Source organism: Tinamus guttatus, unplaced genomic scaffold (assembly GCF_059628265.1).
Source record: "Tinamus guttatus ecotype Peru unplaced genomic scaffold, ASM5962826v1 Tinamus_guttatus_pri_ptg001426l, whole genome shotgun sequence".
Lineage (NCBI taxonomy): Eukaryota > Metazoa > Chordata > Aves > Tinamiformes > Tinamidae > Tinamus > Tinamus guttatus.
In genome coordinates, this window is record NW_028289960.1 from 1 (window position 1) to 51,728 (window position 51,728).

Sequence of the window (51,728 nt, forward strand, 5' to 3'; positions counted from 1 at the left end):
CGGGACCCCCCTGGGGACAATCCGGGACCCACAGGGACCCCCCTGGGGACAACCCAGGACCCCTAGGGACCCCCCTGGGGACAATCCTGGACCCCCATGGGGACAACCCGGGACCCCCAGGGACCCCCCTGGGGACAACCCGGGACCCCCAGGGACAACCCGGGACCCCCTTGGGGACAACCGGGACCCCCTTGGGGACAACCCGGGAACCCCATGGGGACAACCCGGGACCCCCTCCCAGGGACCCGCATGGGGACAACCCAGGACTCCCAGGGAACCCCCTGGGGACAATCCTGGACCCCCATGGGGACAATCTGGGACCTCCATGGGGACAACCTGCGACCCCCTTGGGGACAACCAGGGACCCCCGTGGGGACAACCCGGGACCCCCAGGGACCCCCATGGGGACAATCCTGGACCCCCATGGGGACAACCCGGGACCCCCTTGGGGACAACTCAGGACCCCCTCCCAGGGACCCCCATGGGGACAACCTGGGACCCCCAAGGACACCCTTGGGGACAACCCAGGGCCCCCTTGGGGACAATCCATGACCCTCATGGGGACAACCCAGGACCCCCTCCCAGGGACCCCCATGGGGACAATCTACAACCCCTAGGGAGCCCCATGGGGACAACCCGGGACCCCCATGGGGACAACTAGGGACCCCCATGGGGACAACCTGGGACCCTCCCCTAAGAGGCACCCACAGGGACGGGGCCACCCAGGGCCACCCTCAGGGCCACCGAGGGCCACCCAAAGACATGAGGACACCCCAAGGGACAGCGAAGGGCCCGGGTGGGGACAGGTGACACGGTGGCAGGTGACACGGTGGCAGGTGACACGGGGGACACTCACCGCGGGCACCCAGGGGTGGCCGGGGCGCCAGCTTGGCCAGTTCCTGCTGCCGCTCCTGCTCCAGCAGCACAGCCGCCTGCGGGGACAGCACGGTGTCCCCAAATGTCCCCAAGTGTCCCCAAATGTCCCCAAGTGTCCCCATCCCCGTGTCCCCGTGTCCCCGTGTCCCTGTGTCCCCATCCCGGCCAGTTCCTGCTCCCGCTCCTGCTCCAGCAGCATGGCCGCCTGCGGGGACAGCCCGGTGTCCCCAATGTCCCCAAATGTCCCCAAGTGTCCCCAAGGATCCCCAAGTGTCCCCATCCCTGTGTCCCCGTGTCCCCATGTCCCCATTCCCGCCAGCTTGGCCAGTTCCTGCTGCCGCTCCTGCTCCAGCAGCACGGCCGCCTGCGGGGACAGCCCGGTGTCCCCAAGTGTCCCCAAGTGTCCCCTGGGATGTCCCCAAGTGTCCCCAGATGTCCCCTGGGGTGTCTCCAACCCCATGTCCCTGTCCCTGTGTCCTCATGTCCCCGTGTCCCCACACAGGGCCCACATGTCCCCACAGTGTCCCCATGACCCCACACAGTGTCCCCATAACGTCCCCATGTCCCCATAGTGTCCCCGTGTCCCCGCAGTGTCACCATGTCCCCAGTGTCCCCAGAGCATCCCCATGTCCCCGTGTCCCTGCAGTGTCCCCAGTGTTCCCATAGCATCCCCATGTCCCTGCAGTGTCCCCATGTCCCCGCAGTGTCCCCGTGTCCCCAGTGTCCCCATAGCATCCCCATGTCCCCACAGTGTCCCCATGTCCCTGCAGTGTCCCCATGTCCCCACACAGTGTCCCCACACTGTCCCCATGTCCCCACAGTGTCTCCATCTCCCCAGTGTCCCCATAGCGTCCCCATGTCCCTGTGTCCCTGCACAGGGCCCACGTGTCCCCATAGTGTCCCCATGTCCCCAGTGTCCCCACAGTATCCCCGCAGCATCTCCGTGTCCCCAGTGTCCCCAGTGTCCCCGTGTCCTCATGTCCCCACACAGTGTTCCCAGAGTGTCCCCATGTCCCGGCAGTGTCCCCATGTCCCCACACAGTCTCCCCATAGCATCCCTGTGTCCCCACAGTGTCCCCGTGTCCCCATGTCCACACACAGTGTCCCCACAGCGTCCCCATGTCCCTGTGTCCCCGCACAGGGTCTCCATGTCCCTGCAATGTCCCTGTGTCCCCGAAGTGTCCCCGTGTCCCCACACACTGTCCCCATGGCATCCCCATGTCCCTGTGTCCCCGCACAGGGTCCACATGTCCCCTCAGTGTCCCCGTGTCCCCGCAGTGTCACCATGTCCCCAGTGTCCCCAGAGCATCCCCATGTCCCCGTGTCCCTGCAGTGTCCCCAGTGTTCCCATAGCATCCCCATGTCCCTGCAGTGTCCCCATGTCCCCACAGTGTCCCCGTGTCCCCATAGCATCCCCATGTCCCCACAGTGTCCCCATGTCCCCACAGTGTCCCCGCACGGGGTCCCCATGTCCCCGCAGTGTCCCCATGTCCCCGCAGTGTCACCATGTCCCCAGTGTCCCCATAGCACCCCCATGGCCCTGCAGTGTCCCCATGGCCCCGCAGTGTCCCCATGTCCCCACAGTGTCCCCGTGTCCCCAGTGTCCCCATAGCATCCCCATGTCCCTGCAGTGTCCCCATGTCCCCATAGTGTCCCCGTGTCCCCAGAGCATCCCCATGTCCTCGTGTCCCTGCAGTGTCCCCAGTGTCCCCATAGCATCCCTATGGCCCTGCAGTGTCCCCATGTCCCCGCAGTGTCCCTGTGTCCCCACAGTGTCGCCATGTCCCCAGTGTCCCCATAGCATCCCTATGGCCCTGCAGTGTCCCCATGTCCCCGCAGTGTCCCCGTGTCCCCGCAGTGTCGCCATGTCCCCAGTGTACCCATATCGTCCCCATGTCCCCGTGTCCCCGCAGTGTCCCCGTGTCCCTGCAGTGTCCCCATATCCTCACACAGTGTCCCCACAGTGTCCCCATGTCCCCGCAGTGTCCCCATGTCCCCAGCGTCCCCATAGCATCCCCATGTCCCTGTGTCCCCACAGTGTTCCCATGTCCCTGCAGTGTCCCCATGTCCCCACACAGTGTCCCCACAGTGTCCCCATGTCCCCACAGTGTCACCATGTCCCCAGTGTCTCCATAGCGTCCCCATGTCCCCGCAGCGTCCCCGTGTCCCCACAATGTCCCTATGGGTCCCCATGTCCCCACACAGTGTCCCCACAGCGTCTCCGTGTCCCCAGTGTCGCCATGGCCCCAGTGTCCCCACAGCGTCCCCATGATCCCATGTCCCCGCAGTGTCCCCATGTCCCCGCAGTGTCCCCGTGTCCCCACAGTGTCCCCATGGGTCCCCGTACCCGTTTCTGTTGCTCCAGCAGCTCCTGCTCCTTGGCCTTGTCCCCAAACGGGTGCTGGCCCTGCGGGACGGGTGACACAGGTGACACGGGTGACACAGATGACACAGGTGACACGGGTGACACAGGTGACGCAGATGACACAAGTGACACAAGTGACACAGGTGGCACAGGTGACACAAGTGACACAGGGACAGGGAGCTGCCACCCGGGGGGTCCCGCAGGGGCCCCCCACCCAGGGAAATGTCACGGGATCCCCCCAGTTCGAGGTGTCCCCAAGGGTGTCCCCAAGGGTCCCACAGGTGTCCCCTGGCTCCCATGGGTGTCCCGGGTTCCCGTGGGTCCCATGGGTGTCCCCTGGGTGTCCCCAAGGGTCCCACAGGTGTCCCCTGGCTCCAATGGGTGTCCTGGGGTTCCCGTGGGTCCCATGGGTGTCCCCTGGGTGTCCCCTGGCTCCCATGGGTGTCCCGGGGTCCCTGGTCGCACCCATGGGTGCCCCATAGCTCCGGTGGCCCCTGGTGGCTCCCATGGGTCCCCCAGCTCCCCCATGGGTCTCTGGTGGCTCCCGTGGGTCCCTGGTGGCTCCCGTGGGTCCCCAGTGGTTCCCATGGGTGTCCCGGGGTCCCTCGTGGCTCCCATGGGTGCCCCACGGCTCCTGGGGCTCCCCCATGGCTCCTGCCACCCCCGGTATCTCCCATGGGTCCCCAGTGGCTCCCATGGGTCCCCGGTGTCTCCCGTGGGTCCCTGGTGACTCCCAGCTCCCTGGGGGGCTCCCATGGGTGCCCCATGGCTCCCTAGTGGCTCCTGTGGGTCCCTGATGGCTCCCAGCTCCCCAGGGGCTCCCCCATGGCTCCCATGGGTCCCCAGCGTCTCCCACTTTCCCAGTGTCTTCCATGGGTCCCCAGTGGCTCCTGTGGGTCCCTGGTGGCTCCCATGGGTCCCTGGTGGCTCCCAATTCCCCAGTGTCTCCCATGGGTCCCAAGTGTCTCCCATGGGTCCTCAGTGGCTCCCATGGGTCCCCGGTGTCTCCCATGGGTCCCAAGTGGCTCCCGTGGGTCCCCGGTGGCTCCTGTGGGTCCCTGGTGTCTCCCATGGGTCCCAAGTGTCTCCCATGGGTCCTCAGTGGCTCCCATGGGTCCCTGGTGTCTCCCATGGGTCCCCAGTGGCTCCCGTGGGTCCCCGGTGGCTCCTGTGGGTCCCTGGTGGCTCCCATGGGTCCCTGGTGGCTCCCATGGGTCCCTGGTGTCTCCCATGGGTCCCCAGTGGCTCCCATGGGTCCCCGGTGGCTCCTGTGGGTCCCTGGTGGCTCCCATGGGTCCCTGGTGTCTCCCATGGGTCCCCGGTGGCTCCCATGGGTCCCTGGTGACTCCCATGGGTCCCCAATGTCTCCCAGTTCCCCAGTGTCTCCCAATTCCCCAGTGGCTCCCATGGGTCCTTGGTGGCTCCTGTGGGTCCCTGGTGACTCCCAGCTCCCTGGGGGGCTCCCATGGGTGCCCCATGGCTCCCTAGGGGCTCCTGTGGCCCCTGGTGGCTCCCATGGCTCCCATAGCTCCCCCATGGCTCCCTGGTGTCTCCCAGTTCCCCAGTGTCTCCCATGGGTCCCTGGTGTCTCCCGTGGGTCCCTGGCGGCTCCAATGGGTCCCCAGTGTCTCCCATGGCTCCCCGGTGGCTCCCATGGGTCCCCCGTGGGTCCTTGTGCCTCCCATGGGTCCCTGGTGTCCCCATGGTTCCCTGGTGTCCCCCATGGGTCCCCAGTGTCTCCCATGGGTCCCCAGTGTCTCCCATGGGTCCCTGGTGTCCCCATGGCTCCCTGGTGTCTCCCAATTCCCCGGTGTCTCCCATGGGTCCCCAGTGTCTCCCATGGCTCCCCAGTGTCTCCCATGGGTCCCTGGTGTCCCCCATGGCTCCCCAGTGTCTCCCACGGCTCCCCGGTGTCCCCATGGCTCCCTGGTGTCCCCGCAGCTCCCCAGTGTCCCCATGGCTCCCCACTGTCCCCATGGGTCCCGCTGTCCCCCGCAGCTCCCCGGTGTCCCCGGCGTCCCCAGGGTGTCCCACCTGTCTGGCGCGCTCCTCGTGCTGCAGCAGCAGAGCCGCCTGCTGCGCCGCCAGCTGCAGCCGCTCGTCCTCGCCCAGCGGCGCCGCGGCCAGCGCGAACGGCAGCCCCGGCAGCTGCGCGGGGCGTCAGTGGGGCTGCCCCATAGCGCCGCCCGGGACCCCCTGCCCCATAGCGCCGCCCGGGACCCCCTGCCCCACGGTGCCGCCCGTTATGGGGCACTGACACCCCCAGCCCCACGGCGCCGCCTGGGACCCCCGCCCCACAGCAGTGCCCGGTACCCCTGCCCCTGCCCCACTGATCCCCATGGGGCACCCCAGGGTCCACCCTGCCCCATGGCACCCACTGCCCCCCATGGGACATCCCCAGGAACCCCCTGCCCCACTGACCCCATGGGGCACCCCTGGGTCCTTCCTGTCCCATTGACCCCCATGGAGCACCCCTGGGACCCTCCTGCCCCACTGACCCCCGTGGGGCACCCCAGGGTCCCCCCCTGCCCCATTGACCCCCATAGGGCACCCCTGGCACCCCCCTGCCCCACAGCACCCACTGCCCCCCATGGGGCACCGCAGGGTCCACCCAGCCCCATTGACCCCCATGGGGCACCTCAGGGTCCCCCCTGCCCCATAGGGCACCCCAAGGTCCCCCCTGCCCCACTGACCCCCATGGGGCACCCCAGGGTCCTTCCTGCCCCACTGACCCCCGTGGGGCACCCCAGGGTCCCCCCCTGCCCCATTGACCCCCATAGGGCACCCCTGGGACCCCCCTGCCCCACAGCGCCCACTGCCCCCCATGGGGCACCCCCAGGAGCCCCCTGCCCCACTGATCCCCATGGGGCACCCCTGGGTCCTTCCTGCCCCACTGACCCCCAATGGGACACCCCAGGAGCCCCCTGCCCCACTGACCCCCATGGGGCACCCCTGGGACCCTCCTGCCCCACTGACCCCCACGGGGCACCCCAGGGTCCCCCCGGCCCCACTGACCCCCACAGGGCACCCCAGGGTCCCCCCTGCCCCATGGGGTGCCCCTGGGACCCCCCCTGCCCCACAGCGCCCACTGCCCCCCATGGGGCACCGCAGGGTCCACCCTGCCCCATTGACCCCCGTGGGGCACCTCAGGGTCCCCCCTGCCCCATAGGGCACCCCAAGGTCCCCCCTGCCCCACTGACCCCCATGGGACATCCCCAGGAACCCCCTGCCCCACTGACCCCCACGGGGCACCCCTCGGTCCTTCCTGTCCCATTGACCCCCATGGGGCACCCCTGGGACCCTCCTGCCCCACTGACCCCCATGGGGCACCCCGGGGTCCTTCCTGCCCCACTGACCCCCATGGGGAACCCCAGGGACCCCCTGCCCCATTGACCCCCACAGGGCACCCCAGGGTCCCCCCTGCCCCATGGGGTGCCCGTGGGACCCCCCTGCCCCACAGCACCCACCGCCCCCCATGGGGCACCCCTGGGTCCTTCCTGTCCCATTGACCCCCATGGGGCACCCCAGGGTCCCCCCTGCCCCATAGGGCACCCCAGGGCCCCCCCTGCCCCATTGATCCCCACGGGGCACCCCAGGGTCCCCCTGTGCCCCACTGATCCCCATAGGATACCCCAGGGTCCCCCCTGCCCCACTGATCCCCATGGGGCACCTCAGGGTCCCCCCTGCCCCACTGATCCCCATGGGGCACCCCAGGGTCCCCCCTGCCCGATTGATCCCCATGGGGCACCCCAGGGTCCTTCCTGCCCCATTGATCCCCATAGGGCACCCCAGGGTCCCCCCTGCCCCACTGATCCCCATGGGGCACCCCCAGGGACCCCCTGCCCCATTGACCCCCATGGGGCACCCCAGGATCCCCCCTGCCCCATAGGACACCCCAGGGCCCCCCCTGCCCCATTGATCCCCACGGGGCACCCCAGGGTCCCCCTGTGCCCCATTGATCCCCATGGGGCACCCCAGGGACCCCCTGCCCCACTGACCCCCATGGGGCACCCCAGGATCCCCCCTGCCCCACTGACCCCTGTGGGGCACCCCAGGGTCCACCCTGCCCCATGGCACCCACTGACCCCCATGGGACATCCCCAGGAACCCCCTGCCCCACTGACCCCCATGGGGCACCCCTGGGTCCTTCCTGCCCCACTGCCCCCCATGGGGCACCCCAGGGTCCCCCTGTGCCCCACTGACCCCCATAGGGCACCCCAGGGTCCTTCCTGCCCCACTGACCCCCATGGGGCACCCCTGGGTCCTTCCTGTCCCATTGACCCCCATGGGGCACCCCAGGGTCCCCCCTGCCCTATAGGACACCCCAGGGCCCCCCCCTGCCCCATTGATCCCCACGGGGCACCCCAGGGTCCCCCTGTGCCCCATTGATCCCCATAGGGCACCCGAGGGTCCCCCCTGCCCCATTGATCCCCATGGGGCACCCCTGGGACCCCCCTGCCCCACAGCGCCCACTGCCCCCCATGGGGCACCCCAGAGTCCCCCTGTGCCCCACTGACCCCCATGGGGCACCCCTGGGTCCTTCCTGTCCCATTGACCCCCACAGGGCACCCCTGGGTCCTTCCTGTCCCATTGACCCCCATGGAGCACTCCTGGGACCCTCCTGCCCCACTGACCCCCATGGGGCACCCCAGGGTCCACCCTGCCCCACAGCGCCCACTGCCCCGCATAGGGCACCCCAGGGTCCCCCCCCTGCCCCATTGACCCCCATGGGGCACCCCAGGGCCCACCCTGCCCCACTGATCCCCATGGGGCACCCCAGGGTCCCCCTGTGCCCCACTGACCCCCATAGGGCACCGCAGGGTCCACCCAGCCCCTGGGACCCCCCATGGGGCACCTCAGGGTCCCCCCTGCCCCATAGGGCACCCCAGGGTCCCCCCTGCCCCATTGATCCCCATGGGGCACCCCAGGGTCCTTCCTGCCCCACTGATCCCCATAGGGCACCCCAGGGTCCCCCCCTGCCCCATGGCGCCCACTGATCCCCATGGAGCACCCCAGGGTCCCCCCCTGCCCCACTGACCCCTATGGGGCACCCCCAGGAACCCCCTGCCCCACTGACCCCCACGGGGCACCCCTGGGACCCCCCCTGCCCCATGGGGTGCCCCTGGGACCCCCCTGCCCCACAGCGCCCACTGCCCCCCATGGGGCACCGCAGGGTCCACCCAGCCCCATTGACCCCCATGGGGCACCTCAGGGTCCCCCCTGCCCCATAGGGCACCCCAAGGTCCCCCCTGCCCCACTGACCCCCATGGGGCACCCCTGGGTCCCCCTGTGCCCCACTGATCCCCATAGGGCACCCCAGGGTCCTTCCTGCCCCATTGATCCCCATAGGGCACCCCAGGGTCCCCCCTGCCCCACTGATCCCCATGGGGCACCCCAGGGTCCCCCCTGCCCCATTGATCCCCATGGGGCACCCCAGGGACCCCCTGCCCCACTGACCCCCATGGGGCACCCCAGGGTCCCCCCTGCCCCACTGATCCCCATGGGGCACCCCAGGGTCCCCCCTGCCCCATTGACCCCCATGGGGCACCCCAGGATCCCCCCTGCCCTATAGGACACCCCAGGGCCCCCCCTGCCCCATTGATCCCCACGGGGCACCCCAGGGTCCCCCTGTGCCCCATTGATCCCCATAGGGCACCCGAGGGTCCCCCCTGCCCCATTGATCCCCATGGGGCACCCCAGGTCCCCACCCTGTCCTACCTGTCCCGCCATTGGGGGTGGCCCTGTCACTTTGTCCCCGTCCTCGGCCCGGAGCCCCGGGCGGGCTCAACACGATGCCCGTCTGGGGGGGGGGGGGACACGGTGACAATTTGGGGACATCCCCCCCCCGACACGCAGTGACGTGGGGGGGTTGGGGACACCGAGGGGACAGTTTGGGGACAGCGACGGGGCCGTCTGGGGACCGCGAGGAGGCGGAGGGGGCTCAGGGACACAGAGGGGACAGCGGCTGGGGACACCTTGGGGACACAACAGGGACGCATTGGGGACATGTCAAGGACATCTTGGGGACACCTTGGGGACACAATGGGGACACAACAGGGACGCATTGGGCACAGGTCAAGGATATGTTGGGGACACCTTGGAGACACAATGGGGACACGTCAGGGACATGTTGGGGACACCTTGGGAACACTTCGGGGACGTGATGGGGACACAAGGGGGACACCTTGGGGACACCTTGGGGACATGGGAACCTGTCGGGGATGCATTGGGGACGCATTGGGGACACGTTGGGGACACGTTGGGGACACATTGGGGACACTTCTGGGACACTTCGGGTACACGTTGGGGACACATTGGGGACACGTTGGGGACACCTTGGGGACACGTTGGGGACATGCCAGGAACACGTTGGGGACACACTGGGGACACACTGGGGACACGTTGGGGACATGTCAGGGACATATCAGGGACACTTTGGGGACACGTTGGGGACGCGGTGGGGACACATTGGGGACACGTTGGGGACGCGTTGGGGACACGTTGGGGACGCGGTGGGGACACTTTAGGGACACTTCAGGGACACATTGGGGACACGTTGGGGGCACATTGGGGACGTGTTCGGGACACATTGGGGACAGAACGGGGACACCTTGGGGACACATTGGGGACATGTTGGGGACACATTGGGGACGCGTTGGGGACACGTTGGGGACACATTGGGGACACGTTGGGGACACATTGGGGACGCGGTGGGGACACAATGGGGACACGTTGGGGACACCTTGGGGACACGTTGGGGACATGCCAGGAACACGTTGGGGACACATTGAGGACACAATGGGGACATGTCAGGGACACGTTGGGGACGCGTTGGGGACACATTGGGGACACGTTGGGGACATGTCAGGGACATATCAGGGACACTTCAGGGACACTTCGGGGACGCGGTGGGGACGCGGTGGGGACACTATGGGGACACATTGGGAACACATTGGGGACACGTTGGGGACACGTTGGGGACACGTTGGGGACACGTTGGGGACATTTGGGGACAGTCCCCACCTGCAGCGTGTAGGTCTGCAGCCGCTCCACCAGCTCCTCCCGGCTCCCTGCAGAGACCAATGTCCCCAAGTGTCCCCAAGTGTCCCCGACCCGAGTAACCCCCCCGCCCCGTGTCCCCAAACGTCCCCATCTGTCCCCAAACGCCCCTGTCCTGCTGTTGCCCCCCCCAAGGCCACCAACCTGTCCCCAAACTGTCCCCAAACTGTCCCCAACTCCCTGTTTCTGTGACCCCCCCCAACCTCCGTCCCCAAATGTCCCCGTCTCTGTCCCCAAAGAGACCCCCCAGTGTCCCCAACCCCCCCATGTCCCCAACCCCCCCATGTCCCCACCCCCCCAATGTCCCCAACCCCCCCCAATGTCCCCGTGTCCCGGTCCCCACCCCCTCCAATGTCCCCGTGTCCCCCCCCAATGTCCCCAACCCCCTCAATGTCCCCAACCCCCCTCAATGTCCCCAATCCCCCTCGATGTCCCCATGTCCCCCCCCAATGTCCCCAACCCCCCACAACGTCCCCGACCCCCCCCAATGTCCCCAACCCCCCCCAATGTCCCCCCCCTTCCGAGTCCTCCCCGCAATGTCCCCATGTCCCCCCTATGTCCCCAACCCCCTCAATGTCCCCGTGTCCCCCCCCCAATGTCCCCAACCCCCCCAATGTCCCCAACTCCCCCTCGATGTCCCCGTGTCCCCCCCCAATGTCCCCAACCCCCCTCGATATCCCCAACCCCCCCTCGATGTCCCCAACCCCCCTCAATGTCCTCAACCCCCTCAATGTCCCCAACCCCCCCAATGTCCCCAGACCCCCGATGTCCCCGTGTCCCCCCCCTTCCGAGTCCCCCCCGCAATGTCCCCATGTCCCCCCCCAATGTCCCCAACCCCCCCAATGTCCCCACCCCCCCTCGATGTCCCCGTCCCCCCCCAATGTCCCCAACCCCCCTTGATGTCCCCAACCCCCCTCAATGTCCTCAACCCCCTCAATGTCCCCGTGTCCCCCCCCTCGATGTCCCCAACCCCCCTTGATGTCCCCAGCCCCCCCTCCCCCATCCCGGTCCCCACCACCCCCCCAATGTCCCCAACCCCCCCCAATGTCCCCATCCCCCCCAACGTCCCCAACCCCCCAGAATGTCCCCGTCCCTCCCCAATGTCCCCAACCCCCCCAATGTCCCCATCCCCCCCAATGTCCCCAACCCCCCCTCGATGTCCCCGTGTCCCCCCCCAATGTCCCCAACCCCCCACAACGTCCCCGACCCCCCTCGATGTCCCCATGTCCCCCCCCGTCCCGGTCCCCCCCCCTCAATGTCCCCAACCCCCCCAATGTCCCCAACCCCCCCTCGATGTCCCCGTGTCCCCCTGCCAATGTCCCAACCCCCCCAATGTCCCCAACCCCCTCCAATGTCCCCGGCGCCCTTCAATGTCCCCATGTCCCCCCCCGTCCCGGTCCCCCCCCCCTCAATGTCCCCAACCCCCTCAATGTCCCCGTCCCCCCCCCCAATGTCCCCATCCCCCCCAACGTCCCCAACCCCCCACAATGTCCCCGTCCCCCCCCAATGTCCCCAACCCCCTCAATGTCCCCGTCCCCCTCAATGTCCCCAGCGCCCCTCAATGTCCCATGTCCCCAATGTCCCGCCCCCGTCCCGGTCCCCCCCCCCCAATGTCCCCAACCCCCTCGATGTCCCCGTGTCTCCCCCCATCCCGGTCCCCAACCCCCCCTCAATGTCCCCGCCCCCCCCCGTCCCCCCCCGTCCCCCCGCACCCTGCGCAGGGGCCCCGATGTCTCCCAGCGCCGCCTGCAGCTCCGCGGGCGCCCAGGCCGCGTACGGGCCCTGCGGGGGGGGCAGCTCCGCCGGGCCGGGCCCCGCTCCCGCCGCCGCCTCCGCGCGCTCCGCCGCCGCCGCCATCTTCCCGCCGCGCCGCCGCCGCTTCCGGCCCGCGCCGCCGCCGCTTCCGGCCTTCCGCGCGCGGCCTCATGGGAGATGTAGTTCTCCCCGGGGGGGGAGGACTCCGCGGCGCATGCGCGGGTGGGGGGCGGGGCCTCATGGGAGATGTAGTTCTCCCCGGGGGGGGGAGGACTCCGCGGCGCATGCGCGGGTGGGGGGGCGGGGCCGGCTGGTGCCCCGGCGAAAGTGAAAGGGGGGAAAGTGAAAGTGGGAAGGGAGGGGCCCGGGGAGGAGGGAGAGCGGAGACGGGGGGGACACGGGGACAGCGGTGAGGGGGACACGGGGACACGGGGGGACAGGGACACGGGGACACGGGTGAGGGGGACACGGGGACACGGTGGGGACAGGGACACGGGGACAGGGACACGGGTGAGGGGGACACGGGGACACGGACACGGAGGAGCGGGGAGACAGGGACATGGTGGCGACAGGGACACGGGGACAGGGACACGGGGGAGCGGGGGGACAGGGACATGGTGGGGACAGGGACACGGGGACACGGGGGGACAGGGTCATGGGGACACGGGGACAGGGGGACACGGGGACAGGGGGACAGGGACACGGGGACAGGGACACGGGGGAGCGGGGGGACAGGGACATGGTGGGGACAGGGACACGGGGACACGGGGGGACAGGGACATGGGGACACGGGGACAGGGGGACAGGGACACGGGGACGGGGACACGGGGGAGTAGGGGGGGACAGGGACGCGGGGACATGGGGACAGCGGTGAGGGGGACACGGGGACACAGGGACACGGGGGGACAGGGACATGGGGACACGAGTGAACGGGGACACGGGGACGGGGACACGGTGGGGACAAGGACACGGGGACAAGGACACGGGGACAGCAGTGAGCGGAGGGACAGGGACACGGGGACGGGGGGAGCGGGGGAACGGGGACACGGTGGGGACGGACACGGGGACACGGGTGAGCGGGAGGACGGGGACACGGGGGCAGCGGTGAGCAGGGACACGGGGACAGGGACACGGTGGGGACAGGGACACGGGGACGGGGGAAAGGGGGGACAGGGACACGGGGACAGCGGTGAGGGGGACACGGGGACAGGGACACGGTGGGGACAGGGACACGGGGACAGGGGGAATGGGGGGACCGGGACACGGGGACATGGGGACAGCGGTGAATGGGACACGGGGACAGGGACATGGTGGGGACAGGGACACGGGGACACGGACACTGGGACAGCAGTGGGGGTGGACCGGGGGGGACAAGGACACGGGGACATGCGGATACGGGGACAGCGGGTGGGGGGACAGGGACACGGGGGAGCGGGGGGGACAGGGACACGGGGACACGGGTGGGCGGGGGGACAGGGACACGGGGGAGTGGAGGGACAGGGACATGAGGACACGGGGACGCAGGTGTGCAGGGACATGAGGACACGGGTGTGCGGGGACATGGGGACACAGGTGTGCGGGGACACGGGGACATGGATGTGCAGAGAGACACGTGTGCAGGGACATGAGGACACGAGTGTGCAGGAACATGGGGACACGAGTGTGCAGGGACACAGGGACATGGATGTGCAGGGACATGCGTGTGCAGGGACACGGGGACATGAGTGTGCAGGGACACGGGTGTGCAGGGACATGGGGACACGAGTGTGCAGGGACATGGGGACATGGATGTGCAGGGACACGGGGACACGAGTGTGCAGGGACATAAGGACACGAGTGTGCAGGGACATGGGGACACGGGTGTGCAGGGACAGGGGGACATGGATGTGCAGAGAGACACGTGTGCAGGGACATGGGGACAGGGGGCATGGGTGTGCAGGGACATGAGGACACAGGTGTGCGGGGACATAGGGACACGAGTGTGCAGGGACACGGGGACATGGATGTGCAGAGAGACACGTGTGCAGGGACATGGGGACACGGGTGTGCGGGGACATGGGGACACGGGTGTGCGGGGACATAGGGACACGGGTGTGCAGAGAGACACGTGTGCAGGGACATGGGGACATGGGGACACGGGTGTGCGGGGACATGGGGACACGGGTGTGCGGGGACACGGGTGTGCAGGGACACGGGGACACGGGTGTGCAGGGACATGGGGACACGGGTGTGCGGGGACACGGGGACACGGGTGTGCAGAGAGACACGTGTGCAGGCACATGGGGACACGGGTGTGCAGGGACACACGGACACGCGTGTGCAGGGACATGCGTGTATGGGGACACAGGGACACGGGGACACAGGGACACGGGGCCGCGGTTGCAGCGGGGCCTCCTCCCGCTCCGCATCCCGGCATTCCGGCTGCTCCTCCCTCCTCCCAGGACACAGCCGGATCCGGATCCGGAGCCGTTCCCGATGGCCGAGCGGGAAGCCCAAGGTGGGTCCCATCGGGGCCATGGGGACACGGGGACATCCCAAGCGGCCGGATCCCATCGGAGCGGGGAGCGGAGGTTCCGGCCGCTCCGCATTTTGGGAACGTTTCCGTCCGTTTGATCCAGGAGCCTTTGGAGAACGCGGAGTCTTGACCCGTGTGCGGGAGGAGGAAGGTGAGTGAGGGGGATCGGCCTTTCCCGGGATCGGCCTTTCTTGGAATTGGCCGTTCCCGGGATCGGCTGTTTCCAGGATCGGCCTTTCCCGGGATCGGCCGTTCCCGGGATCGGCCTTTCTCCGGATTGATCTTTCTAGCATCGGATGTTCCCCAGATCGGCTTTTCCTGGGATCAGGCGTTCCCAGAATTGGCCTTTCCCAGGATCGGGTGTTCCCGGGATTGGCCTTTCTCGGGATTGGCCTTTCCTGGCATCAACCGTTCTTGGGATTGGCCTTTCCCAGCACCGGCCTTTCCCGGGATCGGCCTTTTCCGGGATTGGCTGTTCCCGGGATCGGCCTTTCCCGGGATCGGCCTTTTCCGGGATTGGCCTTTCCTGCCATCAACCATTCCTGGGATTGGTTTTTCCCAGTATTGGTTGTTCCTGGGATTGGTCATTCCCAGGATTGGCCGTTCCCGGCATCGGCCGTTCTTGGGATTGGCCTTTCCCAGGATTGGCCTTTCCCGGGATCCGCCATTCCTGGGATTGGCCTTTCCCGGGATCCGCCATTCCTGGGATTGGCTTTTCCCGGGATTGGTCATTCCTGCCATCGACCGTTCTTGGGATTGACCTTTCCTGGCATCGGCTGTTCTTGGGATTGGCCTTTCCTGGCATCAGCCATTCCTGGGACTGGCCTTTCCCAGGATTGGCCTTTTCCAGGATCGGCCATTCCCAGGATTGGCCTTTATTGGCCTTTCCCGGAATCAGCAATTCCCAGGATTGGCCGTTCCCGGCATCAGCCGTTCCCAGGATTGGCCTTTCCTGGAATCAGCAATTCCCAGGATTGGTCTTTTCCAGGATCGGCCATTCCCAGGATTGGCCTTTATTGGCCATTCCCGGTATCGACCTTTCCCAGGATTGGCCATTCCCGGCATCAGCCATTCTTGGGATTGGCCTTTCGCAGGATTGGCCATTCCTGGGATTGGCTGTTCTTGGGATCGGCCTTTCCCAGGATCGGCCTTTCCCGGGATCGGCCTTTCCTGGAATCAGCAATTCCCAGGATTGGCCTTTCCCGGGATTGACCATTCCCAGGATTGGCCTCTCCTGGCATCGGCCTTTCCCAGGATCGGCTTTTCCCGGGATTGCCCTTTCCAGGGACTGGCCTTTCCCGGCATAGACTTTTCTTGGGATTGGCCTTTCCTGCCATTGGTCATTCCCCGGAATGGCCTTTCCCAGGATCCCCCATTCCCGGGATTGGCTTTTCCCGGCATTCCTCTTTCCAGAGCCCGGCCTTTCCCGAGATCTTGATCATCCGCTCCCTTTCCATCACCTAGAGGCTTCTCACCTGGTTTCGGCATTTTCCACCGTCACCTTCTCCTCCAGCTCCTCTTCCGACGCAGACTCCGATGATCCCGGTGAGCTTCTCCCGCAGGGAATTTTGCCGGCATTTTGGGCCCTTTTGCCCCTTTTCTCCTTTTTCCGGTGGCTCCGCTTCCCTTGGGAAGGTCCCTGTCACCCCGCGGCGCCCTGGGGACCCCAAAACCACCCGGAATTCCCTTCTCCGGCTTTTTCCATGGCAGATGCTGCGTGGATGGAGCAGCGGATGGAGCGGCGGACGGAGCAGGACGACCGCGACTGCTGTCCCAGGGATGAGGTGGAAATTGTCCCCAATGTCACCTTGGTGGTGGCACCTCTTGGCCTTCCCGGTCCTTCCTCTTCCATGGATTTGGGATCCGTGGGATGTTCCCGGTGCCGACGGCTGTTCCCATTCCCAGCTCCTCCCGGCAGCGGCCGCGCCGGAGATCATCCGCGCCGAGGGCGGCGGGAAGCGGAGCTACCGGTGAGATCCCATCGGGAACGCCGCCGGATCCGGCTGCTCCCGGCATCCCGGCCATCCGCTCCCATCCGTGCAGGATTTCCCTTCCCGGCGCCGGCGCCTTCCGCTGCTCCGAGACCGGCTTGTGCATCCGGGCAAAGGCGGCCGTGACCGTGACCTACGGATACGGCTCGTGGCGCCGGCACCTCCGGAATTCCCGGGAATGGGCATTTGCCGGCCCCCTTTTCCGCATCCGCGCGGAGCCGCCGGGCGCCGTGGGCTCCGTGGGGCTCCCGCACTTCGTGTGCCTCTCCGGTGAGCGCGGAGCCGCTTCCCGACCCCGGGAACGCCGGGAATCCGGGCGCCCCACGGAGCTTCCATGTCGCTCCCAGGAGCGCGGGAAGGAGGATTCCCCGTTTCCCACATGCGGATCGGCCACTTTGTGGATGGGAAGCTCCTCGTGGAGGAGCCGGATGAGGTGCTGCCGTCGCACGCGGTGCTCCGGGATCCCGGATTCTCCTTCCTGGGAGTCCTTTGGAGGAAGGCGGCCTCCATCCTGGAGCTGCCCCTGCACTGCCTGGTCCTGCTCTTCCATAGCACCAGGAAGGAGCCGCTCACGCTCCATCTCTTCCTGATCCCGGATGACGGCTCCATAAAGCGGGTGAGATCCCACCGGAAGCGGGACGGCCCCGGGGCCGGGCAGAGCCTGGCGAGGCCAAATCCGCGGAGACGCGCGTGGTTCCCCATCCAACCCTACATGAACACCCAGGTTGGGTCATCCAACCCTACATGAGCACCCATGGTTCCTCATCTAACCCTACATGAACACCCATGGTTGCTCATCCAACTCTACATGAACATTCGTGGTTGCTCATCCAATCCTACATGAACACCCGGGTTTGCTCATCCAACCCTACATGAACACTCCTGGTTGCTCATCCAATTCTACACCAACACCCGTGGTTCCTCATCCAACTCTACATGAACACCCGGGTTTGACCATCCAATTCTACACGAACACCCATGGTTGCCCATCCAGCCCTACGTGAACACCCATGGTTGCTCGTCCAACCCTACACGAACACTCGGGTTTGCTCATCCAACCCTACATGAACTCGTGGTCGCCTATCCAATTCTACACGAACACTCGTGGTTGCCCATCCCATTCTACATGAACATCCATGGTTGCCCATCCAATTCTACATGAACACCCGGGTTTGCTCATCCAACTCTACAGGAACATCCATAGTTGCCCATTTGTTTCTATGTGAACGCCAGTGGTTGCTCATCCAACCCTACATTAACCCCCCTTGGTTGCTCATCCAACCCTACATGAACACCCGGGTTTGCCCATCCGACCCTACATGAACACCCGTGGTTGCCCATTGAATTCTACATGAACACCCGGGTTTGCCCATCCAACTGTGCAGGAACATCTATAGTTGCTCATTCGTTTCTATGTGAACGCCAGTGGTTGCTCATCCAACTCTACATGAACACTCTAGTTTGCTCATCCAATGCTATGTAAACACCCGTGGTTCCTTATCTAACCCTACATGAACACCCGTGTTTCCTCATCCAACTCAAACATCCCGGTTTGCTCATCCAACTCTACATAAACACCCGTGGTTGCTCATTCATTTCTGTATAAACGCCCGTGGTTGGTCATGCAACTCTACACGAACACCCGGGTTTACTCATCCAATTCTACACGAACACCCGGGTTTGCTCATCCAATTCCGCATGAACCCCCGTGGTTGCTCATCCAACTCTACGTGAACACCTGGGTTTGCTCATCCAATTCCACACAAACACCCATGGTTGCTCATCCAGCCCTACATGAACACCCATGGTTCCTCATCCAACCCTACATGAACACCCGGCTTTGCTCATCCAACCCTACATGAACACCCATGGTTGCCCATCCAACTCTGCATGAACACCCAGGTTTGCTCATCCAATTCTACACGAATGCCCGAGTTTGCTCATCCAACCCTACATGAACACCCATGTTTGCCCATCCAATTCTACACGAATGCCCATGGTTGCTCATCCAACTCTACATAAACACCCGTGGTTCCTCATCCAGCTCAAACATCCCAGTTTGCTCATCCAACTCCACATGAACACCCGGGTTTGCTCATCCAACTCTACACAAACACCCAAGGTTGCTCATCCAGCCCTACACGAACACTCATGGTTGCCCATCCAATTCTACACGAACACCTGGGTTTGTTCATCCAACTCTACACGAACACCGGTGGTTGCCCATCCAATTCTACATGAACACCCATGGTTGCTCATCCGACTCTACGTAAACACCCGGGTTTGCTCATCCAACCCTACATAGACACCCGGGTTTGCCCAATTCTCCCTGCCCAAGTTCTCCTGTGCTTGACTTTTTGCAGGCGGTCAAAGAAAGAGAGAAGGAGTTCAGGTCCTACCAGGTGGATAAACCAGCCTTGACCAAACGTCTCCGCTGTGGGAGGTCCTACGTTGTTTCCTGCTCAGCCTCAACCGCGCACATAAAACCGAAGGTAACCCAAGGGGAAGAGTAGGAGAAGCTGCCGCTTGGACCCAAAGCTCTTCGTTCACGTGAAACGTCCCCGTTTTGGGGACGTGGAGTTTCTTTTCCCTGGAGCTGATGAGGTTGACCATGACAGACAGCCATGGGGTTGGTTTCTTCCATTGAGTGCATGAGCTTGGCCGCGTGGATGGTCATGGGGTTGGTTTCTTCCATTGAATGCATGAGCTCGGCCACGTGGATGGTCATGGGGTTGGTTTATTCCATTGAGTGCATGAGCTTGGCCGCGTGGATGGTCATGGGGTTGGTTTCTTTGGCCGCGTGGATGGTCGCGGGGTTGGTTTCTTCCATCGAGTGCATGAGCTTGGCCATGTGGATGGTCCTGGGGTTGGTCTCTTTGACCACGTGGATGGTCGTGGTGTTGGTTTCTTTGGCCGCGTGGATGGTCGTGGGGTCGGTTTCTTGGGCGTGTGGTTGGTCATGGGGTTGGTTTCTTCCATTGAGTGCACGGGCTTGGCCGCGTGGATGGTCGCGGGGTTGGTCTTTGACCGCGTGGATGGTCGCGGGGTTGGTTTCTTCCATTGAGTGCATGAGCTTGGCCATGTGGATGGTCATGGGGTTGATTTCTTTGACCGCGTGGATGGTCGCGGGGTTGGTTTCTTCCATTGAGTGCATGGGCTTGGCCGCGTGGATGGTCATGGGGTTGGTTTCTTCCATTGAGTGCATGAGCTTGGCCGCGTGGATGGACATGGGGTTGGTTTCTTTGGCCATGTGGATGGTCGTGGCATCGGTTTCTTCCATTGAGTGCATGAGCTTAGCCATGTGAATGGTCATGGGGTTGGTTTCTTTGGCCACGTGGATGGTCATGGGGTTGGTTTCTTCCATTGAGTGCATGAGCTTGGCCATGTGGATGGTCATGGGGTTGGTTTCTTTGGCCGCGTGGATGGTCATGGGGTTGGTTTCTTCCATCGAGTGCATGAGCTTGGCCTTGTGGATGGTCGTGGGGTTGGTTTCTTCCATCGAGTGCATGAGCTTGGCCGCGTGGATGGTCATGGGGTTGGTTTCTTCCATTGAATGCATGAGCTCGGCCACGTGGATGGTCATGGGGTTGGTTTCTTCCATTGAGTGCATGAGCTCGGCCACGTGGATGGTCGTGGGGTTGGTCTTTGACCACGTGGATGGTCGCGGGGTCGATTTCTTTGACCACGTGGATGGTCGCGGGGTTGGTCTTTGACCACGTGGATGGTCGCGGGGTCGATTTCTTTGACCACGTGGATGGTCGCGGGGTTGGTCTTTGACCACGTGGATGGTCGCGGGGTCGGTGTCTTTGGCCACGTGGATGGTCGCGGGGTCGGTGTCTTTGGCCACGTGGATGGTCGCGGGGTTGGTTTCTTCCATTGAGTGCATGAGCTTGGCCACGTGGGTGGTCATGGGGTTGGTTTCTTCCATTGAGTGCATGGGCTTGGCCGTGTGGATGGTCGCGGGGTTGGTTTCTTTGGCCGCATGGATGGTCATGGGGTTGGTTTCTTTGACCACGTGGATGGTCATGGGGTTGGTTTCTTCCATTGAGTGCATGGGCTTGGCCGCGTGGATGGTCATGGGGTCGGTTTCTTTGGCCGCATGGATGGTCATGGGGTTGGTTTCTTCCATTGAGTGCATGGGCTTGGCCGTGTGGATGGTCATGGGGTTGGTTTCTTTGACCACGTGGATGGTCATGGGGTTGGTTTCTTCCATTGAGTGCATGAGCTTGGCCATGTGGATGGTCATGGGGTTGGTTTCTTCCATTGAGTGCATGGGCTTGGCCGCGTGGATGGTCGCGGGGTTGGTTTCTTTGGCCATGTGGATGGTCGCGGGGTTGGTCTTTGGCCACGTGGATGGTCGCGGGGTCGGTTTCTTTGGCCACGTGGATGGTCGTGGTGTTGGTTTCTTTGGCCGCGTGGATGGTCATGGTGTTGGTTTCTTTGGCCGCGTGGATGGTCGCGGGGTTGGTTTCTTTGACCACGTGGATGGTCGTGGGGTCGGTTTCTCCTTCCGTGCAGCTCCCCAGAGCAGCTCCTGCCTTTCCCGCAGACCCTGGACTTCCATCTGCGGGACGCGGAGGAGCAGCAGATCTTCAGCGAGATCTACCTGGCCGACATGGCGGGGAGCGTCCAACTGAGCTTGAAGGAGAAGAGCAGGACCGGCTCCGTGTGGGACGCGGTGCTCCGGAAGGGTTGGTGGCTCCATCCTTCCCTCTCCGGCGTGGGAGACCTCCCAAGGGCTGTAGAACAGCATGGGAGACCTCCCAAGGGCTGTAGAACACCTCAAGCCCGTGGTGGGATCCCATCCCCGTCATCGAGTGTCACCCGAGTGGCGCTGTCACTTGGTGCCATTGGTGGGAGCAGGAGGAACCCAACCATGTCCTTGCAGGAGACCTGACCCGGAGCGTGGTGGCCGTGAGGACAACGTCCCACAGAGCAGGACGTGGAGCTGCAGGTAGGACCAAGGCCCGGGCAGGGGTCCGGGGACACAGGGACGGGCACCCACATCACCCACCGCTGTCCCACGTCCTCCCCAGGGAGCCACTTCGTGGATCGGCACCGCGCAGAGCTCATCCGGCGCGTGGTGGAGGTCGCGGGCGTCCTGGACGTCCTCCTGGAGCAGGAGGTGCTGGACCAGGAGCAGTACGAGCGGATCCTGGCGGAGAGGACATCCCAGGGCAGGATGCGGGAGCTCTACCGGCTGGTGCCGAGCTGGAGCCGGCGCTGCAAGGACTCCCTCTACGAGGCCCTCAAGAAGACCCAGCGCTTCCTGGTCGAGGACCTCGACCAGTGACCTGGGGAGGTGACAACCCCTCCGTGACCCGCGGCCGAGTCCCCCCTGGCTGGTGGCTTCATGGGTCACCAGCAGCACATGGATGAGGTTGGAAGGCTCCTCTGGAGACCCCAACGCTCCGTTTTGGTGCTAGGGTCACCCAGAGGTGGGTCCGGGTGGAGATATTCCAAGTCCCTCCAAGTCTCTGCGGCATTCCCAGTAAAAAATTCCTTCCTGAATCCGAGCGGAATCCGTGCGTTTCTGTCCGGGTCCCGTCCCCGGGTGTCACCAAGGCGGCTCCCGGTGTCCTTGAGCGCCTGTCCCCATCGGGTGGGCATTGAAGAGATCCCCGGAGCCTCCCCTGGGGAGTCCCGTGTCCCTCAGCCTCTCCTTACACGGGAGGCGCTTCATCACCACCGTCATCGTCACCACCGTCATCACCGTCATCGTCACCATCACGGTCATCGTCACCATCATTATTATCATCATCACTATCCTCACCACCATCATCATCATCATCATCACCATCATCATTATCACCATCATCACCATCATCACCGTCATCATCACCATCATTATTATCATCACCACTATCCTCATCACCATCATCATCATCACTATCCTCATCGCCGTCATCACCGTCATCATCACCACCATCATTATCATCATCACTATCCTCATCACCATCATCATCATCATCACCATCATCATCACCGTCATCACCATCATCATCATCACCATCATCATCATCATCACCGTCATCATCGTCATCACCGTCATCATCACCACTATCCTCATCACCATCATCATCATCGCTATCCTCATCACCATCATCATCACCGTCATCACCATCATCATCATCATCACCGTTATCATCGTCATCACCGTCATCATCGTCATCGTTATTATCATCACCACTATCCTCATCACCACCATTATTATTATTATTATTATTATTATTATTATTATTATTATTATTATTATTATCATCGTTATCGTTATCGTCCCCCACCCAACGCAGCTCCTACAGGGACGGCCCCGCTCTGCCCCTTTAACAGCGGCTCCCGCCCAGGGGGCGGGGCTCCGGCGGGCCGCGCCCAATGAGCGGCCGCTGGGCGGGGCCAGCGGATCCCTGCAGTAACGGGCGGGGCTTGCGGCCACTGCGGCGCTGCGGGGTGGGCGGGGCTAGGCCGGGCAGCGCCGGCCAATGAGGTGGCGTCGAGGGGGGCCGAGGGGCGGGGCGGCAGCAGCGAGGGGCGGGGCCGGCCGCTGAGGGATGGGGCGGGGAAGGGAGAGGAGCAGCCAATGAGCGCCCAGTGCGGAGGTCGGGGGCGTGGCGACGGATGCGGTGGGCGGGGCCTGTGTCCGGGAGCGGCCGCGGCCCTTGCGCACGGTTGTGGGCGGGGCCTCGGCCCTTGCGGACCATTGGGGCGGGGCCATTGATGGCGGTTGTGGGCGGGGCCGCGGCCGTTGGCGGCGGTTGTGGGCGGGGCTTCCGCCCTTGCGGACCGTTGGGGGAGAGGCGTGGCCGCCGGCGCCGGTTGTGGGCGGGGCTTCCGCCCTTGCGCACTGTTGTGGGCGGGGCCTCGGCCGCTGTTGGCGGTTGTGGGCGGGGCCGCGGCACTTGCGGACCGTTGTGGGCGGGGCCTCGGTCGTTGTCGGCGGTTGTGGGCGGGGCCGTTGGCACCGGTTGTGGGCGGGGCTTCCGCCCTTGCGGACCGTTGGGGTGCGGGGCCGCGGCCGTTGGTGGCGGTTGTGGGCGGGGCTTCCGTCCTTGCGCACTGTTGTGGGCGGGGCCTCGGCCGTCGCTGCTGGCTGTGGGCGGGGCCGCGGCCCTTGCGGACCGTTGGGGCGCGACCGTTAGCGCCGGTTGTGGGCGGGGCTGCCGGCGCCGGTTGTGGGCGGGGCCGCGGCCCTTGCGGACCGTTGTGGGCGGGGCCGTCGCTGCCGGTTGTGGGCGGGGCTTCCGCCCTTGCGGACCGTTGGGGCGCGACCGTTAGCGCCGGTTGTGGGCGGGGCCGCCGGCACCGGTTGTGGGCGGGGCCGCGGCCCTCTCGGACCGTCGGGGCGCGCCCGGTGACGGCGGCCGTGGGGGGCCATGGCGGAGCGCGCGGCCGTTGCTGGCGGCGGCGCCGCGCGCGGCCCCGGCGGGTCGGGCCCGCAACCGGCGGCCCCGCAGCCGCCTCCGCAGCCGCCGCCGCCGCCCTCGGGCTCCCCGGGGGCCGCCGCTCCCACCGGTAACAGCGGCGGCGGCGGCGGGGGGGGCCGCCCGGTGCAGATGAACCTCTATGCGACGTGGGAGGTTGACCGGAGCTCGCCCAGCTGCGTGCCCAGGTGAGCGGCCCCCTGTGTGCCCCCCGCCAGCACCCTTGGGTGCTGCGACCCCCTGTGTGCCCCCCGCCACCCTTGGGTGCTGGGACCCCCTGTTCCCCCCCCCCCCACCACCCCTGGGTGATGGGACCCCCCCAGGGCCCCTCCTCGGGGGGCTGCGACCCCCTGTGTCCTCCCCCACCGCCCTTGGGTGCTGCGACCCCCTGTGTGCCCCCCCCCCACCCTTGGGTGCTGCGACCCCCTGTCCCTCCCCCACCACCACCCTTGGGTGCTGAGACCCCCCCCGACCCCTCCTTGGGGGCTGCGACCCCCTGTGTGCCCCCCCCCCCACCCTTGGGTGCTGGGACCCCCTGTCCCCCCCCCCCCCACCACCCTTGGGTGCTGGGACCCCCCCCCGGCCCCTCCTCTGGGTGCTGCGACCCCCTGTGTGCCCCCCCAGCACCACCCTTGGGTGCTGGGACCCCCTGTGTCCTCCCCCCCCACCCTTCAGTGCTGCGACCCCCTGTGTCTTCGCCCCCACCCTTGGGTGCAGGGCCCCCCCTCCTCTGGGTGCTGCGACCCCCTGTCCCCCCCCCAGCACCACCCTTGGGTGCTGGGACACCCCAGGGCCCCTCCCTTGGGGGGCTGTGACCCCCTGTGTCCCCCCCCACCGCCCTTGGGTGCTGGGGCCCCCTGTGTGCCCCCCCAGCACCACCCTTGGGTGCTGGGATCCCCCCGACCCCTCCTCGGGGGCTGCGACCCCCTGTGTGCCCCCCCCCACCACCCTTGGGTGCTGGGACCCCCTGTCCCTCCCCCCCCACCACCGTTGGGTGCTGGGACACCCTGTGTCCCCCCCACCACCACCCTTGGGTGCTGGGACCCCCCTGGCCCCTCCTCTGGGTGCTGCGACCCCCTGTGCCCCCCCAGCACCACCCTTGGGTGCTGGGACCCCCTGTGTCCTCCCCCCCCCACCCTTCAGTGCTGCGACCCCCTGTGTCTTCGCCCCCACCCTTGGGTGCAGGGACCCCCCCCTCCTCTGGGTGCTGCAACCCCCTGTCCCCCCCCCCCCACCCTTGGGTGCTGGGACCCCCCCCGACCCCTCCTCGGGGGCTGCGACCCCTTGGGTGCCGGGACCCCCCCGGCCTCTCCTATGGGTGCTGCGACCCCCTGTGCCCCCCCCCCACCACCACCCTTGGGTGCTGGGACACCCTGTGTCCTCCCCCCCACCACCCTTGGGTGCTGGGACCCCCCCAGGGCCCCTCCTCTGGGTGCTGGGACACCCTGTGTGCCCCCCCAACACCCTTGGGTGCAGGGACCCCCTGTCCCCCCCCCCCCCCACCACCACCCTTGGGTGCAGGGACATCCCCAACCCCCTTGTCGGGTCCTGGGAGCCCATGTCCTCCCGCCTCCCCCACCCTTGGGTGCAGGGACCCCCCCGGCCTCTCCTATGGGTGCTGGGACACCCTGTGTCCCCCCCCTCCACCACCACCCTTGGGTGCAGGGATACCCCAGGGCCCCTCCCTTGGGGGGCTGCGACCCCCTGTGTGCCCCCCCCCACCCTTGGGTGCTGGGACCCCCCCCAGGGACCCCTCCCACCATTGGGTGCTGGGCCCCCCTCCCCGACCCCCTTGTTGGGTGCTGGGACCCCTTGTCCTCCCCCCCCCACCCTTGGGTGCTGGGACTCCCCCCCCCGACCCCCTCCTCGGGTGCCCCCCTCCCCTGGGGGGCTGCGACCCCCTGTCCCCCCCCGTTTGAGTGCAGGGACTTCCCCAAGGGACCCCCCCCACCCTTGGGTGCTGGGACCCCCTGTCCCCTCCCCCCACCCTTGGGTGCAGGGACCCGCCCCCCCCCCCCCAAGGACCCCTCCCCTGGGGGACTGCGACCCCCTGCCCCCCCCCAGCTGGGATCCCCCCCCAACCCCCTCCTTGGGGGCTGCGACCCCCTGTGTCCCCCCCCCCCACCTTGGGTGACGGGTTCCCCCCCCCCCCAGCCCACTTGGGTGACGGGACCCCCAGGGACCCCCCCACCCCCCCGAGTGATGGGGGGTCCCACTCGTGTCACCCCCCCCCCCCCGGACGTCACCCGTGTGCAATGCACATGTGTCTGTGCACACGCGTGTGCGAGGGAGCCCTGACCTGTGTGCACACGTATATGTGCACACGTATGTGCAGGGGAGCCCGTGTGCAATGCACATGTGTCTGTGCACACGCGTGTGCGAGGGAGCCCTGACCTGTGTGCACACGTGTATGTGCACACGTATGTGCAGGGGAGCCCGTGTGCAATGCACACGTGTCTGTGCACACGCGTGTGCGAGGGAGCCGTGACATGTGTGCACACGTGTATGTGCACACGTATGTGCAGGGGAGCCCGTGTGCAATGCACACGTGTCTGTGCACACGCGTGTGCGAGGGAGCCGTGACATGTGTGCACACGTGTCTGTGCACACGCATGTGTGAGGGAGCCCGTGTGCAATGCACACGTGTCTGTGCACACACGTGCACAGGAGCCCATGTGCAATGCACACGTGTCTGTGCACACGTGTGTGCAAGGGAGCCGTGACCTGTGTGCACATGTGTATGTGCACGCGTATGTGCAAGGGAGCCCCTGTGCAATGCACATGTGTCTGTGCACACGCGTGTGCAAGGGAGCCCTTGTGCAATGCACACGTGTCTGCACACGCATGTGCAAGGGAGCCCTGACATGTGTGCACATGTGTATGTGCACACGTATGTGCGAGGGAGCCCTTGTGCAATGCACACTTGTATATGCACACGTGTGTGCGAGTGAGCCCGTGTGCAATGCACACGTGTCTGTGCACACGCGTGTGCGAGGGAGCCCTTGTGCAATGCACACGTGTCTGCACACGCATGTGCGAGGGAGCCCTGACATGTGTGCACATGTGTATGTGCACACGTATGTGCGAGGGAGCCCTTGTGCAATGCACACTTGTATATGCACACATGTGTGCGAGTGAGCCCGTGTGCAATGCACACGTGTATGTGCACACGTGTGCGAGGGAGCCCGTGTGCAATGCACGTGTGTCCGTGCACACGCGTGTGCGAGGGAGCCGCGACCTGTGTGCACACGTGTATGCACACGTATGTGCAAGGGAGCCCCTGTGCAATGCACACGTGTCTGTGCACACGTATGTGCAAGGGAGCCCGTGTGCAATGCACATGTGTCTGTGCACACGCGTGTGCGAGGGAGCCCATGTGCAATGCACACGTGTCTGTGCACACGCGTGTGTGAGGGAGCCCGTGTGCAATGCACGTGTGTCTGTGCACACGCGTGTGCGAGGGAGCCCTGACACGTGTGCACATACGTGCACCTCCCGAGACGGCGCACGCATGCGTAGGTCGTGCACGTGCACACGTATGTGCACACGCATCATGCATGTGCAAGGCACGTCCGTCCCCGTGGCCACGCGTGTGTCCCCTGTGACACGCGTGTCCCCTGAGCACACTCACGTTCTGTGCGTGTTCGGGTCACCCGTGTCACCCGTGTGCGTGTCCCGGAGGTGCTCGTGGTCCCCGCAGCACCCACACGTGTCCCCCTCTTGTGTCACGCATGTCCCCTGTCATGCGTGTGGCCCATGTCACGTGTGTCCCCCGTGTCACCGGTGTCCCCATGTCATGCTTGCCCCCTTGTGTCACGGTCCCCCCATGTCATGTGTGTCCCCTCATGTCATGCTTCCCCATGTCATGCGTGTCCCCCTCTTGTCATGCGTGTCCCCCTGTCACATGTGCCCCACTCGTGTCATGCGTGCCCACACGTGTCTCCCTCTTGTGTCACGCGTGCCCCCGTGTCACTTTCCCGTGTCACATGTGTCCCCCGTCATGCATGCTACACGTGTCCCCCTCTTGTCACATGTGTCTTCCGTGTCACACGTGTCCCCCTCTCATGTCATATGTGCCCACGCGTGCCCCTATATCACACTTCCCCCTGCATTATATTCCCTGTCACACGTGTCCCCGTCACACGTGCCCATGTGTGTCCCATTTGTCACATGTGTCCCCATGTCCCCCGTGTCACGCATGCCCATGCGTGCCCCATGTCACACTTCTCCCTGCGTTATGTTCCCTGTCACACGTGTCCCCCGTCACGCGTGCCCACGTGTGTCCCCCTCTCGTGTCACATGTCCCCCGTGTCACGTGTGCCCACTCATGTCATGTTCCCCCTGTGTCGCACGTGTCCCCTGTCACACGTGCCCAGGTGCATCCCCCTCTCGTGTCACATGTGTCCCCCTCTCGTGTCACGTGTCACACATGCCCACTCGTGACATGTTCCCCGTGTCACACGTGTCCCCTGTCACGCGTGCCCACATATGTCCCCCTCTTGTGTCACATGTGTCCCTCTGTCCCCGTCTTCTGTCATGCGTGTCCCCGTGTCACGCGTGCCCATGCGTGTCCCTCTCATGTCACATGTGTCCCCCTGTGTCACGCGTGCCCACATGTGTCCCTCTGTGTCCCCCTCTCGTGTCACGTGTCACACGTGCCCACTCGTGACATGTTCCCCGTGTCACACGTGTCCCCTGTCACGCGTGCCCACGTGTGTCCCCCTCTCGTGTCACATGTGTCCCTCTGTGTCCCCCCTCGTGTTACATGTGTCCCCCTCTCATCACACATGTCCCCCCATGTCACACGTGCCCATGCGTGTCCCCCTCTCATGTCATGCGTGTCCCCTGTCACGCGTGCCCACATGTCACACTTGCCCGTGTCACGCGTGCCCACGTGTGTCCCCCTCTCATGTCATGTGTCCCCCTGTGTCACGCGTGCCCACATGTGTCCCCCTCTCGTGTCACATGTGTCCCTCTGTGTCCCCCTCTTGTGTCACGTGTCACACGTGCCCACTCGTGACATGTTCCCCCTGTCACACGTGTCCCCTGTCACGCGTGCCCACGTGTGTCCCCCTCTCGTGTCACATGTGTCCCTCTGTGTCCCCCTCTCGTGTTACATGTGTCCCCCTCTCATGTCACACCTGTCCCCCGATGTCACGCGTGCCCATGCGTGTCCCCCTCTCGTGTCACACATGTCCCCCGTGTCACACGTGCCCATGCGTGTCCCCCTCTCATGTCATGCGTGTCCCCGTCACGCGTGCCCACATGTCACACATCCCCGTGTCACGCGTGCCCACGCGTGTCCCCCTCTCGTGTCACACGTGCCCACGCGTGTCCCCCTCTCATGTCATATGTGTCCCCCGTGTCACGCGTGCCCACATATGTCCCCCTCTTGTGTCACATGTGTTCCTCTGTCCCCATCTCGTGTCATGCGTGTCCCCGTGTCACGCGTGCCCACACGTGTCCCTCTCATGTCACATGTGTCCCCCTGTGTCACGCGTGCCCACATGTGTCCCCCTCTCGTGTCACATGTGTTCCTCTGTGTCCCCCTTTCGTGTCACATGTGTCCCCCTCTCATGTCACACATGTCCCCCCATGTCACGCGTGCCCACGCGTCCCCCTCTCGTGTCACATGTGTTTCTCTGTGTCCCCCTTTCGTGTCACATGTGTCCCCCTCTCATGTCACACATGTCCCCCCATGCCACACGTGCCCACGCGTGTCCCCCCGTGTCCCCAGGCTCTTCAGCGTCACCCTGCAGCGCCTGGTCATGGTGCGGGAGGTGGCCAAGGACCTCAGCTCCGTCGTCATCGCCGCCAAGCTCCAGGTGGCACCCACGGCGGGGGGGGGGGGTGTCCCCAGGGTGCCATGGGGGGTGCCAGTGTCCCTGGGGTCCCCAGGGTGGCACCTTAAGGCAGGGCTGGGGGTCCCCAGGGTGCCCTGTGGCACCACAGGGGGTGTCTGGGGGTCCCAGGGGTCCCTAGGATGGCACCTTGAGGGGGGCATGGGGGGTCCCCAGGGTGCCACAGGTGATGCCAGGGGGTCCGGGGTCCCCAGGGTGGGTCAGTGGGATCCCAGGGGTCCCTAGGGTGGCACCTTGAGGTGGGTATAGGGGGTCCCCAGGGTGCCCCGTGGCACCATGGGGGGGGGGTGCCAGGAGGTCCAGGGGTCCCCAGGGTGCCTCAACAGAGTCCCATGGGGTCCCCAGGGTGGCACCTCGAGGTGGGGCTGGAGGGTCCCCAGGGTGCCCCGTGGCGCCAAGGGGGGTGCCAGGGCACCCGGGGGTCCCCAGGGTGGATCAGTGGGGTCCCGGGGTCCCCAAGGTGGCACCTTGAGGTGGGTATAGAGGGTCCCCAGGGTGCCCTGTGGCACCACGGGGGGGTGCCAGGGGCTGGAGGGTCCCCAGGGTGGCACCTCGAGGCGGGGCTGGGAGTCCCCAGGGTGCCCCGTGGTGCCAAGCGGGGGTGCCAGGGCGCCCGGGGGTCCCCAGAGTGGATCAGTGGGGTCCCAGGGGTCCCTAGGGTGACACCTTAAGGCAGTGCGGGGGGTCCCCAGGGTGCCACGTGTGATGCCAGGGGGTCCAGGTATCCTCAGGGTGGCACCTTGAGGTGGGTATGGGGGGTCCCCAGGGTGCCCCGTGGTGCCAAGGGAGGTGCCAGGACGTCCGGGGGTCCCCAGGGTGGGTCAGGGGGGTCCCAGGGGTCCCTAGGGTGGCACCTTGAGGTGGGTATAGGGGGTCCCCAGGGTGCCCTGTGGCACCACAGGGGATGTCAGGAGGCCCAGGGGTCCCCAGGGTGCCACAACAGAGTCCTGGGGTCCCCAGGGTGGCACCTCGAGGGAGGGCTGGGGGTCCCCAGGGTGCCCCGTGGTGCCAAGGGGGGGTGCCAGGAGGTCCAGGGGTCCCCAGGGTGCCTCAACAGGGACCCCGGGGGTCCCCAGGGTGGCACCTCGAGGGGGGGCTGGGGGTCCCCAGGGTGCCCCATGGCACCACAGAGGATGCCAGGGTGTCTGGGGGTCCCCAGGGTGCCCCATGGTGCCAAGCGGGGGTGCCAGGGCATCCGGGGGTCCCCAGAGTAGATCAGTGGGGTTCCAGGGTCCCTAGGGTGGCACCTTAAGGCAGTGCTGGGGGTCCCCAGGGGTCCCCAGGGTGCCTCAACAGGGACCCCGGGGGTCCCCAAGGTGGCACCTTGAGGCAGGGCTGGAGGGTCCCCAGGGTGCCCCGTGGCGCCAAGGGAGGTGCCAGGACGTCCGGGGGTGCCCAGGGTGGGTCAGTGGGGTCCTGGGGTCCCCAGGTGGCACCTTAAGGCAGTGCTGGGGGTCCCCAGGGTGCCACGGGGGGTGCCAGGAGGTCCAGGGGTCCCCAGGGTGCCTCAACAGAGTCCTGGGGTCCCCAGGGTGGCACCTCGAGGTGGGGCTGGGGGTCCCCAAGGTGCCCCGTGGTGCCATGGGGTATGTCAGGGAGTCTGGGGGTCCCCAGGATGGGTAAGTGGGATCCCTAGGGTGGCACCTTGAGGTGGGTATGGGGGTTCCCCAGGGTGCCTCAGGGGGGTCCCGGGGTCCCCAGGGCGCCCCGTGGTGCCATGGGGGATGCCAGTGTCCCTGTGGGTCCCCAGGGTGGCACCTCGAGGCGGGGCCGGGGGTCCCCAGGGTCCCCGTGGGTCCCCAGGGTGGCACCTCGAGGCAGGGTCGGGGTCCCCAGTGTCCCTATGGGTCCCCAAGGTGGCACCCTGAGGTGGGGCTGGGGGTCCCCAGTGTCCCCGTGGGTCCCCAAGGTGGCACCTCGAGGCGGGGCCGTGGGTCCCCAGTGTCCCCGTGGGTCCCCAGGGTGGCACCCCGAGGTGGGGCCGGGGGTCCCCAGTGTCCCCATCGGTCCCCAGGGTGGCACCTCGAGGCGGGGCCGGGGGTCCCCAGTGTCCCCGTGGATCCCCAAGGTGGCACCTTGAGGCAGGGCCGCGGGTCCCCAGTGTCCCCGTGGGTCCCCGGGGTGGCACCCCGAGGGGGGCTGGGGGTCCCCGTGGTGCCATGGGGGATGCCAGGGTCCCCAGGGGTCCCCAGGGTGGCCCCCCGAGGCGGGGCCGGGGTCCCCAGTGTCCCCGTGGGTCCCCGGGGTGGCACCTCGAGGTGGGGCCAGGTGTCCCCAGGGTCCCCGTGGGTCCCCAGGGTGGCACCTTGAGACGGGGCCACGGGTCCCCAGGGTCCCCGTGGGTCCCCAGGGTGGCACCTCGAGGTGGGGCCGGGTGTCCCCAGTGTCCCCGTGGGTCCCCAGGGTGGCCCCCCAAGGCGGGGCCGGGGGTCCCCAGTGTCCCCGTGGGTCCCCAGGGTGCCCCGGGTGGTGCCAGGGTCCCCGTGGGTCCCCAGGGTGGCACCTCGAGGCGGGGCCGGGGTCCCCAGTGTCCCCATGGGTCCCCAGGGTGACACCCCGAGGTGGGGTTGGGGGTCTCCAGGGTGCCCCGGGTGGTGCCAGTGTCCCCGTGGGTCCCCAAGGTGGCACCTCGAGGTGGGGCCAGGGGTCCCCAGGGTGACACCCCGAGGCGAGGTTGCGGGTCCCCAGTGTCCCTATGGGCCCCCAAGGTGGCACCCTGAGGCGGGGCCGGGGTCCCCAGTGTCCCCGTGGGTCCCCAGGGTGGCACCTCGAGGCGGGGCTGGGGGTCCCCAGTGTCCCTATGGGTCCTCAAGGTGGCACCTCGAGGCAGGGCCGCGGGTCCCCAGTGTCCCCGTGGGTCCCCAGGGTGGCACCCCGAGGGGGGCTGGGGGTCCCTGTGGTGCCATGGGGGATGCCAGGGTCCCCGTGGGTCCCCAAGGTGGCACCTCGAGGTGGGGCCAGGTGTCCCCAGAGTGACACCCCGAGGCGAGGTTGCGGGTCCCCAGTGTCCCTATGGGTCCCCAGGGTGGCACCTCGAGGCGGGGCTGGGTGTCCCCATTGTCCCCGTGGGTCCCCAGGGTGGCACCCCAAGGTGGGGCTGGGAGTCCCCAGGGTCCCCAGGGGTCCCCAGGGTGGCCCCCCGAGGCGGGGCCGGGGGTCCCCAGTGTCCCCGTGGGTCCCCAGGGTGGCCCCCCGAGGCGGGGCCGGGGACACCCGTGACACCCGTCCCGTCCCATTCCGCAGGGCTCCAAGCGGGTGCTGCGCTCCAACGAGATCGAGGTGGCCCTGCCACCCACAGGACCCCCCGAGACCGAGCTGCAGCTCACCATCTCGCTGCAGGTGGGACCCGCACCCATGGGTGCTGCCGGGACCCCACCCGTGGGTGCTACCGGGACCCCCACCCGTGGGTGCTGCCGGCCCTGGGACCCCCACCCGTGGGTGCTTCCATCCCCCGGGACCCCACCCGTGGGTGCTGCCGGCCCCGGGACCCCCACCCGTGGGTGCTGCCGGCCCTGGGACCCCCACCCGTGGGTGCTGCCGGCTGCCTGACCCCCACCCATGGGTGCTGCCAGCCCCGGGACCCCCACCCGTGGGTGCTACGGGCCCCGGGACCCCACCCGTGGGTGCCTCCATCCCCTGGGACCCCCACCCGTGGGTGCTGCTGACCCCGGGACCCCCACCCATGGGTGCTTCCATCCCTCGGGACCCCCACCCGTGGGTGCTGCTGACCCCAGGACCCCCACCCGTGGGTGCTATCGGCCCCGGGACCCCCACCCGTGGGTGCTACTGGCCCAGGGACCCCCACCCAAGGGTGCTGCCGGCCTCCGGGACCCCCACCCGTGGGTGCTGCCGGCTGCCTGACCCCCACCCATGGGTGCTGCCAGCCCCGGGACCCCCACCCGTGGGTGCTGCTGACCCCGGGACCCCCACCCATGGGTGCTTCCATCCCTCGGGACCCCCACCCGTGGGTGCTGCCGGCCTCCGGGACCCCCACCCGTGGGTGCTGCCGGCCGCGGGACCCCACCCGTGGGTGCTGCCGACCCTGGCACCACCACCCATGGGTGCTGCCGGCCGCGGGACCCCACCCGTGGGTCCTTCCAGCCCCCGGGACCCCACCCGTGGGTGCTGCTGGCCGTGGGACCCCCACCCTTGGGTGCCTCCATCCCCCGGGAGCCACCCTTGGGTGCTTCCGTATGGATCCCCCCAGGACCCCCACTCGTGGATGCTACCGGCCCTGGGACCCCCACCCGTGGGTGCTACCGGCCCCCGGAACCCCCACCCTTGGGTGCTACCAGCCCCAGGACACCTGCCCTTGGGTGTTTCCGTCTGGATGCCCCTGGCCCCCCCACCCTTGGGTGCTTCCATTCGTATCCCATGGGTGGGTGGGTTCCCGTGATGGATTCCCGTGATAGGTTCCCGTGCGTGGGTTCCCCTGGGCGCGCGGGCACCCATGGGTGGGTCCCCCTGGGCGGGTGGGCACCCATGGGTCTGTGGGTTCCTGTGGGTGGGTTCCCACGGGTGTGTGAGTTCCTGCAGGTGGGTTCCCATGGGTGGGTGGGCACCCATGGGTGGGTGGGTTCCCCTGGGCGGGCGGGTTCCCATGAGTGGGTTCCTGTGGGTAGGTTCCCGTGGGTGGGTTGCCATGGGTGGGTGGGTGCCCATGGGTGGGTTCCCATGGGTGGGCTCCCTCGGGTGCGTGGGTTCCCATGGGTGGGTGGGCACCCATGTGTGGGTGGGTTCCCATAGGTCCCATTCCCATGGGTGCTCGTGGGCAGATGGGCGCCCATGGGTGGGTGGGTTCCTGCAGGTGGGTTTCCATGGGTGGGTGCCCATGGGTGGGTGGCACCCATGGGTCTGTGGGTTCCTGCGGGTGGGCTCCCATGGGCGGGTGGGCACCCATGAGTGGGTTCCCATGGGTGGGTTCCTGTGGGTGGGCACCCATGGGTCTGTGCATTCCCATGGGTTTGTGGGTTCCTGTGGGTGGGTTCCCATGGGTGGGTGGGTTCCCATGGGTGGGCGGGTTCCCATGGGTGGGCACCCATGGGTGTGTGGGTTCCCATGGGTTTGTGGGTTCCCGTGGGTGGGTTCCCATGGGTGGGCGGGTTCCCATGGGTGGGCACCCATGGGTGTGTGGGTTCCCATGGGTTTGTGGGTTCCTGTGGGTGGGTTCCCATGGGTAGGTGGGCGCCCATGGGTAGGTGGGTTCCTGTGATGAGTTTCCACAGGTGGGCGCCCGTGGGTGGGTTCCCATGGATGTGTGGGTTCCCGTGGGTGGCTGGGTGCCCATGGGTGGGTGGCACCCATGGGTGTGTGGGTTCCCGTGCGTGGGCTCCCCTGGGCGCGCGGGCACCCATGGGTGGGGGGCACCCATGGGTGCGCACACACTGACACCCCCCCCCGCAGTACTCGCACTTCCTGAAGCGCGGCGCCAACCGGCTGCAGCTGATGGGCACCCATGGGTGGGTGGGTTCCCGTGATGGGTTCCCATGGGTGTGTGGGTTCCCGTAATGGGCACCCATGGGTGGGGGGCACCCATGGGTGCTGACACCCTCCCCGCAGTACCCGCACTTCCTGAAGCGCGGCGCCAACCGGCTGCAGCTGATGGGCACCCATGGGTGGGTGGGTTCCCGTGATGGGTTCCCATGGGTGGGTTCCCATGATGGGCACCCATGGGTGGGGGGCACCCATGGGTGCTGACACCCTCCCCGCAGTACCCGCACTTCCTGAAGCGCGGCGCCAACCGGCTGCAGCTGATGGGCACCCATGGGTGGGTGGGTTCCCGTGATGGGTTCCCATGGGTGGGTTCCCATGATGGGCACCCATGGGTGGGGGGCACCCATGGGTGCTGACACCCTCCCCGCAGTACCCGCACTTCCTGAAGCGCGGCGCCAACCGGCTGCAGCTGATGGGCACCCATGGGTGGGTGGGTTCCCATGATGGGCACCCATGGGTGGGGGGCACCCATGGGTGCTGACACCCTCCCCGCAGTACCCGCACTTCCTGAAGCGCGGCGCCAACCGGCTGCAGCTGATGGGCACCCATGGGTGGGTGGGTTCCCGTGATGGGTTCCCATGGGTGGGTTCCCATGGTGGGCACCCATGGGTGGGGGGCACCCATGGGTGCTGACACCCTCCCCGCAGTACCCGCACTTCCTGAAGCGCGGCGCCAACCGGCTGCAGCTGATGGGCACCCATGGGTGGGTGGGTTCCCGTGATGGGTTCCCATGGGTGGGTTCCCATGATGGGCACCCATGGGTGGGGGGCACCCATGGGTGCTGACACCCTCCCCGCAGTACCCGCACTTCCTGAAGCGCGGCGCCAACCGGCTGCAGCTGATGGGCACCCATGGGTGGGTGGGTTCCCATGATGGGCACCCATGGGTGGGGGGCACCCATGGGTGCTGACACCCTCCCCGCAGTACCCGCACTTCCTGAAGCGCGGCGCCAACCGGCTGCAGCTGATGGGCACCCATGGGTGGGTGGGTTCCCGTGATGGGTTCCCATGGGTGGGTTCCCATGGTGGGCACCCATGGGTGGGGGGCACCCATGGGTGCTGACACCCTCCCCGCAGTACCCGCACTTCCTGAAGCGCGGTGCCAACCGGCTGCAGCTGATGGGTTCCCGTGGGCGGATGGGCACCTGTGGGTGGGTGGGTTCCCGTGGGTGGATGGGTTCCCATGGGTGGGGGGCACCCATGGGTGCTCACACTGACACCCTCCCCGCAGTACTCGCACTTCCTGAAGCGCGGCGCCAACCGGCTGCAGCTGATGGGCACCCATGGGTGGGTGGGTTCCCGTGATGGGTTCCCATGGGTGGGTTCCCATGATGGGCACCCATGGGTGGGGGGCACCCATGGGTGCTGACACCCTCCCCGCAGTACCCGCACTTCCTGAAGCGCGGCGCCAACCGGCTGCAGCTGATGGGCACCCATGGGTGGGTGGGTTCCCATGATGGGCACCCATGGGTGGGGGGCACCCATGGGTGCTGACACCCTCCCCGCAGTACCCGCACTTCCTGAAGCGCGGCGCCAACCGGCTGCAGCTGATGCTCCAGCGCCGCAAGCGCTACAAGCACCGCACCTTCCTGGGCTACAAGACGCTGGCCGTGGGCCTCATCGACATGGCCGAGGTGCGCCCGCACCCATGGGTGCTGCGCGGGGGGCGCCCCGGGGAGCAGGGTGACACCCCGGGGAGGGCGACGGAGGGGTGCGGAGGGGGGCTGTGGCACCCATGGGTGCTGTGCGGGGAGGGCGACGGAGGGGTGCAGGGGGCTGTGGCACCCATGGGTGCTGCATCACCCAAACAAGGGTGTTGATGAGGTGCTGGGGGCTGCAGCACCCATGGGTGCTGTGCGGGGGGAGCCATGGGGGGCCGGGGAGCAGCGTGACACCCCGGGGAGGGCGACGGCGGGGTGCTGGGGGCCATGGCACCCATGGGTGCTGCGCGGGAAGGGCGACAGAGGGGTGCTGGGGGCTGCGGCACCCATGGGTGCTGTGCGGGGGGCGCCCCGGGGGGATGGGGAGCAGGGTGACACCCCGAGGAGGGCGATGGAGGGATGCTGGGGGCCATGGCACCCATGGGTGCTGCATCACCCGAACAAAGGCATTAGTGAGGTGCTGGGCGCCGTGGCACCCATGGGTGCTCCCATGGTGTGGCAGCACCTGAGCCAGGGGGGCTGAGGGTGCTGGAGGCTGCCGCATTCATGGGTGCTGCATCACCCGAACAAGGGCAACAGCGGGGTGCGGGGGGGCCGCGACACCCATGGGTGCCGTGCGGGGAGGGCAGCAGAGGGGTGCTGGGGGCCGCGGCACCCATGGGTGCCCTCATGGGGATGCCACACCTGAGCGAGGGCAACGGTGGGGTGCTGGGGGCCGCGGCACCCATGGGTGCTGCATCACCCAAACAAGGGTGTTGATGAGGTACTGGGGGCTGCAGCACCCATGGGTGCTGTGTGGGGGGCGCCCCCGGGGGCCCGGGGAGCAGGGTGACACCCCAGGGAGGGCGACGGCGGGGTGCTGGGGGCTGCAGCACCCATGGGTGCTGTGTGCGAAGGGCGACGGCGGGGTGCTGGGGACTGCGGCACCCATGGGTGCTGTGCGGGGGGCGCCCCGGGGGGATGGGGAGCAGGGTGACACCCCGAGGAGGGCGATGGAGGGATGCTGGGGGCCATGGCACCCATGGGTGCTGCATCACCCGAACAAAGGCATTAGTGAGGTGCTGGGGGCTGAGGCACCCATGGGTGCTCCCATGGTGAGGCAGCACCCGAGCGAGGGCGGGCGCGTGCTGTGAACCTCAGCACCCATGGGTGCCCCCATGGGAATGCAGCCCCCGAGCAAGGCGGGAGGCTGGCGGTGCTGGGCTCTGCAGCACCCATGGGTGCCCCATCACGCAGGTGATGCAGCACCCCAGCAAGGGGGGCTGAGGGTGCTGGGGGCCGCGGCACCCACGGGTGCTGCAGCACCTGAGCAAGGAGAGCTGAGGGTGCTGGGGGTGCTGTTAACCTCAGCACCAATGGGTGCTCCCCAGGTGATGCAGCACCCCAGCGAGGGCGGGCGGGTGCTGGGGGTCTTGTGAACCTCAGCACCCATGGGTGCTCCCTAGGTGATGCAGCACCCAAGTGAGGGCGGGCAGGTGCTGTGAACCTCAGCACCCATAGGTGCCCCCATCACGCAGGTGATGCAGCACCCCAGTGAGGGCAGTGGGTGTGGGGGGTGCTGTGAAGCTCAGCACCCATGGGTGCTCCCCAGGTGATGCAGCACCCCAGTGAGGGCAGTGGGTGTGGGCGGTGCTGTGAAGCTCAGCACCCATGGGTGCTCCCAGGTGATGCAGCACCCCAGCGAGGGCAGTGGGTGTGGGGGATGCTGTGAAGCTCAGCACCCATGGGTGCTCCCCAGGTGATGCAGCACCCCAGCGAGGGCAGTGGGTGTGGGGGATGCTGTGAAGCTCAGCACCCATGGGTGCTCCCCAGGTGATGCAGCACCCCAGCGAGGGCAGTGGGTGTGGGGGATGCTGTGAAGCTCAGCACCCATGGGTGCTCCCCAGGTGATGCAGCACCCCAGCGAGGGCGGGCGGGTGCTGGGCCTGCACCACGTGGTCAAGGACGTGGCGGTGCCCGTGGCCGAGATCCGCCTCAACTCGCTCTCCAGCCAACCCATCGACCACGAGGCCAAGAGCAAGACGGCGGGTGAGCAGCACCCATGGGTGCTCCCGGCACCCACCCGTGGGCGCGGAGGAGCCACCAGCGGGGACACCCAGGGGTGCTGGGTGGCCCCCTCAGCTCCTCGTGGAACGGGGTTTGGTGGGGGGAGCGTCCCAGGGTGGGATGGGAGTCCAGGGGGGCACCCATGGGTGCTCCCAGCACCCGCCAGGATCCCCTGCAGCAGCGAGGGGTGGAGGAGCCACCAACGGGGACACCCAAGGGTGCTGGGTGGCCCCCTCAGCTCCTTCTGGAAAGTGATTTGGGGGGAGCGTCCCCAGGGTGGGATGGGCATCCAGGGGGGCACCCATGGGTGCTCCCAGCACCCGCTGGGGGTGCGGAGGAGCCACCAGCGGGGACACCCAGGGGTGCTGGGTGGGCCCCTCAGCTCCTTTTGGAACGGGGTTCGGGGGGGAGCGTCCCCAGGGTGGGAAGGGCACCCAAAGGGGGCACCCATGGGTGCTCCCAGCACCCACCCGTGGGTGCGGAGGAGCCACCAGCGGGGACACCCAAGGGTGCTGGGTGGCCCCCTCAGCTCCTCCCGGAACGGGGTTTGGTGGGGGGAGCGTCCCCAGGGTGGGCTGGGCATCCAGGGGGGCACCCATGGGTGCTCCCAGCACCCGCCGGGATCCCCTGCAGCAGCGAGGGGTGGAGGAGCCACCAACGGGGACACCCAAGGGTGCTGGGTGGCCCCCTCAGCTCCTCACGGAAAGGGGTTTGGTGGGGGGAGCGTCCCCAGGGTGGGATGGGCGTCCAGGGGGGCACCCATGGGTGCTCCCAGCACCCACCGAGATCCCCTGCAGCAGCGAGGGGTGGAGGAGCCACCACCGGGGACACCCAAGGGTGCTGGGTGGGCCCCTCAGCTCCTTTTGGAACGGGGTTTGGTGGGGGGAGCGTCCCCAGGGTGGGAAGGGCACCCAAAGGGGGCACCCATGGGTGCTCCCAGCACCCACCCGTGGGTGCGGAGGAGCCACCAGCAGGGACACCCAAGGGTGCTGGGTGGCCTCCTCAGCTCCTCGTGGAACGGGGTTCAGGGGGGAGCGTCCCCAGGGTGGGACGGGCACCCAAAGGGGGCACCCATGCCGGGGGTCACCCATGGGTGCCCCCAGACCGCTCTCCGGACATGGACAACTACTCGGAGGAGGAGGACGAGAGCTTCTCCTCGGAGCAGGAGGGCAGCGACGACGCTCTGCACGGCCAGGTGGGTGCCCCCCGCCCACCCAGCACCCATGGGTGCCCCCCCTGCCCGCCCGGCACCCATGGGTGCCCCTCTCCCGCTGCCCCCAGGACCTCTTCTACGAGGAGGAGGAGCTGCAGAAGGTGAAGAAGGCCCGGAGGAAGCTGCCGGCCTCCGCCTCGGCCCGGGTGAGCGGGGCCGGGGGGTCCGTGGGGGTCCCGCTGCACCCATGGGTGCCGTGGGTGCCCCATTGCAAGCGGGGGGGTCTGTGGAGGTCCCACTGCACCCATGGGTGCCATGGGTGCCCCATTGGGAGCGGGGGATCCGTGGGGGTCCCGCTGCACCCATGGGTGCCATGGGTGCCCCATTGGGAGCGGGGGATCCGTGGGGGTCCCGCTGCACCCATGGGTGCCATGGGTGCCCCATTGGGAGCGGGGGATCCGTGGGGTCCCGCTGCACCCATGGGTGCCATGGGTGCCCCATTGGGAGCGGGGGGTCTGGCTGCACCCATGGGTGCCCCATTGGGAGCGGGGAGTCTCTGGGGTTCCTGGCGCACCCATGGGTGCTGTGGGTGCCCCGTTGGGAGCGGGGGGTCTGTGGGGGTCCCGCTGCACCCATGGATGCCATGGGTGCCCCACTGCGAGCGGGGGATCTGGCTGCACCCATGGGTGCCCCATTGGGAGCGGGGGGTCCCGCTGCACCCAGGGGTGTCGTGGGTGCCCCATTGGGAGCAAGGGGTCCGTGGGGTTCCCGCTGCACCCAGGGGTGCTGTGGTTGCTCCATGGCCAGCGGGGGTCTGTGGGGTTCCCGCTGCACCCATGGGTGCTGTGGGTGCCCCATTGCGAGCGTGGGGTTCCCGGTGCACCCAGGAGTGCTATGGGTGTCCCATTGGGTGCCGGGGCTCCGTGGGGGTCCCACTGCACCCATGGGTGCTATGGGTGCCCCATTTGGTGCAGGGGGTCCCAGCGCACCCATGGGTGCCCCATTGGGTGCCAGGGCTCCGTGGGGGTCCCGGCACACCCATGGGTGCCCCATTGGGTGCCGGGGCTCCGTGGGGGTCCCAGCGCACCCAGGGGTGCCCCATTGGGTGCCAGGGCTCCGTGGGGGTCCCGGCACACCCATGGGTGCTATGGGCGCCCCATTGGGTGCAGGGGGGTCCCGGCGTACCCATGGGTGCCCCATTGCGAGAGTGGGGTTCCCGGTGCACCCAGGAGTGCTATGGGTGTCCCATTGGGCTGCCGGGGCTCTGTGGGGGTCCCGCTGCACCCATGGGTGCTATGGGTGCCCCATTTGGTGCAGGGGGTCCCAGCGCACCCATGGGTGCCCCATTGGGTGCCGGGGCTCCGTGGGGGTCCCGGCGCACCCATGGGTGCTATGGGCGCCCCATTGGGTGCAGGGGGGTCCCGGCGTACCCATGGGTGCCCCATTGGGAACAGGGGGTTCCCAGTGCACCCAGGAGTGCTATGGGCGCCCCACTGGGTGCCGGGGCTCCGTGGGGGTCCCGGCGCACCTATGGGTGCCCCATTGGGTGCCGGGGCTCCGTGGGGGTCCCGGCACACCCGTGGTTGCCCCATTGCGAGTGTGGGGTTCCCGGCGCACCCAGAGGTGCCGTGGGTGCTCCATTGGGTGCCAGGGCTCCTTGGGGGTCCCAGCGCACCCATGGGTGCCCCATTGGGAACAGGGGGTTCCCAGTGCACCCAGGAGTGCTATGGGCGCCCCATTGGGTGCCGGGGCTCCGTGGGGGTCCCGGCGCACCCATGGGTGCCCCATTGGGTGCCGGGGCTCTGTGGGGGTCCCACTGCACCCATGGGTGCTGTGGTTGCCCCATTGGGAGTGGGGGGGTTCCCGCTGCACCCATGGGTGCTATGGGTGCCCCATTTGGTGCAGGGGGTCCCGGCGCACCCACGGGTGCTGTGGGTGCCCCATTGCGAGCGTGGGGGTCCCGGCGCACCCATGGGTGCCCCATTGGGTGTCGGGGCTCCGTGGGGGTCCCCAGCGCACCCATGGGTGCCCCATTGGGTGCAGGGGGGGTCCCGGCATACCCATGGGTGCCCCCATTGCGAGCGTGGGGTTCCCGGTGCACCCAGGAGTGCTATGGGCGCCCCACTGGGTGCCGGGGCTCCGTGGGGGTCCCGGCGCACCCATGGGTGCCCCATTGTGTGCCGGGGCTCTGGGGGGTCCCGGCGCACCCATGGGTGCCCCAGCCCCTCACCCCGACCCCGCGTCCCCCCCGCAGCAGCCCAACATCAAGCAGAAATTCGTGGCCCTGCTCAAGCGCTTCAAGGTGCCGGACGAGGTACAAGGGGGGGGTCCCCCCGCCACCCACGGGGCCCACGGGGTGGCCGCGGGGCACCCATGGGTGCTGGGGCGGCAGGTGGGCTTCGGCCTGGAGCACGTGTCGCGCGCCCGCATGCGCGAGGTGGCCGAGGACCTGGACGAGCTCTACGACACCCTGGACATGTTCAACCCCAGCGACAGCGGCGCCGACCCGGACGACACCGACAGCGTCCTGAGCACCCCCAAACCCCGGCTGCGGTGAGGGGGGACCCCCGCGGGGTCCCCAGGGTGTCCCCGGGCTGAGAGGTGTCACCTGGGTGTCCCCAGGGGGTCCCCAGGGTGTCCCCAGGGCGTCCCCGGGCTGAGAGGTGTCCCCAGGGGGTCCCCATGACCCCCGCGAGGTCCCCGGGCTGAGAGGTGTCCCCAGGGCGTCCCCAGGGTGTCCCCAGGGGGTCCCCGTGCCAAGCGGCATCCCCAGAGTGTCCCCAGGCTGAGAGGTGTCCCCGGGGCGTCCCCAGGGTGTCCCCACGTCCCCCGCAAGGTCCCCGTGCCGAGCAGCGTCCCCAGGGGGTCCCCATGCTGAGAGGTGTCCCCGGGACGTCCCCAGGGCGTCCCCAGGGTGTCCCCAGGGTGTCCCTGTGTCTCCTGCGAGGTCCCCGGGCTGAGAGGTGTCCCCAGGGCGTCCCCAGGGTGTCCCCAGGGGGTCCCCATGCTGAGCGGCGTCCCCAGGGGGTCCCCATGCTGAGAGGTGTCCCCGGGGCGTCCCCAGGGTGTCCCCACGTCCCCAGGGTGTCCCCAGGGTGTCTTCAGACTGAGAGGTGTCCCCAGGGTGTCCCCACATCCGCCGCAAGGTCCCCATGCCGAGCGGCGTCCCCAGGGGGTCCCCAGGGTGTCCCTGTGTCTCCCGCGAGGTCCCCGGGCTGAGAGGTGTCCCCAGGGGGTCCCCAGGGCGTCCCCAGGGTGTCCCCGTGTCTCCCGCGAGGTCCCCGGGCTGAGAGGTGTCCCCAGGGGGTCCCCAGGGGGTCCCCGGGCTGAGAGGTGTCCCCAGGGCATCCCCAGGGCGTCCCCAGGGTGTCCCCTTGTCTCCCGCGAGGTCCCCGGGTTGAGAGATGTCCCCAGGGCGTCCCCAGGGCGTCCCCAGGGGGTCCCCGTGCCGAGCGGCGTCCCCAGGGTGTCCCCAGGCTGAGAGGTGTCCCCAGGGTGTCCCCAGGGTGTCCCCACGTCCCCAGGGTGTCCCCAGGGTGTCCCCGGGCTGAGAGGTGTCCCCGGGGCGTCCCCAGGGTGTCCTCACGTCCCCCGCGAGGTCCCCGTGCTGAGCGGCGTCCCCAGGGGGTCCCCATGCTGAGAGGTGTCCCCAGGGTGTCCCCAGGGGGTCCCCATGAGGTCCCTGTGCTGAGAGGTGACCCCGGGGCGTCCCCAGGGTGTCCCCAGGGGGTCCCTGCGTCCCTAGCAAGGTCCCCATGCTGAGAGGTGTCCCCAGGGCATCCCCAGGGTGTCCCCACGTCCCCGCGAGGTCCCTGTGCCAAGCGGCGTCCCCAGGGTGTCCCCGTGCCGAGCGTCGTCCCCAGGGTGTCCCTGTGCTGAGAGGTGTCCCCAGGGTGTCCCCAGGGCGTCCCCGGGGTGTCCCCACGTCCCCCACGAGGTACCCATGCTGAGAGGTGTCCCCAGGGGGTCCCTGGGCTTAGAGGCGTCCCCAGGGCGTCCCCAGGGTGTCCCCAGGGTGTCCCTGTGTCTCCCGCGAGGTCCCCATGCTGAGAGGTGTCCCCAGGGCATCCCCAGGGTGTCCCCACGTCCCCCGCGAGGTCCCCGTGCCAAGCGGTCTCCCCAGGGGGTCCCCATGCTGAGTGGTGTCCCCAGGGTGCCCCAGGGCATCCCCAGGGGGTCCCCAGGGTGTCCCCAGGGTGTCCCCGGGCTGAGAGGTGTCCCCAGGGCATCCCCAGGGTGTCCCCAGGGTGTCCCCATGCCCCCCGCAAGGTTCCTGGGCTGAGAGGTGTCCCCAGGGTGCCCACCCGCAATGTCCCCATGTCCTCGTGGTGTCCCCATGTCCTCGCGGTGTCCCCAGGGTGCCCCCCCCACACTGTCCCCGTGTCCCTGCGGTGTCCCTGAGGTGCCCCCCCCACAATGTCCCTGTGTCCCCGCGGTGTCCCCAGGGTGCCCCCCCCTGCAATGTCCCCATGTCCTTGCGGGTTCCTGGGGTGCCCCCATCCCCACAATGTCCCCGTGTCCCCCCAATGTCCCCGTGTCCTCGCGGTGTCCCTGGGGTGCCCCCGCCAATGTCCCCGTGTCCCCGCAGTGTCCCCAGGGTGCCCCCCCAATGTCCCCATGTCCCTGCAGTGTCCCCATGTCCTCGCAGTGTCCCCAGGGTGCCCCCCCGCAATGTCCCCGTGTCCTTGTGGTATCCCCAGGGTGCCCCCCCCCCGCAATGTCCCTGTGTCCTCATGGTGTCCCCATGTCCTTGCGGTGTCCCCCAGGATGCCCCCCCCCAATGTCCCCATGTCCCCGCAGTGTCCCCGAGGTGCTCCCCCGGAATGTCCCCGTGTCCCCGCGGTGTCTCCGTCTCCCCATGTCCTTGCGGTGTCCCCATGTCTTCGCAGTGTCCCCATGTCCCCTTGTCCTCGCGGTGTCCCCAGGGTGCCCCCCCCCCGCAATGTCCCTGTGTCCCCGGGGTGCCCCCCCATGTCCCCATGTCCTTGCGGTGTCCCCGTGTCCCCATCCCCAAAATATCCCCATGTCCTCACAATGTCCCCGTGTCCCCGCGGTGTCCCCGGGGTGCCCCCATCCCCCCAACGTCCCCATGTCCCCGCGGTGTCCCCATGTCCCCATGTCCTCGCAACGTCCCCATGTCCCCGCGGTGTCCCCGTGTCCCCGCGTCCCCCCAACGTCCCCGTGTCCCCGCGGTGTCCCCGTGTCCCCATGTCCTCGCAATGTCTCCATGTCCCCGCGGTGTCCCCAGGGTGCCCCCATCCCCCCAACGTCCCCGTGTCCCCGCGGTGTCCCCGTGTCCCCATGTCCTCGCAACGTCCCCGTGTCCCCGCGGTGTCCCCGTGTCCCCCCAACGTCCCCGTGTCCCCGCGGTGTCCCCATGTCCCCATGTCCTCGCAATGTCCCCATGTCCCCGTGGTGTCCCCGTGTCCCCATGTCCTCGCAACGTCCCCGTGTCCCCGCGGTGTCCCCGTGTCCCCGCGTCCCCCCAACGTCCCCATGTCCCCGCGGTGTCCCCGTGTCCCCATGTCCTCGCAATGTCCCCATGTCCCCGCGGTGTCCCCAGAGTGCCCCCATCCCCCCAATGTCCCCATGTCCCCGCGGTGTCCCCGTGTCCCCATGTCCTCGCAACGTCCCCGTGTCCCCGCGGTGTCCCCAGGGTGCCCCCATCCCCCCAATGTCCCCATGTCCCCGCGGTGTCCCCAGGGTGCCCCCATCCCCCCAACGTCCCCGTGTCCCCGCGGTGTCCCCGTGTCCCCATGTCCTCGCAACGTCCCCATGTCCCCGCAGTGTCCCCAGGGTGCCCCCATCCCCCCAATGTCCCCATGTCCCCGCGGTGTCCCCGTGTCCCCGCGTCCCCCCAACGTCCCCGTGTCCCCGCTGTGTCCCCGTGTCCCCCCGTCCCCCCAACGCCCCCGTGTCCCTGCGGTGTCCCCGTGTCCCCAGGCCCTTCTTCGAGGGGCTCTCCCAGTCCAGCTCGCAGACGGAGCTGGGCACCGCGGGCCGGGACGGCGCCGGGAGCAGCGCCCAGGGCGGCGCGGTGAGCGGGGGGCCATGGGTGCCGGGGGGGGGTGATGGGTGCCGGGGGGGGGCCATGGGTGCTGGGGGGGGTGATGGGTGCCGGGGGGGGGTGATGGGTGCTGGGGGGGCCCTGGGTGCCGGGGGGGGGCCATGGGTGCTGGGGGGGGGTGATGGGTGCTGGGGGGGCCCTGGGTGCCGGGGGGGGGCCATGGGTGCCGGGGGGGGTGATGGGTGCTGGGGGGGGGTGATGGGTGCTGGGGGGGCGATGGGTGCCGGGGGGGCACTGGGTGCTGGGGGGGGTGATGGGTGCCGGGGGGGGGCCATGGGTGCTGGGGGGGCCCTGGGTGCCGGGGGGGGGCCATGGGTGCTGGGGGGGGGTGATGGGTGCCGGGGGGGCCCTGGGTGCCGGGGGGGGGCCCTGGGTGCCGGGGGGGGTGATGGGTGCTGGGGGGGCGATGGGTGCCGGGGGGGCACTGGGTGCCGGGGGGGCGGCGATGGGTGCTGGGGGGGGCGATGGGTGCCGGGGGGGCACTGGGTGCTGGGGGGCGATGGGTGCTGGGGGGGCGATGGGTGCTGGGGGGGGGCGCTGGGTGCCGGGGGGGGCGCTGGGTGCTGCGGGGGGGGCACTGGGTGCCGGGGAGGGGCTCTGGGTGCCGGGTGGGGGCACTGGGTGCTGGGGGGCTCTGGGGTGGGTGCTGGGTGCCCTGGGGGGCTCTGGGGGCTCTGGGGTGCCCTGGGGTGGGTGCTGGGCGCCCTGGGGGGCACTGCGGGCACTGGGGGGCTCTGGGGTGGGTACTGGGGGCTCTGGGGGCACTGGGGGGCTCTGGGGGGCTCTGGGTGCCCTGGGGGGTTCTGAGGTGGGTGCTGGGGGCACTGGGGGGCTCTGGGGGGCTCTGGGTGCTCTGGGGTGGGTGCTGGGTGCCCTGGGGGGCACTGCGGGCACTGGGGGGCTCTGGGGTGGGTGCTGGGTGCCCTGGGGGGCTCTGGGGGCTCTGGGGTGCCCTGGGGTGGGTGCTGGGTGCCCTTGGGGTGCTTCTTGCTGTGCCGGGTGGCACCCAGGGCTGCTGGGGGGGGCTGGGAAGGGTTTCGGGGTGCTCCGGGGGGGTCCCAGGGCCGCCCTGACCCCCCCCTCCCGGCAGGCGGAGGTGGGGGCTGCCCACAGAGGGGGGGGCTGCCGCCCCCCCGAGGACGCCGGGCTGGACCCCGAGGTGCCGGTGAGGGGGGGGGGCCCTTTACCCCAAATCCCGGGGTGCCCCCGACCCCCAAGTATTGGGGTGTCCCCATTGGGGTGTCCCCAGGTGCCCCTGACCCCCAAGTATTGGGGTGTCCCCAGGTACCCCCGACCCCCAAGTATTGGGGTGTCCCCATTGGGGTGTCCCCAGGTGCCCCTGACCCTCAAGTATTGGGGTGTCCCCTGCCAGTGTCGGGGTGACCCACACAGTCCCCAGCCGCCCCCCCCCCCCGGGTATTGGGGTGTCCCTGGTCCCCTATTCCGTAGTCTCGGGATCCCCCCCATATTGAGGTTCCAGGGGCACCCCCAATATTAGGGTGCTGGAGCCCCCCCCCATTATGGGGGGGTCAACTGAAATCTCCCAGCCCCCCCAGGACGTGGGTGCCCCCCCAGAACTGGGTGCTCCTGGGTGCTCCCATCACCCCAATACTGGGGTGCCTGGGCCGCCCCTCCCCAGATTTGGGGTGCCCCCAGCTCCTCCCCACACATGGGGGGGCCCCCGAGTTAGGGGGGGACCCCCAAATTGGGGGGGGCCCTTGCTCTGATGCTTCCCCATGCAGGAGGCCGGGGGGGACCTCGAACTCCTGCTGGAGTCGGGGGGGGTCCCCGAAAAGCTCAAGACCCCCCTGAGGGGCAGCAAAGGGGAGTCGGCGTCACCCAGGTGAGGGGGGGTCTGGGGGAGGGACAGGGGGGTCCCGGGGGGGATTTGGGGTCCCCAGGGTGGGATTTGGGGTCCCCGAGCAGATGGGGGGGTTGGGGTGCTGAGGGGGGGACATTGGGGTCCCAGGGTGGGATTTAGGGTCCCCAGGGTGGGATTTGGGGTCCCCAGGAGGGATCGGGGTCCGTGCGGGGAAGGGGGGGGGGTCAGGAAGGGATCTGGGGGGGTGGGGAGATTTGGGGTGTCAGGGTGGGGGGGGATCGGGGTGAGGGGGGGGCCGATAGGGGCGCTGGGGTCCTTCTGGGGGTCGGGACGGGGGGAACCCGGGAGCCGGGGGGGTGTCAGGGTGCTGGGATGGGGGTCAGGGTGCAGGGGGGGGGTATCAGGGTGCCGGGGACGGGCAGATCAGGGTGCCAGGAGGGGGTCAGGTGTGCTGGGTCCCTTGGGGGGGGTGTCAGGGTGCTGGGGTGGGGGTCAGGGTGCAGGGTCCATTGGGGGGGGATCAGGGTGCTGGGTCCATTGGGGGTGTCAGGGTGCCAGGGGGGTATCAGGGTGCTGGGTCCCTTGGGGGTGTCAGGGTGCTGGGATGGGGTCAGGGTGCTGGGTCCCTTGGGGGGGTGTCAGGATGCTGGGTCCATTTGGGGTGTCAGGGTGCTGGGATGGGGTCAGGGTGCTGGGTCCATTGGGGGGGGATCAGGGTGCTGGGTCCATTTGGGGGTGTCAGGGTGCTGGGGTGGGGGTCAGGGTGCTGGGTCCCTTGGGGGTGTCAGGGTGCTGGGTCCATTTGGGGGTGTCAGGGTGTCGGGGTGGGGATCAGGGTGCTGGGACCCTTGGGGGGATCAGGGTGCTGGGAGAGGGTCAGGGTGCCAGGGAGGGGATCAGGGTGCTGGGGTGGGGGTCAGGGTGCTGGGGTGGGGGTCAGGGTGCAGGGTCCATTGGGGGTGTCAGGGTGCCAGGGTGGGGGTCAGGGTGCTGAGTCGATTGGGGGTATCACGGTACTGGGTCCATTGGGGGGGTGCCAGGGTGCTGGGGTGGGGGTCAGGGTGCTGGGGGGTGGGTATCAGGGTGCTGGGACCCTTGGGGGGGATCAGGGTGCTGGGAGGGGGTCAGGGTGCCAGGTGGAGTTCAGGGTGCTGGGTCCCTTGGGGGGGGTGTCAGGGTGCAGGGTCCATTGGGGGTGTCAGGGTGCCGGGGGGGATCAGGGTGCTGGGTCCCTTGGGGGGGTGTCAGGGTGCCGGGGTGGGGGTCAGGGGTGCCGGGAGGGGGTCTGGGTGCTGGGAGGGGGTCTGGGTGCTGGGGGGGGGGCGGATCAGGGTGCTGGGAGGGGGTCTGGGTGCTGGTCCCTTGGGGGGGTGTCAGGGTGCTGGGTCCATTTGGGGGTGTCAGGGGTGTCGGGGTGGGGGATCAGGGTGCTGGGACCCTTGGGGGGGATCAGGGTGCTGGGAGAGGGTCAGGGTGCCAGGAGGGGATCAGGGTGCTGGGGTGGGGGGTCAGGGTGCAGGGTCCATTGGGGGGATCAGGGTGCTGGGAGAGGGTCAGGGTGCTGGGGTGGGGGTCAGGGTGCAGGGTCCATTGGGGGGGGGATCAGGGTGCTGGGTCCATTGGGGGGTGTCAGGGTTGCCAGGGTGGGGGTCAGGGTGCTGAGTCGATTGGGGGGTATCACGGTACTGGGTCCATTGGGGGGGGTGCCAGGGTGCTGGGGTGGGGGTCAGGGTGCTGGGGGGTGGATATCAGGGTGCTGGGACCCTTGGGGGGGATCAGGGTGCTGGGAGGGGATCAGGGTGCCAGGGTGGAGTTCAGGGTGCTGGGTCCCTTGGGGGTGTCAGGGTGCTGGGGTGGGGGTCAGGGTGCAGGGTCCATTGCGGGGGGGGGTATCAGGGTGCTGGGTCCATTTGGGGGTGTCAGGGTGCTGGGGTGGGGGTCAGGGTGCTGGGGGGTGGGTATCAGGGTGCTGGGACCCTTGGGGGGGATCAGGGTGCTGGGGAGGGGGTCAGGGTGCCAGGGTGGAGTTCAGGGTGCTGGGTCCCTTGGGGGGGGGTGTCAGGGTGCTGGGTCCCTTGGGGTGTCAGGGTGCTGGGAGGGGGTCAGGGTGCCAGGGTGGGGGTCAGGGTGCTGGGTCCATTGAGGGTATCAGGGTGCTGGGTCCCTTGGGGGGGTGTCGGGGTGCTGGGGGTGCCAGCGCCTCCCGGTCCCGCAGCAAGGGGGAGGGGACCCCCGCGGCGCCGCGGCCCCCCGGGGCACCCCCCTGCGCGAGCGGCAGCACCCACGGGTGCCCGGCGAGCGCGGCAAACAGCTCCGACAGCGAGCGCTCCCCCGAGCCGGGCGCCGGCACCCAGGTGCGTCCGGGGGACACGTTGGGGGACACGTCCGGGACAGTGCGGGGGACACCCTGGGAACGCATTGGGGAGCGTTGGGGGACAGCCCAGGACCACCCTGGGGATGCGTTGGGGCAGCCCGGGGACAGCCTGGGACGCGTTGGGGACACCCTAGGGCACCCTGGGGATGCATTGGGGACACCCTGGGGCACCCTGGGACAGCCTGGGGACGTGTTGGGGACACCCTAGGGCACCCTGGGGACACGTTGGGGACACACTGGGCACCCTGGGGATGCATTGGGGGACACCCTGGGGCACCCTGGGGACGCATTGGGACACGTTGGGGACAGGGTGGGGACACCCTGGGGATGCGTTGGGGCAGCCCGGGGACACCCTGGGACAGCCTGGGGACGCGTTGGGGACAGCCCGGGGACAGCCAGGACCAGCCTGGCTTGGGGCACCCTGGGAACGCATTGGGGACACCCTGGGGCACCCTGGGGGACGTGTTGGGGACAGCCCGGGGACGCGTTGGGGACGCGTTGGGGACACGTTGGGGACAGCCCGGGGACACCCTGGGGCACCCTGGGGATGCGTTGGGGACACCCTAGGGCACCCTGAGGACACGCTGGGGGACATGTTGGGGACAGTGTGGGACACCCTGGGGACAGCCCAGGAACAGTCCAGGACCACCCTGGGGACGCGTTGGGGACACCCTGGGGCACCCTGGGGATGCATTGGGACACGTTGGGGACAGTGTGGGGACACCCTGGGGACACACTAGGGACACATTGGGGACAGCCCAGGGACAGTCCAGGACCACCCTGGGGATGCGTTGGGGACAGCCCGGGGGCACCCTGGGACAGCCTGGGGACGTGTTGGGGACACCCTAGGGCACCCTGGGGACATGTTGGGGACATGTTTGGGACAGCCTGGGGACAGCCCAGGGCCACCGTGGGGCACTCTGGGGATGTGTTGGGGACACGTTGGGGACAACCCAGGGCCGCCCTGGGACACACTAGGGACGCGTTGGGGACAGCTCGGGGACACGCTGCGGGCACCCTGGGAACACACTGGGGACACATTGGGGACACGTTGGGGACACGTTGGGATGCACTGGGGACAGCCCAGGGACGTGCCAGGGACACGCTGGAGACAGCCTAAACACACCCGGGGACACCCTGGGGACACCCTGGGGACATCCCAGGAACACCCTGGGGACACAGGCACAGGGACACCCAGGGATGGGGACACTTTGGGAACACTCTAGGGCCACCTGGCAATGCAGACACAGGGACATCCTGGTGACACTCCAGG

The 51,728-nt window shown here is 68.2% G+C and overlaps 3 protein-coding genes across 3 annotated transcripts; 2 read left to right on the forward strand and 1 right to left on the reverse strand.

The window, feature by feature from the left end:
• Positions 1 to 9,182: 9,182 nt before the first annotated feature.
• LOC148590352 (uncharacterized) lies at positions 9,183 to 10,049 on the reverse strand. Its single transcript, XM_088539137.1, has 3 exons — positions 9,797 to 10,049; positions 9,500 to 9,762; positions 9,183 to 9,425 (listed from the first exon to the last, which is right to left on the reverse strand). The coding sequence occupies exons 1-3, from the start codon at positions 10,047 to 10,049 to the stop codon at positions 9,183 to 9,185; spliced, it is 759 nt and encodes a 252-aa protein (XP_088395263.1).
• Positions 10,050 to 14,530: 4,481 nt separating this feature from the next.
• On the forward strand, positions 14,531 to 21,854 carry LOC104577246 (NACHT, LRR and PYD domains-containing protein 1-like). The gene is made up of 9 exons (XM_088539138.1): positions 14,531 to 14,552; positions 15,984 to 16,115; positions 16,281 to 16,381; positions 16,476 to 16,540; positions 16,614 to 16,831; positions 16,921 to 17,177; positions 18,925 to 19,053; positions 21,111 to 21,414; positions 21,598 to 21,854. The coding sequence occupies exons 1-9, from the start codon at positions 14,531 to 14,533 to the stop codon at positions 21,852 to 21,854; spliced, it is 1,485 nt and encodes a 494-aa protein (XP_088395264.1).
• A 2,235-nt stretch (positions 21,855 to 24,089) lies between these two features.
• Positions 24,090 to 48,106, forward strand: LOC148590353 (phosphofurin acidic cluster sorting protein 1-like). Its single transcript, XM_088539136.1, has 11 exons — positions 24,090 to 24,167; positions 29,717 to 29,804; positions 33,084 to 33,179; positions 36,841 to 36,966; positions 38,880 to 39,021; positions 40,143 to 40,234; positions 40,321 to 40,398; positions 42,447 to 42,506; positions 42,585 to 42,745; positions 46,136 to 46,229; positions 48,002 to 48,106. Exons 1-11 carry the CDS (start codon positions 24,112 to 24,114, stop codon positions 48,104 to 48,106), a joined length of 1,098 nt encoding a protein of 365 aa, XP_088395262.1. The 5' UTR covers positions 24,090 to 24,111.
• The last annotated feature ends 3,622 nt before the right edge of the window (positions 48,107 to 51,728 follow it).

What these genes read in the sequence shown, in the direction of transcription:
- LOC104577246 (XM_088539138.1), top strand. Translation starts at nt 14,531, where the DNA reads ATGGCCGAGCGGGAAGCCCAAG. An exon ending in CGCAGACTCCGATGATCCCG is followed by an intron (nt 16,116 to 16,280) that starts GTGAGCTTCTCC and finishes TTTCCATGGCAG; the next exon opens with ATGCTGCGTGGATGGAGCAG. An exon ending in ATGACGGCTCCATAAAGCGG is followed by an intron (nt 17,178 to 18,924) that starts GTGAGATCCCAC and finishes GACTTTTTGCAG; the next exon opens with GCGGTCAAAGAAAGAGAGAA.
- LOC148590353 (XM_088539136.1), top strand. Translation starts at nt 24,112, where the DNA reads ATGAACCTCTATGCGACGTGGGAGGTTGACCGGAGCTCGCCCAGCTGC. An exon ending in GCCTCATCGACATGGCCGAG is followed by an intron (nt 36,967 to 38,879) that starts GTGCGCCCGCAC and finishes GGTGCTCCCCAG; the next exon opens with GTGATGCAGCACCCCAGCGA. An exon ending in ACCCCCAAACCCCGGCTGCG is followed by an intron (nt 42,746 to 46,135) that starts GTGAGGGGGGAC and finishes CCGTGTCCCCAG; the next exon opens with GCCCTTCTTCGAGGGGCTCT.
- LOC148590352 (XM_088539137.1), bottom strand. Translation starts at nt 10,049, where the DNA reads ATGTCCCCATTGTGTCCTCAATGTGTCCCCAACGTGTTCCTGGCATGT. An exon ending in GTCCCCAATGTGCCCCCAAC is followed by an intron (nt 9,763 to 9,796) that starts GTGTCCCCAATG and finishes GTGTCCCTAAAG; the next exon opens with TGTCCCCACCGCGTCCCCAA. An exon ending in GTCCCCAATGTGTCCCCAAC is followed by an intron (nt 9,426 to 9,499) that starts GTGTCCCCAACG and finishes GGTGTCCCCAAG; the next exon opens with GTGTCCCCCTTGTGTCCCCA.